The 72,089-nt window shown below is 43.5% G+C and overlaps 1 protein-coding gene across 4 annotated transcripts; it reads left to right on the top strand.

Moving 5' to 3' along the window:
- Nucleotides 1-29,595: 29,595 nt before the first annotated feature.
- HRH2 (histamine receptor H2) lies at nucleotides 29,596-60,119 on the top strand. 4 transcript variants are annotated; one of them, XM_081184964.1, is made up of 4 exons: nucleotides 29,596-29,708; nucleotides 43,827-45,722; nucleotides 51,439-51,559; nucleotides 59,424-59,562. In XM_081184964.1, the coding sequence occupies exons 2-3, from the start codon at nucleotides 44,644-44,646 to the stop codon at nucleotides 51,524-51,526; spliced, it is 1,167 nt and encodes a 388-aa protein (XP_081041090.1). In that variant the 5' UTR covers nucleotides 29,596-29,708; nucleotides 43,827-44,643; the 3' UTR covers nucleotides 51,527-51,559; nucleotides 59,424-59,562. The 4 variants fall into 4 exon arrangements, with proteins under 4 accessions (XP_081041090.1, XP_081041089.1, XP_081041088.1 ...); XM_081184963.1 differs by lacking the exon at nucleotides 59,424-59,562 and adding an exon at nucleotides 52,952-53,104; XM_081184962.1 differs by lacking the exon at nucleotides 51,439-51,559 and having other exon boundaries at nucleotides 59,424-60,119.
- The last annotated feature ends 11,970 nt before the right edge of the window (nucleotides 60,120-72,089 follow it).

Here is a 72,089-nt window from a genome sequence, read left to right as displayed (position 1 = left end):
AACATGGAGGAGGCACCTCCGTTATCACACTAATAGCAGAGAGGAGGTGAATCATTCTGGGCTCCGTGTTGCAAATCGACCCCATTCATCTGGCATACAACTGGATATGAAGAGGCAGTGGGCTATAGTGGATAGTGCTGGACTTGTACCAGGGAGATCTGGGTTCAACTCTCTGCTCAGCCATGAAGTTATTTGAGTGAACTTGGGCTTGTTAGCCTCTCTCCATCTATCTCCTTATCTGGGCTGTTTTAAGGGTGAAGGGGAAACCATGTTTTTTGTCCTGAGCTCCTTCAAAGGGAGCCTGGGGTAGAACAAAGACAGGGTTCTTTTTCTTGTTCAAATTTTTATTGATTTTACATTTTCCAAAAAAAAAATCCAATATCAATACTAAACATTGTTTTTCAATCCCATCCCCCCCCTTTGACTTCCCTCAGCTTCCATTTCTGGTTTATTACATCAAATGATACATTCTGTTGTTTGTATATAATACTATGTTATCGTATTGTTATATTTCTTGTTTTGTGTAAATGTTTATTTAAATCCTGCCAACGAGTCCATGTGGGTTTTTTTTGTTTCTGCAAATATATTGTACAAAGTTCCCATTCTTTTTCAAAGTCCCTGTTGTCCTTTTCTCACAGTTTGTCTGTTAACTTTGCTAACTCTGCATAGTTCATCAGTTTTTCTTGCCATTGTTCTTTAGATGGTATTTCTCCAGTCTTCCAATTTTGTGCTATTAGAATTCTTGCTGCTGTTGTAGCATACATAAATAATGTTCGCTTTTCTTTCAGCAGCTCTGGTCAAAGACAATTTTTTTATAAAACCTTGACATGATGTTGAGAATGAAGATTAAATGGATGGCTGTCCTAGGAAGCCTTTGCAATCTACCGGTAATTCAAGATTCATCATGCAATACCAGGTTCAAGGGACTGGCCTTTACTGAGTACAATGTCCTGTAAACTCCTGAAGAATATAGCAATTTCTGTGAACTTTCTACATTATACCTATCTAAACAAGCCACTCTTCCTCAGTCCCACACCTCCCAAATGCAGTAAGGGGGACAATAATACATTGGTAACCTTGGGTTAAGAACTTAATTCATTTTGGAGGTCCGTTCTTAACCTGAAACTGTTCTTAACCTGAGAATACCACTTTAGCTTATGGGGCCTCCCGTTGCTGCCGCTCCACTATCACGCAATTTCTGTTCTCATCCTGAAGCAAAGTTCTTAACCCGGGGTACTATGTCTGGGTTAGCGAAGTCTGTAACCTGAAGCGTCTGTAACCAAAGGTACCACTGTACTGACTTAACATTCAAGGTTGTCATCAGGATTAGAACTAGATAGTACAGTACATGTGAAGAACTTTCAACACTGGGCAGTGCTAAGCATATTATTATTATTATTATTATTATTATTATTATTATTATTATTATTATTATTATTGCATGAGCAGAGTGAGATTATTACATTGATAAACTGTGTGTAAATTAGTTGACTGTGTCACTCCTGCTGTTAGTACAAAACATAGGAACATGGGAAACTGCCTTATTCTGAACCAATCATTGATCTGTCTGGCTCAATATTGTCGACACTGATTGGCAGCACTCTCCAGGCTTTCTGGCAGGGCTTTCTTCCAGTCCTACCTGGAGGTTCCAGGGCTGGAAATGGAACCGAGGACCTTCTGTGTGAAAAGCAGATGACGCACCACCAGGCTGCAACAACTCGCAACCATAATATTTGATTTCTGCTACAGAGAAAAATGTTAGAGGTAGCATACAACCTACTGAAAACACATAGCAGCTTTTTGACCTTCAGTTGCTCCCCAGGATCCAGCTGCTGCAGAAGAAAGTCAGGCTAGGCTAAAAGTACCCCCTTCTTATCCCCCGCCCTTTGGTGATTAAATTAAAAATTGACATGGCAACGTACCCTGCTTGTTGCTGAAATATCAGAGGACCACCTGCCCACTGCGATCACTGTGTGGATCCTCTGTTCCTTATTACCGCTAAAACATCCACCATCAATTCCCCTTGGCCCCCTGACCAAGTTACGGGGGCTTAATTAGACCCAGTAATGTGTCCCACCAGCTCTTTCTCCCCTACTGGCTGCCCTTCAGAGCAAAGGCACAACAACGCAGTGACTAATGATGCCTTGGGTTTCCAAAGGAGGTGCTTACTATAATGCCAATTATCCTTTCAGCTCCAGCTCCCCTCTGTGAGCTTATTGACAAAGAAAACACACCCCTCTGCTTAAGGCACTACAAAGAGATGTACAAAATAAACCTGACATTTCCTAACCACCATCTCCTGGAGTCTTTCCAAATCAAGCCAGAGCCGGTCGCTTGGCCCAACTGCTGAGGCTCTCCCTTGCTCTTGTCACATTGCACTCCATGCCTGCACTGAGGTAACCCAGATGCAGCATGAGTGAAAGCCAAATCCCATGAACAGAATAAATTGTGCACACCAAGACAAGCTGCATAAATGCACTTGTTTTTCATAGATTGGTCTCTACTTAAACCTAAAGCTATAGCCTGATGTATATTTCCACAGTCCAGAAGAAGAAGAAGAAAAAGAAGAAGAGTTTGGATTTGATATCTGGCTTTATCACTACCCGAAGGAGTCTCAAAGCGGCTAACATTCTCCTTTCCCTTCCTCCCCCACAACAAACACTCTGTGAGGTGAGTGGGGCTGAGAGACTTCAAAGTGTGACTAGCCCAAGGTCACCCAGCAGCTGTATGTGGAGGAGCGGGGACGCAAAACCCTGTTCCCCAGATTACGAGTCTATCGCTCTTAACCACTACACCACACTGGCTTTCAAGACACTGCTTCTCTTAATGCTAGTGATATGGAGTGGGGGTAGGCGAACCTGTTCCATAAATTTGTTTGTAACAATGAATGGATACCGACCATGAAAATACAATATCAGGCAAGCAGGCAAAAGCTTTAGCTTTGTTTACTCAGGAGCAAAACTAGGTTATATTTCACCCGGGTCAAAGACCCAGTTTGGCACCCTCCATGTGCATTTGTATACACACACACACACACACACACACAAGGCTGGGAGCCTCAATGGCACCCCCTGGAGGCTTCACGTGGGGCAAAAAAACCCAGCTAGCCCTCCCCTACCCCCAGTAGCCACAGCCCTGGTGAACCTTCGGTTTGGGGGTCAAATGCAGCATCTTTCTCTGTGTGTCCCCAGCCCTAGGGACTTTGCTCAGGCTCCTTAGGCTACAGTCCACACAGCCCGTTCCTCAAGTGCATTTGCCTGGCTGGAATGTGACTTGTAGTGATAATGCTTCTTGGTTACCTTGATGGAGGAGCATTATGTGTTGGAAGCAAGTTTTTGAAAATATCTGACTTTTGCATGGCTAAAACGTAGCCCACTGTACAAAGTAGAGATTGCATCTGTTGCCCCACCCATTATTTTGCCTCTGGCTCCGCCCACCTTGCAGCCTCTGGAAACTTGTCCACAATGGAATGCAGCCCTTGGAGCATTGGAAATTTGTCCAATGGAAATATCCGTATGCAAATTGCTGTGTGAATGACCCTTAGTGAATTACCAATTTGACACCCCCCGCCCTCCCGAAATCCCATACCTGTGCCCAAAACGACAGGAGCTATAAGCAAATGCAACTTTGGGGCATCTGGGGCTGCCATCTCCCAACTCAAACAGGAAATGACCCAGCTCAGAAATGGGGCAAGGAAGCAACATATTCAGCAGCAGTGGCAGGCAGCTGCAACACATCCAGACCCATTATCAAGCACTTAATGATGTTTATCATAGCCAAGCATTCCTTGGGCTGTTTAGCTCCCAGGACTGTTCTGTGCACCTGGAATCCAAAGAGCTCCCTCTTGGCTTTCTATCAGAACAAGGGAGTTTATCCATGTTTTATTTACCTTTTTTGTATCTTGGCCTCGGGCCGGTTAGAAGTGACTCCGTAGAAAAGGCATTTGTCCCATAGTGCAATGGATGCTTATCTCTGGCAAGGATTAAAAGGAGCCAGAAATATGTATCACCTTGGCACTGCCAGGATTCAAGCCACACACACACACACACACACACACACACACACACACCAACCCTGGGCAAAGTCCTAGCATTTTCTCTAAGGATTGACTTACAAGAAACATCTGGCAACCCCAAATAGCACAGAGCACAGTGTGTTTTTTAAATCCAGAACCCTAAAGTCTTTTTATCTCTGCCCCATTGTGTTTTGTTATGTAATTACTGGGTGCTGGTGTATCTACCAGGGAAGGGGCAGGATACTGAGCTGAGTAGACTGAACTCTGATTTGGGAAGGCAAGGATCAGAACAAGTGCACCAGCTGAGGTAAAGGTAAAGGACCCCTGGATGATTATGTCCAGTCAAAGGCGACTATGGGATTGTAGCAGTCGTCTCACTTTCAGGCCGAGGGAGCTGGTGTTTGTCCACAGATAGCTTTCCAGGTCATGTGGCCAGAATGACTAAACCAATTCTGTTGCAACGGAACACTGTGATGGAAACCAGAGCACACGGAAATGTCATTTACCTACCCGCCACAGTGGTACCTATTTATCTCCTTGCACTGGTGTGCTTTCAAATTGCTAGGTTAGCAGAAGCTGGGACAGAGCAACGGGAGCTCACCCCATCATGTGGATTTGAAACATCGACCTTCCGATCAGCAAGCCCAAGAGGCTCAGTGGTTTAGACCACAGCACCATCCGCTCCCAATCAGCTGAAGTAGCCTTCCCAAACTGGGCCTTTCCAGTTTTTTATACTACAGGCCCCATCCCCCTAATCATTGGCGAAACTAACTGGGACTGATGGGAACTGTAGTCTAGAACAACCTGGGGAGTGCCCAAGGTTAGAAGAGGCTGGTCTCATGAGGGCCAGTGGATCTACCTATGCTCCTAGGGAATCCACTAATGGCAGAAGCCAGCAGCATCTTCAATTTCATTGTGTATTTATTTATTTATTTAGAATTCTTATACCCTGCTTTAAAGCCCTGAGAGGCTCTCAAGTCAGTTTATCCTTGGCTCCTAATGGTCAGGAAGGAACATGTGGACCAATGCACTACCAAAATGTTGGGCGACCATGTTAGAAGGACAAGAGATTACCTTTTACCAGGTTAGTCTATTTATTAATCGAGTCCCGTACTAACTACTCTGCCTGACTGTGGTTCATCTGTCTCAGCAGAGAAAGGTACTTCACAGGATCAAACCTGAGACCATCTCTATACAAAGCTTGTTCTCAACCACTGAGCTGTGGTCCGTCCAACAATGGCTTTCAAGGAGAGCTTCAGCACCTTAAATTTGGTAGTGCAGTTCTTAGCCTGCTTAGTTAAATGACAACCAAGACATTCTTATTATAAATCAAAGGAATCTTGAGGAACACATGGCAGTGTCTCCTTCCAGCTCTTGCCATTCCTTGGTTGAATTAAAAACATTTTATCCGGGGAGGAGGGGATATCAGTGGTTATTTGTTCCGGTTGAGTATACATCATTCAGTTTGGGGTTTCTTCTTTCTTCAATGTTCCCGCCTTTGTGCTCTTAATATGCCTGTTGATGGCATGTTGAAGTTGAAAATAGCTTATATGCAATGTCATTTGTTCCAAGCAAATGGTGACAAGGGGGTGTTTTGGGACTTGCTACCTGGTTTTTCTTGCTGTGTCTCTAATGAGGTTCTGTTCACTGTCATATTCATGTACCTAAAACATTAACCAGGACCAGAATCAATATAATCTTCCCAGGAGGCCCAACAGTCACAGAAATACTGCACAATGAAAGAGGAAAATGGTTATTACATTGCCTGTGTTCATGAGGGTAGGTGTGTAAGCACAAGACATCAATAAGCATCAGCAGCATAAATATAAAGCCAATCTGGACAATGAAATGCTTCTGTTTGAATAATGGGTTGCTATGCTTCTTGCAAAGTGCAACAGAGAATGAATGAGATTCAAACTATGATATGTTTCTTATACAGATTCTCTTCTGGTTCTTAGGAATTGTTTACTCTCTCTTTTTCCACCCACCCTTTGTCCTCACAACAATTCGGTGAGGTAGGTTAGACTGAAAGATAGTTAGTGGTCCATTGGTCCAAAGTCACCCAATGAGCTTTCTAGGCAAGGGGAGATTTGAACATGGATTTTAATGGCACTAGTCTGACACTTTACAGATATTAGATAGTGTCTAGCTGCTCAGCCACACAAGCCAGATGGTCATCCACAAGCCAGATGCATCCAAGAGTATTAAAAGAACTAGCAGATGTGATCTCAGAACCACTGGCAGTCATCTTTGAGAATTCCTGGAGAACAGGAGAAGTCCCGGCAGACTGGAGGAGGGCAAATGTTGTCCCTATTTTCAAAAAGGGGAAAAGAGAGGACCCAAATAATTACCGCCCAGTCAGTCTGACCTCAATACCAGGGAAGATTCTGGAGCAGATCATTAAGCAAACAGTCTGTGAGCACCTAGAAAGGAATGCTGTGATCACCAATAGTCAGCATGGATTTCTGAAAAATAAGTCATGTCAGACTAACCTGATCTCGTTTTTTGACAGAATTACAAGCCTGGTAGATGAAGGGAATGCAGTGGATGTAGCCTACCTTGATTTCAGCAAGGCATTTGACAAGGTGCCCCATGATATTCTTGTAAAGAAGCTGGTAAAATGCGGTCTTGACTATGCTACCACTCAGTGGATTTGTAACTGGCTGACTGACCGAACCCAAAGGGTGCTCATTAATGGTTCCTCTTCATCCTGGAGAAGAGTGACTAGTGGGGTGCCAGAGGCTTCTGTCTTGGGCCCAGTCTTATTCAACATCTTTATCAACGACTTGAATGATGGACTCAAGGGCATCCTGATCAAATTTGCAGATGACACCAAAGTGGGAGGGGTGGCTAACACCCCAGAGGACAGGATCACACTTCATTTTTTTTAATACATTTTTTATTGGTTTTACAACATTTTTTAAACAATACAAACAGATAAAAAGACAAACAAACAAGTATAATTTCATGACCTTTTTTTTCATAACCCTCCTTTCTCAGACTTCCCCATACCTCCCCTTTCTGCATCCCAATTTACTAAATTATTTCAGCAGCTTCTAAATAATTTTTGTCAAATATATGTTCTCTTAATCTTTTCTTTAACTTAATCATATATCGCTGTGTCCCTTTTTCTCTCTACACCTCAGCATTTTAGCATTCATCAAGTTTATAGTAGTCCTTAAGGTAAATTTTAAATTTCTTCCAGTCCTCTTCCGTCGTCTCTTTCCTCTGGTCCCGGATTCTGCCAGTCATCTCAGCCAATGTCATATGGTCCATCACTTTCATCTGCCACTCTTCCACGGTGGGTAGATCTTGTGTCCAGGATCACACTTCAAAACAACCTTGACAGATTAGAGAACTGGGCCAAAACAAACAAGATGAATTTTAACAGGGAGAAATGTAAAGTATTGCACTTGGGCAAAAAAAATGAGAGGCACAAATACAAGATGGGTGACACCTGGCTTGAGAGAAGTACATGTGAAAAGGATCTAGGAGTCTTGGTTGACCACAAACTTGACATAAGCCAACAGTGTGACGCGGCAGCTAAAAAAGCCAATGCAATTCTGGGCCTCATCAATAGGAGTATAGCATCTAGATCAAGGGAAGTAATAGTGCTACTGTATTCTGCTCTGGTCAGCACCTGGAGTACTGTGTCCAGTTCTGGGCACCACAGTTCAAGAAGGACACTGACAAACTGGAACGTGTCCAGAGGAGGGCAACCAAAATGGTCAAAGGCCTGGAAACGATGCCTTATGAGGAACGGCTAAGGGAGCTGGGCATGTTTAGCCTGGAGAAGAGGAGGTTAAGGGGTGATATGATAGCCATGTTCAAATATATAAAAGGATGTCACATAGAGGAGGGAGAAAGGTTGTTTTCTGCTGCTCCAGAGAAGCGGACACGGAGCAATGGATCCAAACGACAAGAAAGAAGATTCCACCTAAACATTAGGAAGAACTTCCTGACAGTAAGAGCTGTTCGACAGTGGAATTTGCTGCCAAGGAGTGTGTTGGAGTCTCCTTCTTTGGAGGTCTTTAAGCAGAGGCTTGACAACCATATGTCAGGAGTGCTCTGAGTGCTCTGATGGTGTTTCCTGCTTGGCAGGGGGTTGGACTCGATGGCCCTTGTGGTCTCTTCCAACTCTATGATTCTATGATTCTATGATTCTATCCCTTTTGGTGAAGCTGATGGAAGTGAAGAAATTACTGTCAAATGCTTGACACTTCTTCGCTGATGATATCAATGCAGAGCTATAACTTGCTGCAGCTAAAACTGGCCAGTGGGCTGTACAGCTCAAACAGTAAAGAAATCCAGGTCCTATGTATTGCTATCAGCTAGTCGAGCACATTTATGATAATCTCTTATCCAGGCTTAATATACCAAGATCTTTCAATAGAATTTTGATGTGCTAGCTCTAGTCAAACTGCATCTAATCAAATTTACTTGCATGTCCTGTCACCACTTTCAATGAACCATCAGTCTCCACCAGAGGTGCGACTTGGGCACCAGACACTGGCTGTAATCCTGGGATTGTAATTTGTTTTAAACTATCTTTAATGTTGTATTTTTTAATTGTTGTGACATGCCCTGCAACCTTAGGTTGAAGGGCAAATAATAAATCAAATTATTGTACTATTATAATAGTTCTGAAAATAACATACAAAAATACAATATACCATAGAAGATTGATTGAAAAATGTGCTTATTAAGGAAAATTGCATGAAGAGGGGGATTTGTTTAGAGAACTGTGCACTAAGGTGCTGAATAATTTTTTGGGAGGACTTTAAAATTTAAAATAGGAAATTAAAAGAGGGAAAATGATGAACTGAGAGAAACTGAAATTGACAGATTCATCCAATCTTATTAATATGCATGATTCCCATTGATCTGTCCCAGGGGTACTGACTTGCCCTCCCCCCATTGTGGGGGCACAGCCACGTGACACATCACATGACGCTGTCCAGTATGCGCCAGATGGGAGCAGGATGCGCGGAGGGTGATCTTTGTGCTTGCTCGTCCCTGCCGCCACCCGGTTCCTGAACTTGCAGGCAGAAGCTGGAGTGAGCAAAGCAAAGATCTCACTCATCCCGCCACCTGGTTCCTCGACTGCCGGTAGAGGCTGGGGCTGGGGTGTGTGGAGGGTGCCTGGTGGTGGCAGTGGGGGTGGCAGTCCCCTTAATATTGGGGGCGCTGCCCCCTGCCCCAAAATATTGGGGGAACTGAAGCCTCCTCTGCCTCCTATACCTGGCACCACTGATCTGTCCCAAGATAAACAAACAAATACAGATCCTGGTCAGTGCCCAGAAATTGTCAGTTCCCATCCATGATAGAATAGAATATCCTGTATAGCTTGTTAGAGTGTGGTGCTGTCCCTGTAAGGGGCAGCTGCATATCCCTGCATTGCAGGGAGTTGGACTAAATAATCCTCAAGGTCCCTTCAACTCTATGATTCTATGAGCTCTATTCTATGAGTTCTGTGTGCCCTATGATGTGCTTCGCACCACCTCTCCGATTCCATCCTACTTAGCCTCCCAAATCAGAGCTGACAGCCTTGAGCTTATTTGGCAGGGCACGTTTCCCCTGCCAGCTTCCAAAGGTTATGAGGAATTGGCTGAACTTGAGCAATTTGGTCCCAGTCCAAGATGCCGGGTTTCAAGCCAGCTCTGTCAGGCTGCTGTCGGTCTGGCAAGGTGAAGTGCCAAACTCCTGGCACCAGTGGAATTTATGGGATGCAGAAGCAGGTGTTTAATGTGTGATACTCGGTGGAGATTAGCTGCCTTTTTTGCAGGGAAGCTGGTGATTAGCATGGAACAGGCAGCAGAAGTGCAAAAGGAGCAAATCAATACAAAGGGGAGGCATGCAGTTCCTTGTCAATGAAAAGGCTTAGCATTTAGCACAGCATCAGTTCCCTCCTTCCCTAAAATGTGCCGTCCAAAATTAGCAGCAATTTGTTGTCCTTGGGACTGGCCACCAGCCTATTTCTGTAGCACGGCTGTCATTTCTCATGGGAACTTGTTGAGTGGTTTTCTGGCCGTACAGCTGCAGAAGTGCTTTTCTGCATATCTATATTTTACACTGGGGTGTACTTGATATCATGGGACTTGGTGAGATTGTGAGGGAGGATTTGGTGAGAAAGAGCCAAAGTGTGTGTGTTTGTGGGGGGGGGGGTCTAAATACTGGAAGAATCCCAATGGTCTGGCATGAAAGGGTTAAAGTATCCCGACCAAGAAAGGTCATTTGGTTCAAACAAGGATGCAGCCATCACTAGAATACATACCGGTAATTCCCATTCCTTTTGGCAAAGCGTTTATGCACTTGAAAGGAAATGAACAGCTCAATGTAACTGAAAGCAAAATAAACACACATGGGAATGATAAATGTATTTCGCAGCCAGAAAATGACAATGTCCATGAATGTGAATGGTCATCCAGTCTTCCTGTTGAAACTGCAGTGTTCAAAACTGAGCAAACATTGAAAAAAACAAAGATTTTCTCCACCAAGCTTCATGCATATTTTAGACTGTTACAATGTGTAACTGTTGTAATGTTTCTTGGTCAAATGGCCGTGTTATTGGGTGTGGGGGGGCTGTTATTAGGTTGCTGTTTTTATTTTGATTATATATATTATGGTTTTTATGTTGATCTTTTCTGTGAACTGCCCTGAGACCTCTGGATATAGGGCAGTATATAAATTCAATAAAGGAGGAGGGATGGGTTTTGAAAAGGAGGTTTATTCTGAGGAGTTTCTAATACCCTCTGGTAGAACTGGAAATAAAGGCTACCATATTTTTCGCTCTATATGACGCACCAGACCACAAGATGCACCTAGTTTTTGGAGGAGGAAAACAAGAAAAAAAATATTCTGAATCTCAGAAGCCAGAACAGCAAGAAGGATCGCTGCACAGTGAAAGCAGCAATCCCTCTTGCTGTTCTGGCTTCTGGGATAGCTGCGCAGCCTGCATTCGCTCCATAAGACGCACACACATTTCCCCTTACTTTTTAGGAGGGAAAAAGTGAGTCTTATAGAGCAAAAAATACGGTATCTGGTCATGTAATTCCAAGGCAGGTCCTCAAATTGCCAGGTCCTTAACGTTAAGAGAGTGTCAGCAAATTACAATTGCTACCATTATAGTGTTGTCAAAAGCAATATTTTGAATGATGGTCATAGTCTGTAGTTGCAGAACAGGAATGTGCAGGAGAAATTGTAAGCTGGGTTCTTGATACAGTTGTTCCCCCTTCTCCCTACTTTCAAGGTGTAGACAGAGCATACCTCAGCAATAAGAGATCCTAGTATCTAGTATAATCCCTTGTATCTCCAACAAGAAGGATCAGATAGCAAGTGATGGCAACTTTTGCCTGAGATCCTGGGAAACTGCTGCCAGTCCAAGCAGGCAGCACTGGTCTGGATGAACAAATAGCCTTGCCTGGTTTAAGCCCACTTCCGGTGTGGGTTTTAGTGGCACACAGCACTTTTAGTATTAGGTCCTAGCAACCTTTAATGTCAACAGCTGCAGACTCTCCAAGTGTCCCTATTTTCCAGGGGTGTCCCTGATTTAGAGAAACCTTTTCTGATTTGATCCCAGAATGTCCCACTCTTCCTTAAGATGTCTCTATTTTCATTGGAGAAATGTTGGAGGGTATGGAGTTATCTGACCCCTGAGCCGTCTGAAGGCAATCCGGTACAGAGAAGGTTTTTTAAAAAATGTTTAATGTTTTATTATGTTTTTATATGTGTTGGAAACTGTCCAGAGTGGCTGGAGCAACCCAGTAAGATGTGTGGGGTTTAAATGGTAAAATTATCATTATGGGATGGGATGTCCCTATTTTCATTGAAGAAATGTTGGAGGGTATGCAGCTGCCAGCGCCCCTAAGGACTGCCAGAACCCAGTGGCCGTCTTACATTCAGGACTCTGGAACCAGAATGTCCATGCATCATTACCAGCAAGCCATTTCTTAAGAAAAGCCATCTGTTAAGGCCACTTGGGTATAATTAAAAGGCAAACAAATGCAATGTAGTTTGGCAGCGTTGACATTTGCTCTCGGCCTGCCGAGAAAGGACAAAACTGTGAGGGAGAAACCCAAGGCAGCAAAGAGCATGTGAAATGACGACCACGTTGATCCCATTGTTGGAGTAATTTGTACAGGGCTAACCTAGGGTTACCAGACATCCCCAGTTCCCGGGGACAGTCCACGGATTTGCAAAGCTGTCCCCAGACAAATTCCATCCCCGGAATGTCCCCAGATTTGCAAATCTGTCCCCAGGAAACATGGCAGCAGCAGCCTCAGCAGCCTGGAGCCAGCCTGTTAGTGCAGTTGGCTCTGGCTGCCTTCAGAAGCTGCTCACTACCGTGGCGCCCGCCATTTTTCCTGTACCATGGCAGCGAGCAGCTCCTGAAGCCAGCCAGAACCAACTGCACTACTAGGCTGGCCCCTCCTGGGCAACGGCCGCCTGCCCGTGACTCCTGAGCCTTTCCTGATCTGTAAAAACAAAGGGGGAAGGAGATCGGGGAAGGCTCGGGAGTCACGGCGCGCAGCATTTATGTTTCACAGGGTGCGAAAGAAGGGCTTTGGACCTTTATACAATATGCATGTGTGCTTGGGCCCAGGGTCTTTTGCCTCACCACCCCACTACTGACTACCTGTTGCTACTCAGCTTCATAATAATAATAATAATAATAATAATAATAATAATAATAATAATAAAGTGTCCCCGGATTCATTGAAAAAAATCTGGTAACCATAGGCTAACCTGGCTTCTCCAAAGAAATGCCAATAGCAAGCTTTAAGTAAAAAAAAAATAGGCCTTCATTAATACAAATTTATGTAAGGTCAGTCTCAAAAAAAATAAGAGAGGTTGCACTATGATGCTGTCAAGCATCATCTTTTATCCAACTACATGTGGGATTACCACTTAACTAATCAAACCATTACAGCAATCCTTCCCAGCACATGCACACAGTTACAAGACACTGTTGTCATTCTCAAACCCCTCAGATATCCTTTGGATCTTCTTACTAGCCCACCCCAATCTATCCTTCAGGGTCTTTCTTCATTGTCTTCTAACTAATTGCTCTGTTTATTAGTAGTCTGCCAATGTCTGCTTTCAGTTCTCTATGTTGATAATGTTGTATTCTTCTTGACCTAGGACTTAGCTCAGCTACCATACTTTGGCCAATCTCCTAGGGGTTCATTCTCCATACAGTCCATTCCTTTTAGTTGTGGTAGGAACTGTACATGAAAACAGGCTTATGCATATTTCTTCTTGAAAACAGTTGGTTTGTTCTATAAGGAAAGATTTAATAAGGCTCATGCACAGACTGCAAAGCTCTAACTGCGCAAAATGGATTCAGAAATGGAATAAGATGGGGAAATTCTCCTACACATTCACACCAATGCATCATCTAGGGCAGAGAAGATCCAGGGCCAGTTGCAGATAGTTGTTGTTACTGTTTTCTAAGAATTGAAGGGCTTATATGGGGGCATTCAAGCTGGACTGTGACCATGGCACAGGAGGGTGGGGCTTTAATACTTTGTCCCCATCATGGTCACACTAGGTGACAAACAATCTTTTATCTAGTTTGGCCATCAGAGGAGAAGATAAGGGTTTTCACTCCCTACTAATTTCCTGGACAGTCATTGCCTGCCTGCCTATTTGTTTTATTGAGTTTATATCCCACCCTTCCTCCCGAAGGAACCCCAGGCAGCAAGCAGATATACAATTTAAAAACAATTTAAAAACCAAAAGCATTCTAAAGCAGATTAAAACATTCTGCAATTGCAATTTAAAACATCTAAATGTAGTTGCAGTTAAAAAACATTCTGCATGCAATTACAATTAAAAGCATACTTCCATCCTGTGATGTCAGGGTTGCCAGGAACAACATACTTCAGCCACCAAATGCCTGGTTAAAGAGAAATGTTTTCAAATGCCTTCTGAAAGTGAATAATGGTGAAGATAAGTGTGCATTCCACACTGAACCACACCAGATACTCAGATATCTCCTCTCCCTTGGAGATGTGAGAACCTCATCACATACCGTATTTTTTGCACCATAACACTCACTTTTTTCCTCCTAAAAATTATGGGGAAATGTCTGTGCGTGTTATGGAGGGAATGCCCACGGGTGGCATGCATACGGATTTTCCTCCTCTAAAAACTACGTGCGTGTTATGGTCGGGTGCGTGTTATAGAGCGAAAAATACGGTAGATAATGTGCATCTATTTCCAGTTGCCCCCCACCCAGCCTGTGGAATGCTGTCCCGAGGAACGCCTGCCTGGCACTGACAACGGGCACTTTTTTGCGCACCATATTAAGATTTTCCACTTTACCCAGGCATTTTATGCAATTCAGTCTGTGGCAGCTGGGCTAGCTCAGTCGGTAGATCATGAGATCTGACCACGTCGGGCAAAAGATTCCTGCATTGCAGGGGGTTGGACTAAAATGGCTGGGGTAACCCAGCCAGATGGGTGGGGTATAAATATTAGTAGTAGTAGTAGTACCCTTGTGGTCCCTTCCAACTCTACAGTTCTATGATTCTAATCCAGCTTTATGTCACACTGCTCTGAGTTGCTGATTAGTCCTTCCATCCCCATGAAAGTTGAGAGTTTTAAGTATTGGTTTGACTGCATAAATTTTGGGTGGTGGTTGTTTTTAACAATTTTGTGTGTTTTAGAACTCAGCCATAAATTTCCCAGAGACACAGCCTTAAAAAATATAAAGTAACAACTGAGCAATGCGCTCTTAACAATTTTCTCAAGAGTCGGGGAAAGCTTGTCTAAAAAGAAAGGTTAACAGTTTCCTCTTGAAACCCAGCACGGTTGATACTTTCTGAATTCCAGAGGGAAGGTATTTCAGAGAGTAGGAGCCAGAACAGAGAAGACCTGCTCCTGTAATGCATAATAGAACAGTCTGCAGATTGCCATCCATTTGGGGGTTGATGTGAAGACTGAATTAAAAAACCCAGGCCTTCCTCACAGCCAACTCAGCCAATGGTTTATCGGTAAGTTCTTTGTTGTGGGAAACCCTTTTAGAAATGCCAATAGCCATTGTTGATTTCTTTGGATTGATATCCCATCCTAATCAACTCATCTTCTCAAGGCCCACTGCCATTTCATGCAGGCAAATGAAAGTACCGGTACATCTTTGTCTCAAAAGCATACCATCTGAATTAAACAACTCTTTCGTTCATTCTCTTCTGTCCACTCCAACTAAGTTACATAAAATCATTTCACAGGCCATTCATTTCTTCCTATAATGAAACAATATTACATAACTTGGAAATGTGGCTGGAAACAAAAGCCCAATCTTACTGTTACATCTGACAGCTGACAGCTGACTAAAAGAATGGTACAGAACAACATTGAATATGTCATTCTGGCCATGAGAATGGAAACATAAACATGCTAGATAAATATGTACGCTCTGGTACTACCCCATCCTGTACACCAAAAAAACCCCAAACACTGCATTTTTCATAAAGGAAAACATTGTGGAATCTTAGCATGCCCTTCTTGGCCAAGTTAGTAGCAAAAGACCAGATTCCAACAGATTGATCGTGTGAGAAAGTTTCATGTGGTCTGATCCCACGAGAGCTGGACAAATGTAGCCTATCAACCTCCCTTCACCTGGTGCCCTTCAGAGGTTTTGGAAAGTGAGTCTCATCAGCCCCAGGCAGCACAACCATGCTGTATGAGGCTGGTGGGAACTGTAGTCCAAAACATCTGGAGGGTACCAGATAGGGGAAGACTAAGATGTACCTTTCTTTTATTTGTGAAAAAATAGAACATGCTAGGGTACCTGTAGTAGCCCTGTTCCACATTGACTTCCTGAGTATCCACCTTAATACCTTTCAGATGTTTGGCACATCTGTCATGGGTGCTTTCATTGAAATTCCTCCATTGCAGGGGGCTGGAGTAGATGACTCTCAGGGCCCCTTCCAACTCCACAATTCTATGATTCTATATAATAAGAAGGCTTCTTGCAGATACCATCTTATCAGGAAGTCCATTCTGCACAATGTAGAGGAATTGGTTCTTTAGTGTGGTGCCACCTGCCCTTTGGAATTCCATCCCAGTGTCTGCTGTCCTTTCAGGATCCACTGAAGAACTTCTTCCAACTAGACTTTTGGGAAGAGATCTTTCCCAGTCTGCATCTGCACTGGAGTTTTGTTTTGCTTTGAAGACGTAGAAAATGCTCTCTACACAAGTGGAAAGACCCCAACAGCAAAGTTCTGCAAGTGTAAAGTTGTCTGCATGCATAGGGACTTTTTAATATATCTAATGAATGTGTGCGGTTGTTGGTCTCACTTGTGACCTCCATCCCCACTTGCTCCACACATCTGAAAGGGAATCCCTCTGGCTGCTACATGTTGTGCTGACTTAATTCAACATTATCCCTTCTTTCAATGAAAGCAGAGTGGGTGAGTGTGGGTGTGAGTAGTGGGTGTCCCTGTGTGCATTTCCCTCTTGGTTTGTCCTTCCCCTCTGGGGGATCTCAGGGAATTGATAGGACAGAACACACAACCTCCCAGAGACAGGAAGTGTGATGCGCAGTGTTTTTTGTTTTTTTTTAAATATTTATTGGATTTTCACAAATTATAAAAACACACACGATACACAATACAAACATACACACACACAAAAACAAACATGTATAATTTCGAATCCTTTTTTTCTTAAAACTTACTTCACCGACTTCCCCATACCTCCCCTTTCTGCATTCCAATTCCCAAATTTATTTCAGCAAATCCTCCCCCTTAATTTTATCTAATTTTCCCTTTTCTTTTCTTTTACTTAATCTTTTACAGCTGTAATTCCTTACTTTCTATTACCACAACATTTTAGTGTGATGCGCAGTGTTAAGCAAGAGCCACACATGATCATGGTTTTAAGCAGGAACTCATGAGTGAAAGTGGAAGAAACCAGAATATTTTCAGCACAAAAGCCAGCTGCTTATTCCTGATAAAAGCATAAATCAACAGCCTAGGCATTTCCTGTGGCCAAAAGAAAAAAATATATAGTGATGCCAAAATTAGTTTTTTATGTGCGGCATTCATTATATGCAGAATTATTATGTTCTTCTAGGGAATTTTGTAGGAATGTGTGGCAGTAGAGCCAGAAGACTGTTGAAAATATTATTATCCCACATCATACATTTAAAGTGCGCGCGCACACACACACACCCCAAATCCTGGAAACTATAGTTTACCTCTGAGCTACAATTCCTAGCATCCTTAACAAGCTACAGGACCCAGGACTCCTCGGGGTACTTTAAATGTGCTTTAAATTTATGGTGTGTCTGCAATAAATGGAAGTGCAGCTGAAACTTGAGCATTCAAGCATACTTGAACCTTCCATTTCTTCTCATGGAATCTGGGAAAAAATCAGCATGCTGGAAAAGAAGATTGAAGTTATAACTGAGAACCATAGCTGCCCCTATCATCATCACCACATCATCCTAGGCACAATAATTATATCCAATCTGCTTCATTGCCAGACTATTGGACATAGCCCTTGCAACCAACAAGTGAAGACTAGCTTCTAAATTTGGGTGGGGTGGGGAATACCACTCACTTATTTTAGAATTTCAGAAAATGACTTTGGTTGATACAAACTCTCTGAAGACAGGGAGCATAGCCTTGCTGTGTTTAGAATGTAAACAGAGCAAGAATCTGTCCCCTGAGTTAACAGAGTTTGTTGCAGAAGCCACAGTTATTTTCTAGACTGGAAGTCTAAAGTGAATGGTATTTTTCCCCACATACTAAGGTTGCTTCAAGGAGACTTGTTTGCGGGGAGGTTATACAATGGCCATTATTTATGGAATAGTCATCCTGATTTGTTTGCAGGGGGTTACGCAATGTCATGTCAGGCATTTGTTCTCCCACACCCCCCAATATATTTTTCCATCACTTTTCTTACCGCAAAACATCCAACTTTGGGCTGGGGTAGGGGAGTGGGTTTGTTGTGCAAGCGTTTTTCCATATGTGCTTGAATGCCACCCACAAAACAGCAATGATTTGGAAGTGACCTAAATAACTATCCAAGAACTCTGGGTTCTCAACTTCATGGATTACGCTACTGGCGCTGTGTTCCAGACAGTGCAATTTTTTCCTCTTTTCTCTGGAATTCAGCTGATTATTTTCCCATTTCTGAATTGCTTCCATCAAATACGAATCCCATGAGATGTGTCCCATTCATCTTGTGCTTGAGCAAGTCCTCCACCGCAGCAGCTTAAGCTGATGACAAACTTCTAAGATGACGGTTTGAGAGAACCCTCAGTTTCCATGTGTGTACTTATCTCTCTTTTGTCCCACAATTGTCTCTAGTCAAACAAGTTTTGTACAAGGTCGCAGGTTTAACTCCCATTAGCTCCAGATGGAGCTGGGCATGGCCCATCTGAAACCCTGGAGAGCCACTGTCAAAGGGACAGTGTGGGGTGAAAAGGCAGGCAGAAGAGGTATCTGTACAAAGAAGAGAAGGGCGGAAAGGCGAGGAACTGGCAAAGGGCAAGAAGATAAAAAAAAATACAGGAAAGAAAACACTATGTATGAGTAAACAGACATGGTGGCATCCTATGATGCAAGGGGACAATTAAACATTTACAGTAAGGTCCCCACAAGGAGGCACTCTGAGAACAAGAGACCACTTGAGATTCTGAGGACTCCTGGGACTGAAGACAGAGATGGAGCTGACAGAAGAGTTTGGAACTCTTTGCAAAGCAAAGTCTCTGACTTGAGTGTAACCAGGATTGGCCCTATAAGTGCTCCGGGAAAGGCTGGGGTTGCAAAAGCAGTGATAGAAGCTGTTATTTGCTGCCTAGACCTTGTTGATACAACATCTCTTCCGACCAGCCTCCAGCTGTAGCTTCCTAGGGACACGGGTGGCGCTATGGTTCAAACCACTGAACCTCTTGGGCTTGCTGATCAGAAGGTCGACGGTTCGAATCCGTTGCTCTGTCCCAGCTTCTACCAACCTAGCAGTTCAAAGCATTCCAGTGCAAGTAGATAAATAGGTACTGCTGTGGCGGGAAGGTAAACAGTGTTTCTGTGCGCTCTGGTTTCCGTCACCGTGTTCCGTTGTGCCAGAAACGGTTTAGTCATTCTGACCACATGACCCACAAAGCTGTCTGTGGACAAACACCTGGCCTGAAAGTGAGATGAGTGCCACAACCCCATAGTCGCCTTTGACTGGACTTAACCGTCCAGGGGTCCTTTACCTTATACCTCCTTGTGGAGTAGCCCCCATGCTGCCTCAGCAGACTTGTGATAGAACCTTCTTCTTTCCCTGCTGGACAGCTCCCTGAGCACCAGCTGTGTCTTCTCAGAAGAAGCTAGGAGCTCGCCATCAACCTGATTCTCCTTCCTGCCTGATAGCCCATCTCTGATACAGAACCTCATAGGATAAATGCCTCCACACAACGGCTGTTGAGTGGAGGCATCAATCCTGCATGACACAGGGTGTTTCTTAAGCAGCACCCTGCAGGATACACCTGTTTTGCTGTTGATCCTGGGTGGGGCAGCATCTCCTTCCCACACCCCTCTCACAACTATGTGTTTAAAAACGCCATATAAAACATTAGCCCTGACACCAAACTAATTTGGGAAGAGATCCTTGATGGAATAGGTAGTCTCCAGATTTTTCTAGGGCATGTTGTCCTGACTGGGCAGCTCAGGGAGCTGTGTGAAGCCCTACTGGTGATGAACATTAGCTTTCCAAATGTTTTTAGATTCTAACTCTCATCATTCCTGATCATTGGCTATGGTAGTTGTGGCTGGTGGAAACTGGAATCCAACAATATCTGGAGGACCACAGGCCTGCAGCCCTGGACTGGTCAATCATAGGCTCATAGAATGGTAGGGTGGGAATGGACCCCAAAGGGAAGTTGTTCCACTCACACAATGACATAATTAGATACAAGCCCACTGGCGGAAGAAGAGGAGTGCGGGGGGAGCGCACAGCCTCCGGCAGTGCGATCCCCAGGGTGCCATCACGGCTGTCCCCACAGGCGGAGCGCCATGCCCCCAGGACACATGCCACGCCCCCACGGGCGGCGCATCACACCCCCAAGACATGCACCAACCCCGCCCCTGCCTGCTTTCTGCCCCCGGTGCCAGAGCATGAAGCTCCACCACTGTACAAGCCTATATATATATCTTCTTTAAGAAACTTGACCTGGGATTCTTTCCTGAAACATTTTCAAGGATCTATTACATTCCACAAGCTATCGGACATGGCAAGAAAGCATTTTCTCTAAATAATACACTTTCTACTTATTTTAAACCAGTCTCCAGACAGCAAATCTTCCAACCACCTTATCTTTTGACTATTTGCATTGCTAAACTGTAAACAGTGAGTAACTTCTCCAAACCAAATATCTCTTCTTCCTTAGTAAATTATGTCTTTCTGTAATGAATTGCTCAGGAAGAAGAAGAAATGGTTAGTGCTGGCTTCCAGGACAGATCCCAGATGCTGGGAGATAAGAAAAACATAAGATTGCATGATGAACAGCCTGAATCCTTTAGATCATTAATCAGGCATATCTTTTGAACTAAACATTACCATGTAGGGATTTTGATGAGGACAAGTGTAAAATGAATGTATAATCAAGTATCACAGTGTTATGCACATCCCAGGCTGCAAGTGTGAAAGATTTTAGGGGTGCCAGTCAGCACATACCGCTGTGTTGGTTTTCTTGGATTGAAGATCTCTGGAGATTGTGGTGTCTTTGTGATATTTGCACATATGTGCAGGATAGACGGGCTCACAGCATTAGCGCTACAACAGAACATGCTCTCACATTTAGGTTTTATAGAGGAATCTACAAAGCCTTAGCTTTGGATTCAGCACAGAGAGCAAGGCAAGTCTGTGTCTCTTTCCAAATCAGCCCCTTTTCTATTGTTTTCCTATTTACAGGTGGCTTCACCTCCATCCAGAGGAGGAGGGAGTGGTCTACTCCACCTCATCAAAGCATCCCCAGCTGGTAATATCTGTAGCATACAATCACCTGTATTTGTTAGGGTTGCCAAATCTTCCTTCCTTCCTTCCTTCCTTCCTTCCTTCCTTCCTTCCTTCCTTCCTTCCTTCCTTATTAAATTTCTATGCAGCCTTGCATCTGAGGATCACGGGGTGGTTTACAATATAAAAACACAAAAATACATAACATAATAACAAGCAAAACAATACCCTCCCCTCCACACAAAGTTTAAAAGACCATAGATTGTTTAATTAGCCAAATAATAAAAACCAAGCCCCGTGGAACATCACACCAACCCCAGGCATCACCAGTAATGATCCACTGAATGTGTTCCAACAATGAAAGCACTCAAGAGCCAGAGCTGGCACTCCTGCTAGCTTTTGAAGCTGGGTTAACAGAACAACAGCTTGATGTGCTGAATCAAGCTAGTGAGAGTTCCAAAAGCATCAGAGGAAAGAGCTTTCAGACATGGATCATGCAGAACTCTCCCAGGCATAGTAACAGAGTCTATCTTGTCAATAGGGATGGGGAAGAAATTCAATTAAGTTTGCATTTAAAGGTTGAACCTTCCAAATTTACCCTTTCCAAAGGATTGAAATGGAGTCTTCAGCTGAAATTCGCACTTCTTTGCAATGTGCTTCTCCAGCCATGTAATGTGTACAAAAATGCATATTTCAGGAGAAAGTATGCATCTCGGTGCATATATTTGTGAAAATAATATTCCAAAATGCATTATATTGTGGGGAAATTCTTTGCAAACGTGTGTATATTAGGAGAAGGCAAATTGTCTTGGTGACTTTTTTTACATTAAAAAAAATACAACAACTGACTGACGTGAAAATATTGAAAACTGAGAGGAAGTGGAATTTGCCCATCCCTGCTTATAAAGGACAAAAGCAACAAACAAGGGACAGACTCACTTAGCTCCTTTGTGGGAATTCTCTTCCCACTGAAGGCAGCGCTGCTTGCACAGTTTTTTGCTGAGGTTTTCTACCCCATGATCAGATTTACTGGCACTCTTTCTAAAAACTGTTAGGAAGTTGATGTTAAAACTGATTTTTTCTTCTTCTAAATTTGCTTGGCCCTGTTTTGCCAGTTTGTGTGAGAGAGTGTGTATGTGTGTGATTTTTTTATTTCACACACACACACACACACATGCATATAGGTATACTGTATGCCCCTGTGGCATTGAGAGCTGGGGCATAGAGTAGCATTTTAAATAAAGAAACAATCAACTCATAGCCTCATCACAGTCTAATCATGGGACAGAGGTCATGTTTTCACCTGTTCTCAAGTAAATGCAGCTATCCACACCCTTTACTGACTGACCCTTACTTCTTGCTTTTTTTTTACAAGAAGTAAGGGTCTTCTTGGGGTGGGGGCAGCTTTTTAATTCAAACTACATAGGGTAGGCTCATTCAGCACAACATTTTTGCTGATTCGTTGTTCAGTCACAGGGAGCTAATGGTGGAAGTTAATTGCTTATATAGGTGGCACCTTGAAAACTAATATTTGTTAATCGTTGTGGTTCCACAATACTCTGATGTTTTGAGTGGCAACAAATGAACATTAGAAATAGGGTCACATCCAAAGCTGCCGTTCTACCACTGCAGCAGATGTCCACTTGTGCAATGAAATGTTCCTTTCTCCTCCTCCCCCCCCCATAGTCCCCACCCCATAACACTGGAAACAGTCCACTGTTGGTCTGTGTATGCTTCTGTATTCATGTGCACACTTGGCAAAGAATAAGGAGGTGCCTTTTCTTACCTGCAGAATGCAAGCTGCCTTCTCCATGCAAGATGATGATTTGGGGATAAGAGATAACACGTAGGCTGATATCTTCCAAAAATCCAGTGTGGAAAATGCTGGACAGTTTGCAAAGGCAGCTCCCGGTGGGCCTAAGAGAGGTCATTTGAAAGTCCCCTTTCTTTCCAGTTGCCTCTGTCAAACTTTGCTGCTTTGTTTCAGAGGGTCAGCATTTCAGAGCTGGAAGAGTAAGGTGGCAATTAGCCAACCTGCAACTGTGCTCTCCCTCCATGAGGGAGGCAATTCATATAACAAATGCAGTTGTTGAAAAGCATAGAACCTGCATGTTTCATGACTACACCTTGCTGAACAATCCGGCTTCTTGTGCCACTTCTCTCTCAGACAGGAATGCCTTTTTTTGTAATCAGCAGACACTCAGGAGTTGGTTAAGCCTTTAGTTTTGGGGAGGGGGGAATCACAGCATCTGGGGGCGGGCATTTGCTGCTGGCAAAGGAAAAAGAGTGTGTTCAATGGAAGAAGCTGGAAGGATGGAGGACAGCAGTGCCATCCCAGCAATGTGAACATCATGTTTCATGCATGGCACAGACTGTTGGTTACCGTCTAACTCTGAGGAAGTGGCTAATTTTTTCACTTTACGTCAGTCGATATGTATCTTAATATTCCCTCTGAGTCCGCAAACATTAACAGCAAAGGAAATAACAAACTGTTGTATCTGAATTGATAGGGCTCAAGTGTGTGCAGCAGCTGTGAAAAGGAAAGCAGGGAAAGCAAGTTAGAAATCACTAGGCAATGGGTTGTCTGTCATAGCTTTCATATTGGCGGTGAGGAACCTTTCTCAGCAAAAGAGCCACATTACCCAATGGGCAACCCTTTGAGGGCCACATACCCAGGGGTGAGCAAGGAAAGAGGCAAAGGTAGGTAGAGCAGCAGAAATGACTCCTACCTTTGTACAGTAGGTTATATTCTCGCTGTGCAAAAGGCAAAGGTTTCTATGCATACCTTTTTACATCCAGGCAAGCAAAAGGATTGCAGGTCAAGCTTTCTCCCATCCTGCAGTTTGCAACAACTGCAGGCACAGCACAGCCATCATGACCAGTAGCCCTTGCTAACCTTTACCTCTGTGAATTTGTCTAACCCTCTTTTAAAGTGGCTATCACCACACCCTAATTAAGATCTGCATGAAGAAATACTTTATTTGGTCTGTCCTGCATCCTCCAACATTCAGCTTCATTGCATGTCCACTAGTTCTAGTGCTATCAGAGAGAAAGAGAGAGAGAAGCTTCCCTCTAGGCACACCATACTTAGGCACCAACTCTATGGGGCCCAGACCCCTTCACCTCCCAAAAAATAATTTGGGAACGCTCTCCCAAAATTGACTGTGCCAAGCTGCCCTGGCCTTCTTCTCCACTGCTGCTTGAAAGCTCAGGTAGGGTGCCCAATTACCCACCCACTGCCCTCTCTCCCAGGGCACACTTCCTCCTCTCTTCCCCTCCGGCTGCCATGACCCAGACCTGGCACCTGCAACCTCCCATCCTGCCATGGAGGTGACTTGGCTTCTGCTGCCTGCTGACTCCTAGCATGGAATTTGTCTTTGTCTTTGTCTTTTAAAATAAATTTATTTATTTGGTTTTTCATATTAAAATTTTACAGTCACATATCCAACATGCAACATAGAAACAAGATTTCATAGAATCTCCTGGACTTCCCTCCTCCCCTTTGCAGGTCCTATTGTTAATCATTTCCTCCTGCGTCTTTTATAATAATCCAATTCTTTTACCTTTCCATTGTGTCCAAAATTCACCGTTAAACTACAAGTGTTATTCCAATCCTATTAACCATTTTAACTGTTTACAATGGTTTTTAAGATAAATTATTTTTAAAATTCCCATTCCTTATTAAAATTTTGGTCTTCCTGATTTCTGATTCTTCCAGTTATTTTAGCCATTTCAGCATACTCCACTAATTGGATCTGCCATTCTTCTCTAGTCGGGACTTTATCTTCTTTCCATCTCTGTCTTTTTCATAGCTGCCGCACACCTCTTCATTATGCTGTCCATTCTGACCTCAATGTCTCATTCCTCCCTGTTGTTTTATACCCTGCAATTCTGTATGTGAAATTGAGAATATTTGACCCATCTTCCATCACTTGTTTACAGTGAATTGCGTTTGCCATTTTACAGCCCATTAACTCAGTACAGCGAGGTCCTTTTGGAGCTCCACAAAATCTTTTTTTTTTTAACTTCCCTCCCCCTCAGTCTGTTGATCCTTCTTGCCTCAGGGCATGGACATCGATTGTACAGTTTAATGAGCTATTTATTGATAGGATTACCTCAAGTACCTTTGAGAGATGCTCAGAGAAGCATTCTTTTAAAATTTATTTTCCTATGTCGCACCATTAAAAATTATTACCTTACACACACACACCATATATCCATTTGCAATTAAGTAATAATGAGCTATACAGGTAGGAAGACAGGATAAAAAACATAGACATTAATAGCTGCCTTTATCAGAGTTCAAGGGAATGCATATTTCAGCACATGAGATCAGACAAATGCCATTCGTATAATGGTCTGAGTTCGGAAACACTGTTAAGTTTGAGGTTTTAATATCATTAGCACTTGCATGAAACCTAACCAGCTCGGGTGGTTGGCAAACTAGCAAACATAGCAGGAGCTTACATTGAAGGTCAAACGCAGCAGAGCTCGCATTAAAGGTCGACTGCTGCAAAAGTCTCCACTGTCCCAGCTGGTCACCCTATCTCAGAAAGTACTAGAAATCAAAGAGGTGGAAAAGACAGGGGAAGGGACAACCAAAATGAGAATGGAGCACATTTTCCACAAGGAAAGGCAGTTGGGGCTTTTTAGATTTAGATTAATAGATCATCTAATGAATGGCAACATAGCAGATTCAGGAAGGATAAAGGAAAGGTTTTTTGTGTGTTTTTTGCACAACATGTAATTAACTTCTGTGCCAGCTATTAAACGCCTGCTGAAATATTTTCTCTGCCGCCAGGCTTTTGCAAGGAGTACATCCCCCACAATGGGTTCCTGATCCTTTAAAAAAACTTTTTTGTTCTTAACTTATTAAAAAACTTTTTATGCTTTTATTGTATGGTTTCTTCTTATTTTTACTGTTGTAAACCACTTTGACATATTTTGTGATATGGCGGTGTATAAGTATTTTTTTTTAAAAAAAATAATACATTAGATGGATTATTCTCACTATCGCAGGATGCAGCGATGGCTTCTGGTTTAGATAACTTTAAGAAAGCGCTAACCAAATCAATGTAGGATGGGTCTGTCAACAATGGTTGACCACAATAGCTAAAGAGAAGCTCCAGATCTAGAGGCAGCATACCCTTTTAGATCAGAGATAAGGAAGAACGGAGAGACCTTGTTTATCTTGGGCATTTCTAGGCGATTGCAGTCAGGATACGGGCTTTGACTCTGTGAAGAGAAGCCTTCACCACGGGAATAAGGAAGCAGAAACTGCTTATCTAGCAGAGACAAGATTCAGCAAAATCTTGGTTGGATATATATGGTTGGATATACCGTATTTTTCTGTCTATAAGATGCCCCCATGTATAAGACACCCCCTATTTTCGGGGACTCAGATTTAAGAAAACGGGGGGAGATGTATCTGTGTATTAGATGCCCCCTAATTTTTGACATTATTTTTAAGGGGGGGGACTAGTCTTATACACGGAAAAATGTGGCATGTGTAAAGTGCTGTGTTTTACGAGCATTTACTGTGAACACATTTCCGTCTTTTTTTAAAAAAAAAATACTAATAAATGGGACCACAGGAATAAATCTTTTGGTATTTAGCTGTGAAAAACAACTAACCATTTGTGAGAGAATCACAGAATCATAGAGTTGGAAAGCAGCCAAGGGTCATCTAACCCAACTCCCCGCAATGCAGGAAGCTAAAGCATCCACGACAGACCTCTTAAAAACCTCCACCACCTCTCATGGGAGTCTGTTCCACTGCCAAACACCTCTTACTGTCAGAAAGTTTTTCTGAATGTTTAGTCAGAATCTCCTTTCTTGTAACTTGAAGCCATTGCCTCAAGTCCTACCCTCCAGAGCAGGAGAAAACAAGCTTGCTCCCTCCTCCATGTGACAGCCCTTGAGACATTTGAAGATGGCTATCATATCTCCATCCTTCATGGATCACTGCCTTATGGTTTTCCCAATAGTGATGTATGGAAGTGACAGCTGGACCATAAAGAAGGCTGATTGCCAAAGAATTGATGCTTTTGAATTATGATGCTGGAGGAGACTCTTGAGAGTCCCGAGCACTGCAAGAAGATCAAACCTATCCATTCTTAAGGAAATTAGCCCTGAGTCCTCACTGGAAGGACAGATCCTGAAGCTGAAGCTCCAATACTTGGGCCACCTCATGAGAAGAGAAGACTCCCTGGAAAAGACCCTGATGTTGGAAAAGATGGAGGGCACAAGGAGAAGGGGACGACAGAGGACGAGATGGTTGGACAGTGTTCTCGAAGCTACTAACATGAGTTTGAGCAAACTGTGGGAGGCAGTGGAAGGCAGGAGTGCCTGGCATGCTCTGGTCCATGGGGTCACGAAGAGTCAGACACGACTAAATGACTAAACAACAACAATCATATCTCCTCTCAATCTCCTCTTTTCCAGGCTAAACATATGCAGCTCCTTCACCCTCATAAGGCTTAGTTTCCAGACCCTTGATCGTCTTGGTTGCCCTCCTTTGCACAAGTTCCAGAGTGGAGATTAAATTTAGATTAGATGTCTTATCAGAGCTTGACAAATACGCATCTGACCCAGTTAATAGTGACAATGTATGAAGATGATAAAACAGCTCTGTATTTTCTGATACTCTTATTTGATGTTGACAGGAGAATGGTATCTTATATTTCATTTCATTGCTTTTTCTTTTTTTAAGCAGGGAGTTTCATTGTCACTATTGTTTGCACATGAACCCTAAAAATACCAGGCGGGGAAATGTTTCACATGCATGGTGGTTCTGTATTAAAGTTTTATGGCATAGCCATAAAAGAGAGGAAAAAGGAAATGCTTCCTGTTTCAGTATACTGGCCTTGGCTACATTTAGGGTAAAGATCTGTGCATTCTGAGAAATTTAGCAGGATCAACAAAGAAGAACAATGTTGTCATAATGGCATTTCTCTTAGCGCAAAGATCCCTGCTTCCTCACATTGTCAGGGAGCACGACTGGTGATGTGTAATGAAAGGGCAATTAGGTTCGACAGGCAGGCAATCTGGGCTGGTAGCAACAGTAAGTCTGTATTACGGGAATGTCTTAATGCTGTGTTCAGTTGAATATATATATATATATATATATATATATATATATATATATATATATATCCTTCATGGTGATCTTGACCAGCATCTACTGCCTGATGTGGCTGCCTCCCTCTGCCTCGTGCTGCAACTCTGGGTGCTGTTCCCCTCAGATTGAGAGACATTTCTACTCAACGGCCAAGCAGATGTGCTCATTTGCTGATATGTGTTGAGGGTTGCACATGCTTTCTTGTATGTTTATTCTGTTTCTGTAGTACAGTGGTACCTCGGGTTACAGACGCTTCAGGTTACATACACTTCAGGTTACAGATTCCACTAACCCAGAAATAGTACCTCGGGTTAAGAACTTTGCTTCAGGATGAGAAAAGATATTGCACGGCAGCAGCAGGAGGCCCCATTAGCTAAAGTGGTACCTTAGGTTAAGAACAGTTTCAGGTTAAGAACGGACCTCTGGAATGAATTAAGTTCTTAACCTGAGGTACCACTGTACATACAAATGGAGGAGAAATTTTGTAATCATTGTTACTATGGACCAAATTTTCTCAATCTATTCAGATATAGTAGGAGAAATGCTTCCCCCCCTAATTGTAGCTATTATATTCTTTGCAGCAGCTATTAGATTAAACACTATTTCTTCAGCATTTCCTGGAATAACATGTTTTAGAATACCAAGCAGAAATATTTTGGGTTCCAAGTGTATATGGAACTGCTATTTTAGGATATCCTATACTCTCCATTACTTTTCTTGCAGCTGCCCAGAACATTGTCATGAAGCTAAATCAGTACGACAGAAGGAGCGGAGCAGGAAGTGATGTTCCTAGCACTCACTCTGATATTTTTGGGTAGGGCTAGAAACAGTGGATGTTGGTCTATTGGGATAAATGAGACTCTGTTCTTCTGACCTCATTCTGCCCTCAGCCAGCCCCAACACCTCCTGAGCAACATGTTTTTCTTGCCTCCCAAGTCTTAACTTCACTGCAACAGGTCTAGTTTTTGAGTGACCTCACATTTTTTCTGAATGCTTGGTAGTTTTACACACACACACAGTGTGAGAGAGCAGCAGCAGCAGCAGTTTTCAAACCACAAAACTCATACTTTGTTACCTTACATTGAATTGTGGGTTTAAATAACTGACTTTTAAAATGTTATTCTTTTTGGTTGTGATCCAAAACATCTGGGAAGGCTGCTTTCGACAGGGGGGTGAACTGGGTGGTCTCCCCCAGCTGCACGCAGCATGCCAGGCTCTGCAGAAAGCGGCTTTTGTGTTGCTGCAGGTCACAATTTCAGGCATGCTTTGCTGCCTGTGTGCACTGCACCCTGGGGCATAGTGTGCTCTTGCTCTCTGTGATGATTGGAGGCTTTGCTAGGCTATAATGCAGCTTGTGGTCATTCTAATCTGGCCCACTGTTTCTCTGACTCAAACTACAATCAGACAACCCGCTAGCTGTTTCAATATGTTTGGGGAGGTGGGAGGGGAGAGGAAAGGAAAGGGGAGGGAGCTACCGCACACTGTAACAGCCCTGGAGCATTGGCTTCTGTGCTATTAGAAATTCAGCGGCAGGCTAACGGAGAGACAAAACTTAAGAGCAGAGGGGAGATACTCCAGCTGATCGCCATCTCTTGCCTCTTCTTTGCTCACTTCTCCTTGCAGGTAACGCTATGATTCTTTCTCTTCCTGGATACTGCCTTCCTTGTGACTTTTTATTTATGAGTGGGGAACAAGAAAAATAAGAACCCATTTCTTTGACATCTTGTGTGTGCCCAGTCACCATGGGAGCACACTGGATGTGTGTTTGTGTATGTATTGCTGCAGACCCTTCTCTTAACTATAATGGGGCTACATCTCACCTGTGCTCTTGACAATGCAGTTGTCAGAGTATTTAAGAGGAAAAAGTTGCAGAGGGGACTGTCTTCCTCAGAAGCTAGCTGCACAAATGGAAAGAGTGGAGGGGCAGGCTCACACCTGCCAATTTATTTTGATTATAAAATAAGCAGTGTATGCATTGCTTTGAAAGCCTCTTTCCCCAGGGTTTATGTTTCCTTGTGGATTTTGTGATGGATTTTATTTGTAGTAATACTGTCTGCCTTCGTTTCACGGGAATTGCCTTCTATTCAGCATAAGCAGGGGTGCCTCAGCTGTTGAACACATAGTTTCTGTTTATCTTTGTTCAGTAATGCATGTGTATTTCACTGGACATTGTGTTTCAGGTACACTGGGGAAAACACAACAAAATTACTTTTAAAAAAGAAAAAGAAAGAAAGCATCTTTCTCACACAGTCAAGGTTGCTTTGAGAAACACTCATCCGCTGATATTCTTCAGAAGGGTTTCTGTGGTACATCTGCAGGTGTGTGTGGCAATTTCATAGTGCTCACTCTGATTTCTAAGAGGCGCAATGGAAACTACCATAGGATCTTGTGGTGGGATTTTAGTAAGCACTTGTGCTGACTTCTAGGAATTGATGCACTCTGAGGCCATGCAGCCATGCAGGTTAGGAAAATTGGCTGCTATCGTTTACTTTAACCACAAGAACAGCACTCTTCCCAACACGGCATGACTTGTCCACTTGGCTGAATCTGCACCATCCAGAACCACTATTCCGAAGCAGCAGGAAGGGAAAGGGAAAATTAGAAAGTGCCTTGAAAGCAAGAGATAGTGTAATATGGGGCAGTCCAGCAGAAATGTGTGGCAACCTTATAACCATAGAATCCATGTTTATTGCAAACAACAGTCAACATTTTGGAACTGATTCGCTGCACACAAATGAAGCATTTGTAAGTTTTCCTCTAGAACCATAAGGACTTTTTCTTAATGTACACTAGAATTTTTTCTTAATGTACACTATCTTGTTCTGAATATCTCCATATACCGGTAAGTCTTAACAGTTGAGGGGGGCTGGAAGGTGTGAGCAGATCAACACCAAATTAAGGAAGGGATAGCTTTGTTAAGATGGGAACAAAATTAACGAAATATGTTATGCTCAGTCTTTTTAATCAGGGGCCATTATAGTTCCAGTTACATGATAATGGACCCTTGAGCATGCTCTTCATAAAATGCTGGTTTATTTCCTTCTCATTTTGCGCTTCCCTGCTGTTCCTATAGCAAGAGAAAAAATATTATGCACCCCCACTCACTTTCTCTAATGTTTCATGCTCTAATTCCATATGGAACCCAAGGTGCCATGGTGGAAGCTATTTATTCTGGGATAATGATGATTGAGGGAAAGGCAAATGTGATGCTCCAGACATGTGAAGGATGTGTGCTGGTAAACAGTGATGTCTAAACCACAATGAAAATATACAGTATTTCAGCTGAGAGTGCTGAGCTGTGGCTGCCCAGTGCAATTTGCTTGCAGTTCCTGTTGACTGCCTCAATGTGGAAGCATGCTGATTCACAAAGCTACCTGTTTGGAAGTTGAAGAAAGGAGCGGTAGGAAGAAGGGAGGGAGGGAAAGAAGGGAGGGAAGAAGGGTAGGAAGGAGGGAAAATCCAATGCTCAATAGATATTGGCAATGATCAAGCTATAGAGAAAGACAAATAAGCCAAAGGACCCCATCCAACACTGCATTTTAAAAAAAACACAACTAACTGTGTTTTTATGAGCTTTATAAACTATCCTGGATTTTGAATTAAAGGGTGATATAAAAATGTTTCCAATAAAAAGATTGCAATGGTGGAACATATTAAATCCATAGCTACAGGTGTTTTCTGAAAAGGTCCATATGAGTCCAAAGCAAACCAACACTTAGAGCATGGGTAGGCAAACTAAGGTCCGCAGGCCGGATCTGGCCCAATCGCCTTCTAAATCCAGCCCGCTGACGGTCCAGAAATCAGCATGTTTTTACATGAGTAGAATGTGTCCTTTTATTTAAAATGCATCTCTGGGTTATTTGTGGGGCATAGGAATTCGTTCATTTTTATTTTCAAAATATAGTCTGGGCCCCCACAAGGTCTGAGGGACAGTGGACCGGCCCCCTGCTGAAAAGGTTTGCTGACCCCTGTTGTAGAGAGAAGGTCAAAGCAGTTACTCTTCAGATGTCAAGTACATCAGGAGTGCAATGCTCTTATATCCATTAGCAACCAAGAACCATGGAAACTTAGCAGGGTCTCCATTTTTAACTGTGTCTGTGCATAAAATCCTTTGTGGGTCAGCTGGATATTGCCTGCTCCATTTACAAAATGGTGCATTAATGAGCACACATACATGGGTATCTATGTATGTCACCTACAGACACATAATTTGCAAGCTCATTTCCCTAGAGCCATGTTGCGTCCCAGGGATGTTGCCCTCTGCACTGATATCGAGGGAGAAATCAGCCCTAGGGCACAGCCTCCATTCTAAGGTGAGAAGCACAAGTTTGCACTTGTGGCAAGATAGAAATAGTTAATAGATGTGGAAAGTGCATACAGCTAAAATAATACAGGCATTGCAGATAAGGCACAGCCTACACCAACAGCAACTTGACATATTCTACAGGGTGGGGAGAGATGAATGGTTGCCTGCTTGGGAACTGCACCATGCAGGGGTCAGAGGAACCTATGAAGGCTTGCCTAACTTTGGTTTCCCATCAGAGTCTTTTCTCTGGATGTTTGTGGAAGACAAGGGCAGTGGCATAGTGGTGGGGTGGGGGGGGTGCAAAAAAATCCAAGGACAAGGGATGCTTCCTCACCTCCAAGCATGTTTACATTGACGACCCAACCTACAACCCTTGTTTGCCTAAAATGGCTGTGCATGCATGTCCAAGGAAAACAACCCAGACACAAGAGCTGCGAGGGAAGGTCAGTTGCGGGTACCCTCTTTGGGGGCTGCGCCCCTCCCAGGCTGCTCCTACCTGCAGCTGCCAGCCAGGGCTGCACAGCTGCCCTTTATGCGCTCCTCCCAGGTCTTGCTGCTGCTGCTTCGGGAGTCCAGAGGCTGCCAGGCTGAGCCAGCTCAGGTCTTGTTGGCTCAGTTGGCACATGGCATTGTGTGTGTGTGTGTGTGTGTGTGTGTGTGTGTGTGTGTGTGTGTTTCTTCAGTTCTTTCATGACTTAACATTTTTGAATAAGATGTGCAGCTTTTTAAAAACAGAAAGGCAATTTTAAATGTGGGGAATCAGCTATGAAGGAAACCTGATTGCGGCAGAGGGGGTGCAATACTTGCCTTGCCCTGGGTGCAAGCAGGCCTGCTATGCCTCTGGACAAGAGTCCGGTTGTTATCAGCGAACCAGAGGGACTGATCCCCAAGAATTTGTACCAAACGACTCCAAGGATCCTTAATTCTAACAGGGCTTGGGGATTGCTACAAACACCTGAGAGAGACTCCTACTCCTTCTACCTTCTTTGGAATGGGTAATCATGTATCTCTGTCCTCTCATTTTCCTAATGTTGCTCTCCTCAAAGTAGAGTTTATCTCTGTTACGGTCTGCCAGGTCCCTACTGCCTTTCCAAGTGATCTGGACTACAACTCCCATCAGCCCCAGCCAGCATGACCAATGACCAATGTTGATAGGAAATGTAGTCCCAAATGCCCAGGGGGTACAGGGCTGAGGAATACAGATGTCTGTTGGAAAGTTTGGTTTTCTTTGGCTGCGAATGTCATAAAAGATGCTGTGGTTGACTAGGCCAGCATGGGCATGGACACATTGCTACTGGGAAAGGTCTGCTTTAGGAAACTGGAGGGCGCTGGTTGAGTCGAGGTACTGCATTTTCAGACCCTCCAAGTGTCCCTGTTTTCCAAGGACAATTCTGGATCTACAGAAGCCATCTTGTTTTCTGATTTGATTGCAGAATGTCCTACTTTTCCTTAGGACATCCCTATTTTCATCAGATAAATGTAGAAGGGTATGGAGTTATGCAACCCACAAGCCAAGGAGATAAGTAACTATACAACCTTTAGAAAACATCTGAAGGCAGCCCTGTATAGGGAAGTTTTTTAATATTTAATGTTTAATGTTTTGTTATGTTTTTTATATATGTCCAAAGCTGTCCAGAGTGGCTGGGGCAACCCTGTCAGATGGTGTTTTCTTTTACAAATAATAAAATTATTATTATTATTATTATTATTATTATTATTATTATTATTATTAATAACATCCCTATTTTCATTGGAGAAATGTTGAACGGTATGCATTTTAAGCCCCCTGGGTTAAGAAGAGATTATATCAAGAAGTTTTAGCCTCATCTTTGCACACACAGTTTCCTGTCTGGCAGTTGTAACTTGTTTCTTCACTGTCACCACTGTGATGTCAACACCTCTGTGTGGGTGTAAACAGAAGCCTTATTGCACCTCACACACACCTCAGCCACTTAGAAGTAAGAGTAAGTTCTCATTCTCTCGGGAGCAAAACAAGGCACAAGACGGATTCATTTTGCTAAGGTGTTACCTCAACTTGTTTTGATATCTGACAGCGGAAGGCAAGTCATTTTGAAAATATAACACTGCCCTCTTTAAGAGCACATTCACAGTTAGAATTGTAACCATGTCAACATGTGAAGTACGTGGGACAAATTCCATGCCCGTTACATCGACATTGTTAACCTCCCTGAGAAACTTGGTTAATATGGGGATCTAAAAATAACCTAAGTAAATAAATACAATGTTATATTCAGCAACCATGTAACAAGATGGCAGTCCGATGAAAGACTGCCATGTGCAGAATATGGCAGAAGTATTTTTGCAAGTCAGTTATATGATGCATAGTTAGGGCTAATTCATACAACTGTTATTGCATTTCAGGAATATAGATTAAATGCATCCGACTTAACTTGAGGCTTTGGAGAAGCAGCTTGCAGCTCAGCCTGTGTTTTGCTTGCAAAGATTCCAAAAGATTGACAATGAACTGGTAAACGTTGCTTAAGATGCAAAGTGTAGGAAAACCAGCACACAATTGCTGTACATCTTGGTTCAAAATTTCTGCCTCATTAGAATGGTTGGCTTGCGTTAACTTTTACTATGTATGCAGGTCAACTCCTCACTGGATTTGAATCGTACTTTGCATCCTGACAACCTGACCTATGAATTCCTTTAAAAACTTTATCTCTATTCATGGCGGGATCTAAGAAGGCAATCATGCACAACTAGCATACAAATGTTCTCTGTGCTATGGAAACATTGGCTCAGTTTTCATGTAATGCTCATGCAAATCACAACTTAGTATGACTCCTTAAATCTGTAGGATCCTAAAGAAGAGTTTGTTTGCTTGTTTGTTTGTTTGTTTGTTTGTATATACCCCACTCATCTGGCTGGGTTTCCCCAGCCAATCGTGGCTTCCAACAGAACACTAAAAACAGAATAAAACTTCAAACGTTAAAAACTTCCCTAAACAGGGCTGCCTTCAGATGACTTCTAAAAGTCCGATAGTTGTTTATTTCTTTGACAACTGATGGGAGGGCGTTCCACAGGGAGGGCGCCACTACCGAGAAGGCCGTCTGCCTGGTTCCCTGTAACTTCGCTTCTAGTAGTGAAGGAACCGCCAGAAGGCCCTCGGCGCTGGACCTCACTGTCCGGGCAGAACAATTGGGGTGGAGATGCTCCTTCAGGTATACTGGGCTTTAAAGGTCAGTACCAACACTTTGAATTGTGCCCGGAAACGTACTGGGAGCCAATGTAGGTCTACATGTAGATTACAGCTGTTTGGTTATGCCATGGTTTGGCTGAGCATGTAGTCCAAACTCAGACTCGTTGCTTTTCTCCGCCATACAAACCATGAGCAAAGAACAAACCTTTCTTTGTTTGAAGTAAAGTAAACCACAAGCCCAGGTTCAATTAACACACAAATCCAAACCACATTTTACCTCACATCAGAACAGCAGCAGCAGGACCAGAGAAGGAGCAAACAGGCTTTGATCTCCTCTCTGGGAACCTGCACACTTAAGCCATGGTTTGTCTTAGCGTTAGTGTGAACCGGATCTTTGTCTAGGATGTGCAATATTGGCCAGCAGCAGGCAAAACAGTAGTGAGTGCTCTTACTCAAATATCGCCTTCTCTCCCCCTCCCCGCCACTGTGTTTATTTATGGATGAAGATGACACAACAGATAAATAAAGGCTTGATTCTTTCTACTATGGATGGTTAAGCTCAGATTAAATACACATGACTTATGTACAGTAATACTTCTGTACTTCCAGAGAATAGGGAAGTTGTGAATTGTTTTATGATGACTCACACCAAGGTTATCTCTAGCCCTATATTGTCAACCTTGAATTTGTGCACCTCTCAAACATCACAGGTGAAGGTCTTAACCTGCTTTTTAAGAAAGATCCTTTTGCAGGAGATCTCTCTGAGCACTGAGAGTAGGGCTTTGTTCATACGAGGTAGGTGTTCCGGTACTGAGACATTGCTCCTCCCTGAGCAAGATCTTCTTGGCCTGAAACTATCAGTCCCCAATAGCAATTTCCACAGACTCAACAGTGTAAACATCGTATTTCATGAAAGCTTTGTTTTTGCCCTTTTGGAGATCATATGGAGCAGAACCTTTCGATATGAAATGCCCATATCTGTGATGGGAGAAGAGAACGACAGCAGCCCATATGCTTTTCCAGCATTTCTGATTATCTTACAACTTTGATCATGAGCGCTTTCAGGGGGAAAATAATCTCAGGCTTTCTGCTCTTGGCCATTGAAGTCCCTGAGATTAAAGGAACCCCCTGGAGCCCTGAGACTCAGGGGGCATCCATGCTTTCAAGTCTGCTCAAAGCATTCCACTGCTCAGGCCACCAAGGTCAGCCCCCTGTTCAATATGGCCCCTTTGCCATTCTTTCACACACTATGTATAACCATTAGTACACCCTTCCCTGTTCCTTCTACCCTTCCTCTTGGGGAGTTTATCTGTCTCTGGTGAGAAACTCCCCAAGAGGAAGGGCAGAAGGAACAGGGAAGGGTGTACTAGTGGTTATATATAGCCCATGTTCAGCTGGAATTGCCAGTAATTTGGATCATGATTTCCTCACCAGGGCTAGGGTTCAAAGAGTATCACAAGATTGTTCAACACTGGTGCATGCATCTGGGTTTCTCGGTTCCTTTTTTCCTCATTTCAGCTCCACGCAGGGCACTTTTTAACATATTTTTACATGCCATCCCAGTCTCTGCTGAGTGGCTGCGCAAGAGTCCAGGCCCTCATCCAGGGTTGTGATTCCATTGGCAAATTAAGGCACAGCAAAGACTAATGTCTTTAGGAAATGTGGCTTATTTGAACCTAAAGTCTTCAATGGAGAGAGTTCAGATGCACCAGTGCAGCATTGGAGTCCAAGGCATCCTGCACACCATCTCTGCGCCTCTGTCCTAACCTGCCATGATGGTTCTGCCCTGCATGGCCTCTGCCTAGAGTTCTAGCTCTACCCTTTTCCTTCCCAAACACCCTTACCAAGAAAAACCCAAGCCTTGTGTAAAGCAGATTCCCCCCCCCCCCGTCTGCACAGCCCACCCCTCCCGTGTTTTCCTATGTCATGGAAGATGAACTCCCCACTCTGTCCACCAGCAAAGAATGTCTTGTCCTGGTGATGACTTGCTTCAGCACCTTTTGTCATTCTTTGTTATTCTATCCCAAGTGGGGCCCTGGCCTCGAGAAGAAGTTTAGCCTGTGTTTTTCACTGATTTGGCATCGTCCCTTCAATAATTTCTGGCATTGAAAGCCCCCCCCCCCCCAAAAAAAAATTCTGTTACCCCAAATCTGTAACAATATAAAGTGCAAGGGAAATCCTCTCCTAGTCCTCTTGAATCATCCCCTGAAAAAAAATCCAAAATGTCCTCCTGAAGTGCCCTTTTAATTCCTCTTGGCCCAGGTTTAGGGAAAACAAAATACAAATGTAGATGCTATCTGTGTTTTCCTCTAGACTCTGTGATTTAGGATTTACCATCCTGTTTCAGCCTATATGGCTTAGCCTTGTTCAAGGTGCGCTCTCTCTCTCTCTCTCTCTCTCTCTCTCATGCAAACACACACAGAAAGTTTTTGGAAAAATCAAATGCACAAGGCTGTATTTGACAAATGTTGAGTGTGTGACAAATATCATGTCAATTTGACCCTGAGCACCTCTGTTAAGTAAGCACTGAAGAAAACTTTTATTATTTATTTATTTTCTATACCGCTTTATATTTTTTAAAAAAATCTCAAAGTGGTTTACAGCATATTAAATCAATAAAACAATCTGAAGTAAGTCAAATATAGAGTATACAGTCAAAGCAACATAACAGGAAACTAAAATATTATCTTAAAGATTTCAAAACAGAACATTACAAAGGAGGTCAACTACAGAATACATACCAGTATTTAACGTAGTAGGGCTGGGTGAGTCTGGACCCCGCCCCCTAGGCCAGTTGGAAAAGGTCTTGCAGGGAGCAGCCTTCACGCCTCAAAGCCGGATGATGTTCCTCTGGCCTCATGAGGAGCCTCTTCAGTAGAACTGGTGAGTCTGGGCCTCGCCCAGACTTTTCCACTTCAATTTCAGAGGATGAGAGGTGTTTTTGGGGAAAAAATGTTCCATCTCCCATTACCATGCATTAGCTGACATAGTTGTGTGTGTGTTTTACTCTTTGGCAGCTGAGGAGAGTATCCCTGAGTATGCGCTGAGTGCATTTCTGTTTAACTGAGTAACAATGTAACCAGGCCACATTGATTGGGCTTTCTGAGCTTCAGGCCCTCAGATGACAGGAAGGCAAGCTCTTATCCTTGCTCTAGGTGGCTTAATATTGCAGATGAAGATCATAAACAGTGGAATCAAGAAGACAGCATGGCCATCTGATGTCCATTTTTGCAGGGAAAGTGCCTCTGGCCACTTGGAAACAACACTGTGGTTCGTTCCCTTATTCCTTCCATTATTATGAAACATTAAACACCTGTTTTTAGTGAGCTTCTGTGCTCTTTCCCTTTGCCCTGACTTTCCGCACTGCACAGTGTCTCTGGGCAAGTCAGCATTTTCCTTTCTCTTCACATACCTGGATTATCAGAGAGATTTTTTTTGCTTACATCAGCCGGTCCTGTTCTTTTTTTCTTTTCTTTTTTACATCATTCAGCCCCATTCCATTGACTTCATGATGCTAATCTTGAATTCCCAGAGCTTCTGGTCATTTTCAGGAAATGCAAGGATTATTGAGGCCCCTAAGAAACAAGGCGAATAAATACTTAGCAGAACACTCTAAGAAGAAAATGCTCAAAAGAGAGCATGGCTTTCTTTCCCACAACCCTTTCTCCACCTTTCAGCCCAGAGGTTCAGAAGCAGAAAACAGGAGGGTCTCAGGGACAGAAAGGTGAGAGCTTTGATCTTGACTATTCCATCCATTTTTGTTTAACCATTATTTCTTAAATGTTTTGAATTACATAGAACTCCAAAAAAAAGTATCTACTATAAAAAGCTGTCTCAACCGTGCAGTACAAATACTGACCAGTATTTTATAACAGAATGCAATATTTTGTTTACCATTTGAAGTCACTTTTTCTGTCAGGACTGGAGTTGGTAGAAAGGGGACCATTAACAGGAATGTGACCACAGCCTGGACAGTACAGGTTATGGCATAAGTGTGGTCTTCTCTTGTGCCATCTGCATCTGCATCCCATTATGGATGTTCTGCCTACATATCTTCACCAGCAGAACAGCCCCAACCCTGGAATATTCTGCTGGTGTGTCCTTTGAGTTGGCAGTTTATCTCAGGGATTGTGCCCTAAAGCAGAAACAGCCAACTTGGGAGCAGCTGTCTGGCAGGAATCGAACTCTTGTATCACAAGGGGTTTGGACTAGATGACCCTTGGGTTCCTTCCAGCTCTACAGTTCTATGATTCCATGATACCTTTCAGATGTTGTTGCACTCCAGCTTGCATCAGCCCTGACCATTGGCCATGCCAGCAGGAGTGGAGGAGAGCTGGACTCCAACCAATTCTGGAGGGGACCACTTTGACTACCCCTGCCCTAAGGAGATTCTGCTGCTAATTTTATAACCAAACATTCATTTCCATACAGCATCTGAAACATACTTGGAATAAAAGTAAGTATTTGATGTTCTTCCTTCCCAGTGTATACAGTGGTACCTGTGCTGTGATTTAAATAGGACTACACCAAAGTAAACAGTGGCTTCCTACATAGTGGCATGTTAATGTTTTGCTTTTATTTATTTATGTCGTCAGAACATTGTATTTGATCACTTAAGGGGATACGATTGCAATAGGAGAATCTTTCACTAAGAGCAAAGTGCTCCATTTATCTATGCAGCAGAGAGTTTATGAAACAATTGCTTCTGTATTTGAGTGCCAAGAGTGTTCAGAAAGGTTATTTGTATAGTGTGCAGGTCTCAGTCAATAAGTGGAGTATTAATTTCTGTTGAGATATGAAGTTCTTTAAAAAAAAATGAGGCTGCTTCTATCCCAAGACTCCCCCTTCATATATCTAGATATCTCAATCTAGATCTAGGGGGCATGTAACATTTGCTGGTGACAATTCTCATTCTGATCCCAACTAATCCATCCTACATTCTCATATTATCTCAAACTGTAACAGCACAACTTCACTGATGCTGCTGGAACTATTTCCAGCACTGCTGGACATCGATTTGGCTTCACTTATTGTAGTGGAGATATTGGTGTTTCTCAAACATACTCTTGTTTTATAAGAAAAGTGTTGAAATCACCAGTCATTTGTTAGCTCTTTTTAAAAAGAAAATGAACCAAGCTTTTTTTCAACTTCATACCTTTCCAAATTACAAAATATTCTACTAAATTCCTTCTGGTCGGCCCTGCATTTTGCATTCAGAGGGTTTCAGGTTCAATCCCTGGCAACTACTACTGGAGAGCCACTATAAGTCTGTGTAGACAATACTAAGCAAAATGGACCAGTGGTCTGACTTGGTTTAAACTGCTCCCTGTGTTCCAGGAACAAATAGCACAATGACCATTCAAAGTAAGGAAGAAAGGAGATCAGTTGCTACGAAGTAAATTTATTAATTTTTTTATACTAATCTAGAATCCACCTGTTAATGTTGTTGGAAGTAGCATAGCAGAGATCGTTCAGATTATGATTTAAGACATGGGTAGGCAAACTAAGGCCTGGGGGCCGGATCCGGTCCAATTGCCTTCTAAATCCGGCCTGTGAACGGTCCAGGAATCAGCGTGTTTTTACATGAGAAGAATGTGTGATTTTATTTAAAATGCATCTCTGGGTTATTTGCGGAGCATAGGAATTCATTCATTATTATTTTTCAAAATATAGTCAAGCCCACCACATGGTTTGAGGGACAGTGGACCGGCCCACGGCTAAGAAAGGTTGCTGACCCCTGATTTAAGAGTTCACTTATCATTAGAAGCAAGGATGAGGTTCCTGTTCCTGTTGTCACAGACTGATGAATTACAAATTATGAGTTTGTACATAAGGGTACCAAAAATATGATAAATCATTTGGATTGTTTGAACTCAGTGGTGGTGGGCAGCAGCTTTAAGGCATCTGGAAAATGTGTGTGCTGGCAAAGCAACCAATTCTAGCATGGACATTAAAAGATTGGGATTTGAATTACAGTATTCTTTCATTTGGTACTTGTCATTTGGTCCTTGATCTTAACTTTCAGCTAGCTGGTAGAGAGATCATACAACACTGGCATCAAATATATTGAGGAAGATCGCTTGCTCCTGCATTATCTTATAGCTCTGGTTGTCATAACTCTATTGTGAACCTGCACATGACAGGAGATGGAAGTACAAACACTCATAGCCTCAGTTCCAGAACACTTACTGTGCACATGAAGGCAGACTCCCTTCGAGTAAAGTCAGACTTCTACAAATCCATCAGAATAATTATGGCAACAGGTACCCCCTACTAATACCTACTGTTTGTGATTATTATTACTTATATATTACTGAAGGCTTTTCCATTTGCCTTCTCTCTGGGGTGAAGCTGGGCAGCTGCTGCTATAGTAGTAGTAGTAGTAGTAGTAGTAGTAGTAGTAGTAGTAATTTTATTTTTTTAAAACACACACACATAAATCTGGCTGGGTTTCCCCAGCCACTCTGGGTACCTTTCAACAGAACATTACAAACAGAATAAAACTTCAAACATTAAAAACTTCCCTAAACAGGGCTGCCTTCAGATGGCTTCTAAAAGTCAGATAGTTGTTTATTTCCTTGACATCTGATGGGAGGGCGTTCCACAGGGTGGGCACCACTACTGAGAAGGCCCTGTAATCTATGTAACTCTTGAACCCTTGGCACATGCTTAGGGGAGAGGGGCAGAACTACCACACCAAAGCTGGGGAAAACTGCCTCTCTGCCTCAGAGGAGGAGGAGCTGTGACAAGAAGACTGGGGGGATGCACAGTGGGGCCGGTCTCACACTCCCAGGAAAAAAGAAGGCCTGTGACCTCCTTTCCTCTTCCCGCCCCCCCTCCAACTTGATGGACTACTCCAGTGCCACCTCAAATCCAAAGAACAGCATTAAGGTCATAATAAACTGAGTGACAGACCCTGAAGCACGAAAGGTCATGGGCTGCTCATGCACAAGTTCCTTAGGGAGAGCCTTTCCACCTCCTTTCCTTTCCCACCAGCTGACACAACACTCCCTTCCCCCCATCCAGCCCTTTAACCAAGCGATAGAACTACCGCAGAGCCCTCCTCGTGGCACCACTAGCATGCAGCTCGCCATCTCAGCTCCTCCCCGCTTTCCTCCTCCCTTCAGCCAGCTGGGACCCCACCGCCAGGTGCAGCCTGTCACACACACACACACACACACACTTTCCTCCGGCAGTACTCAGGCAGCAAGATGTCTTGGGCCAACCCTGCAACTACTATTTTAATGCATTGGGTACCAATACCAATACACAACACTTTCAGTTGCAAGGGCATTTGCAACTGAATGCAATTGGAAGAAACCTTTTGAAAAGGCCAGCTTTCAAGCAAGTGAAGTAAAATATATTTCAAAGCTCTGTAGATTCCATTTATTCCATCTTGTGCCACGTCAACGCTGCGCTGCTTGTTGCGTCCTGTGAACTAAGGTGCTGGCTAGCTTCCACAAAACTTAACATCAGACATGATCTCAGCTACCGTGTTCCTGAGATTCCAGCTAATACCACGCCTCTACTCCTTGCTTCTCATAACTATGTTTTAGTTCTCTATCAGTGTATGCCAGATGTGAAGGAAATGAGCTGACCTTACAAATAAAGATCTTGTTTGTATTTGTTTTGGGATTATGGGGTTAAGATGTTGGATTAGGCATGTTGGCTGGGGCTGATGGGTGTAGGAGTCCAGCAATATTTGGAGGACCACATATTGGTCACTCCTTGATTAACCCCATCAGGCTGTCTTCTGATGTCACTAGAGTGAAGCAGCAGTCGATGAAACCAGAAACGGTGTGTTGAATATTGAGGCATTCTTTGTATGAATCAGCAACCATGTGGTCTGAGCACTTCCAGGGATAACAGTGAGTCTCCAGTGAGAATTTCCCATGTCTACAAAGGAAAGTCCTAAGCTGAGTCATAAGTTGAAGGAAGAGGGGCCACTAGTTAGTGGAAGAGCACATTCATAGCATGGGAATTTCCCACCCATATTTGCTCCCTGGATTTCCAGTTAAATGACTCAGCAGGCAATGGGAAAACCATTTTCTCTGTCTGAGATTCTGGATAATATGCATCACAGACAAGGAGTAGGGAACCAGTGGCCTTTTGGGTGTTGCTGGACTACAACCCCCATTATCCCTGACCATTGGCCATGCTGGCTAGGGCTGATGAGACTTTCCAACATCTGGAAAGTCACCCATTCTGGGCTGATATAAGGCAGCTTCATATATCCTACGTATATCATCTGACTCTTATTTCTTCCTTCCAGATTCTGACCAGGAAAGTGTGCATATCCATCCCTCTTCTATTTTGATAGATACCTTCAAGAGATGTAAATTGAGACACAGTCTAAGAATAATGAAGTTACTGGGACTCTTCCAGCCCTTTTCTGGCCGAACCTATAAAACCACATGTGGTGATTAATGCATCGTACAACTTAATACAACCTAATGATTTGTCTGAAAGGAGGAGGAAGAGAGGAAAGAAAAGGGAGAGGCCAAAACTAGGCAAAACTGACTTGGTAGAACATAAAAAGTGTATGAAGAGCCCTTCTGGATTCAACTAAACTTCCATCTGATCCAGCATCCTGCTTCCAGTTGTAGCCAACTAGATGGTTCCATGAGGTCTTCAAAAGCAGGACATGAAGGCAACAACCCTACTCTGTTACATGTCCCCACAATCTTTTATCCAGCTGTCTACTGCCTCTAAACATGGATGTTCCACTTAGCTATCATGGTTAATAACTATCTAATAGACATGTCCTCAAGAAATCTGTCACACTACAACATTGCTAACAAGGAGTCTCAGTTGGATCTTTCTGCTGCAAGCTGCACATCTGAGGGTCCTTCCAGCAGGGAATGAATGTGCTCAGATTTGGGGATTGATTTAGACTTCAGTCTTTCTCTAAATATGCAACCAGAGGTGTTGTCTGATTCCTAGCATCTTTTCAGAGCCATGATGCAGGGGCCTCTTATGAAAGGCTGTGAAGGAAGGCATCTGGACAAGCTCTTCAAGGAATCAGACCTAACCACTTCTTCCAGAGTACGTGGAGCAGCAGCTGCCATGTGAGTCTGTACGGAAGCAAAATGATACTTCCCAATTACACCACCATGAATTCCACAGACGGTACAAGTGATTGGGGACAAGTGCCAACCGCAATTGTTCTCGCAGTCCTCATTATTGGGACTGTGTTTGGAAATGTGATGGTGTGTCTAGCTGTCTATTTCAACCGGAGGCTCCGCAACCTGACAAACTGCTTCATTGTCTCCTTGGCCTTCACAGACTTGTTGCTGGGCCTCATGGTGCTACCCTTTTCGGCCATCTATGAGGTCTCCTCCCATGAGTGGATCTTCAGTGTCACCTTGTGCAATATCTACATCAGCTTGGATGTCATGCTTTGCACAGCATCCATCCTCAACCTCTTCATGATTAGCCTTGATCGCTACTATGCTATCACAGCACCTCTCCGCTACAACACTATGGTCACTCCTAAGCGGGTGGCTGTGGCTATGTTCCTTATCTGGGTGGTGTCACTGATGGTCTCGTTCCTACCGATCCACTTGGCCTGGAACACCAATGGCAGCACTGTCCAGAACACACAGTTAACTGACGGGAAGCAGGAGTGCAAGCTGGAGGTCAATGCTGGGTATGTTCTGGTGGATGGCTTGCTTACGTTCTACCTCCCTCTGCTAGTCATGTGCATCACATACTACCGGATATTCAAAATAGCCAGGGAACAAGCAAAGAGGATCAACCACACCAACAGTTGCACAACCATCAGAAATGCCTTACCCACTGTGAAGGAACACAAAGCCATTGTGACTCTTGCAGCTGTGATGGGAGCCTTCATTATCTGCTGGTTTCCTTATTTTACAGTGTTCACATATCGGGGTGTGACGGGTGAAGCATACAAAAGCCTGATGACCATTGTCATGTGGCTTGGTTACGCCAACTCAGCACTGAATCCAGTTTTATATGCTGCACTGAATAGGGACTTCCGGACAGCTTATCAGCGGTTACTCAGGTGTCGGAGAGTGGGACCAGATGCCAGAGAGGTTCCTCTAACACATGAGATGAGAAATAAGACTTGTAATAAGGAAAGTAAACTTCTACAGCTGCATACAATGAATGGAAAGAACCCTGTTGTCCAAGATGGCACAGACAGGTAAGCTTTCTCTTACCTTTGAGGGGGAATTGTTGTTGAGAGGGTTTTGGTGGTAGAAAAAGGGTTGGAACAGGCACTGTTTAGATTCAGGATGCAAGCAAAATATATTTAAAGTTGCATTTGGTGCACTGTGGGGCATGCATCCACTGGCAGATTCGTTGAGAGCGATGAAATAAGTCTGGTTTTTCCTAACTCCAGCCCTGATTAGTCCCACCAAGGTATGTCCTGAACAACTTTTAAATCTTGTGCTTTTTCCCCTGCCAGGAAGCACAGGGAGAGATTTAACTTTGGATATATTCTGTCAAACAGAGGGAACCATCAAAGATATGCTACGCACACAAACACCTACACTACTAAATATATTGATGCAATCTTCGAGCGGTGTGAGATTCCAGGGGTTCCAGGCACTTACCCAGGGTCCTTTTTCCTTGGAATATGGGACAGCAGAGACTGTGGTGTTTATGATTTATGGTTTATTTACACATATACACAACTTGAGCATTAACATTCCCAAAGGATCTGGTTTCTCCCATAGTCACAGGCTTGGATTCAAACAGACATCAGATATTTCTCTCAAACACTGCTCGACACTCTTTTTCTAACCACCAGCCACTTGAGGGCAGGGACCCCAACCATCTGTTATCTCACACAGATCTACTTCCTTGGTTCCCTTAATAGCCCATCACCTAAGCTATCACCTCAACAGGAAGCTTATATTTTAACACTTGCTTGCTCCGGGGGTTAGAAGAGTCTCTGCACGCAGTCTACTTGCCCCCACCCCAAACTCCTAGCAGCATAATTATACATAAGAGAAATAAAATATTTTTTTTTTAAATCCTGCTAGGTGCATGACAGAAAATGCTGAGGAACTAATAAGCTGTATCCGTACTAAATGAAACAACAGTCACTTGGGTTTGAAAGTGACTGGCAAAGGGGAAGGTAGACTGCTGCACTGCAGAACACTCCTTTTTGCAACTTTGGCAGTCACTGCATTTCAGATCCACACATGTTGTGCTTGCATGTGGCTTGAGTGGCAGCCAAGTTCATTAATCAGTACAAGCTCCCACTATATATGTTGATTAAATTCTAGTCTGGGCTCTTCCTTTTCAATAACATGCAAGATAATACAACTATTATCTTAGTTATTAAGACTTAGTATATGGGAAAGACATCTCTGAAGTACTGGCTACAGAGGGATTGGGGGATGGTTGCCTGGCTCTGTGCAAGGATACCCAGGTTATGTTTCTTGTATTTAATGGCCCACTCCTAGATTACTTCAGCATAGCAGGAATACATGGTGAGAACATAATAAGAGCCTGGCTGGATCAGACCAAAGGCCCATGCAGTCCACCCCCCTGTTTCCCAGATTCCTGTGGGAAGTCTGCAACATGGAGTGCAAAGTTCTTCTGGAAGTTACAAGACTGCCATGGCAATTCCTTCCACATGATATATTATTGGGAAGCAATCACATTACATAGGGATGGGCCCTAAAGTATATAATTCTTCATTATAACTGTCGAATGAGAAGCAACTGCTCTACATTAAGCCAGGTTTCTCTTTCGCAATCAGTCACTATTTCTACATGCAATAGTCTCCAATAGCTTTGTTTAGTCTCCGATAGCCATTTATTTTTGTCATTTTGGAAGCAATGCAGAGGATTGTGTGCCTTGATTTTCGTTGTTGTTGTTGTTGTTCATACAAAAAATAGGCAGAGATGAAATTGGGTCAGTCCACTCCCCTGGAAAGGTACCAATGTATCTCAAAATCAGAGCCTCCTGTCATGAACATTTGGTACTTTCAGTTCTACATTGATTCGGTTGTGCAGTGGAATGAGTAAAGAACATCCCTAGTTCACTAGGTGGAGGGGATTTGTTCTTCTGAAGTGTGATATGCACATACAGTAGCTAAGTGGATGTTTGAGATAAGCAGGAACAAATTTGCGAAGGTTCCAAATGTAAGATGCAGAAAGAAGAAGCAGGGTAATCAGTGCCAGAAGAATTTAGGTAGGTCTGATTACCCTGGTTATAAGGATTTACACTCCTAAAGGCCAAAGCAAATAGGAGTGCGGGTATGTAGTATAATTTCATTGCTTCCTATAAGCAATTCTGACTTTCACCTCCTTCCAAAGCTTTGATCTGATCCCATGGCTGCAACTTGATAAGCAGCAAGGAAACTTTCCATCTGGCAGATAGCACTTACTTTCACTGCCATGGCTCCAGGAAGTTCCAACAAAGGGTTGATTCTTTTGTTTTATCACAGCTGACCCTGGGATAAGGTAGTGAGGCAAAAGGACTTATCAACAGCAATGGTACACCTGGGTGCCAACAGCTAGGACTGGTGCTGCTGCCTCGTCATATGTTACAATGAAAATGTCTCCAAAGCACAGATTTGTGGCACAATTGTGTCATTTTCAGATGCAATAGCACCGAGAGATTTTATCTGCTGCTCTTTAGAAACCATGATGAATCACTCTGATTCCTTAACAGTTTTTTAAATGACGGCAAGGGCAAACTTTAAATATATGGGCTTCTGTTCCATGATGTATTTCTGTTCCAAAAGTTTTGTTCAGGTTACTACGGACTGTGGTTCACCTGATGGTTCAACCACTCAGCACTTTAATGGAGAGAGAATGATTCTTATGCATATGTGTGATCTGCATAATCGGGACAAGCAGGACATAGCTGACTTCCCAGAGTAAGCAAAAGGTTGTTGAGGTTGGTTTCAGTGCTGGATTTTGGGTGGTACAGACAGTTCCTCTGCACAAGGCACCAAGCTGAGAGGACATGAAAGAACAACAACAACATAAAAACAGCCCTATATTTATATGGGTAAAAAAGAAAAGGGACCCCTGACCATTAGGTCCAGTCATGACCGACTCTGGGGTTGCGGCGCTCATCTCGCTTTATTGGCCAAGGGAGCCGGCGTACAGCTTCCGGGTCATGTGGTCAGCATAACTAAGCCACTTCTGGTGAACCAGAGCAGCTCACGGAAACGGTGTTTACCTTCCCGCCGGAACAGTACCTATATATCTACTTGCACTTTGACATGCTTTCAAACTGCTAGGTTGACAGGAGCAGGGACCGAGAAATGGGATTCGAACCTCCGACCTTCTGATCGGCAAGTCCTAGGCTCTGTGGTTTAACCTACAGCACCACCCACGTCCCAATTTATATGGGTACCTATTCAATTATTGTGAAAATAATAAATATGGGGGGGCACCAAATTTTGCCCTCATTCAGGGCTCCATATTACCAAAGTCTGCCCCGGTGGTTGTCTCTCTAGCTTTGTGTTATGCTATGCATCCTCCATGACAGCCATTTTGTGACTGACATTCCTAACACTCCCTCAAAATTTGAAATATGCCCACTAGTCAGTTGCACAAACCTACATTTCTGGTATGCACTTGAATTTGTACCGCAAAATACTGAGTCTGGAGGTGACCTGAATACATGTTGGAGCTCCCTGTGGCTGTCATTTAAGCATTTAACAGCATACGTTTAACAGCCTATGAATGTCTACTTGGAAGTAAATCCCACTGAGTTCAATAGGACTTACTCCCAAGTATGATTGCAGCCTAAATAAGTGGCTCAATTTGCAGAGTAAGTAATGTAAAAGTAAATGAGCTCCACTCACTGAATCAGCTTGGTTCAGCAGAGTAATTTTGATAACATGAGTACTTTGTGTAAATTAGAAAACTCCTTTTTTGAGAAAACTCTCCCTGTTGGTGCAGACGATGCATTTCTGCAAATCAGGCCCATTAGTTACTGCCATCTTCTAAATCAAAGCAACAGCTTCATTCTGAAACTCTTCGTAAGCAGCACTTTCTCAGTTTTTCCTCTGCAATAAGAAACCACCAGAGAATAAAGGAGTCCAGGAAATGGGAAGTGAAAGTGGACATGGAGAGAGTTCATTGAGGAAATGCTGGATTCACTGGAATAGTTTAATACAGTAAGCAGCAGAGGTGACTGGGAGAAGCAGCTTATGGCTGGAAGCTAAAATGACACCAATTCCTATTGAAACAAAAGGCAAACAGCATAGGTAATTTGTCACCAAGGCCTGATCTGTAGAAGTATTTCAATATCAAATAGGTTTTTTATAGGATGTCCAACAGTCCAGGCAGAAATTAGACCAAGGACAGGCTTTATTGTTGAAAATAAAAGAGCATTTACTTTGTCTGAATGTTCCCTGCAACATACTTAGGCAATCCAGTTCAGAGCTCTCCATTCTCTACAATAGAGTCACCTTGTCTTTGATACCTGAAATGCTGCCACACGACTTGCAGCCAGGCCCCAGTCACATGTAAGTGTAAAAGCCAATGTTTCCATGTAGGTTTTAGGTTGGCTGGGATCTGCTTAATAGAGCATGTTACTCTGGAGTTATGTGAGCTACACTGGCTTCTAGTTTGTTTCCAAATGCAATTTCAATTGCTGGTGACTGTAGAGCTCTAAATGGTTGGTTATGTGAATGGCCTTTTTGGTGGACTCTTCTTCATTGGAGGTTCCTAAGCAAAGGTTGGATGGTCATCAGTCAGGGATTCCTTAGTTGTCACTCCTGGTTGGACTAGATAACCCTTGAGTCCCTTCCAACTCTATAATTCTAAGTCTGTCGGCCTTGTTGTCTTTGTGCTCAAAGGCTCTGTCAACTGAGACACAGTACAGGGTCTTCTCAACAAGGGCCTTCTCATTCCACCAAGTCTGTAGATTGCTTTTACCTGGGACACCAATTTGGTTCTCTTTCCTTTAGCCTTTGGGTAAATGTTCACGACATACCTCTTTTTCACCAGGCTTTTGCATTGCACCCTGCTGCTACAACTAGTTTTTAGCATTGTGTTGTTTTTTTTAACTCTCAGTTCTTTTGTATGTTTTACTGTGATATTATTGTGATTTCCTATGCATTTGTTTTTCATTATGCTGCAAGCTGACCTGGGGACTCTTGTCCCCGAAAGGTGAGGTATCAGTCTTCCAAATAAATAAACAACCACTACCATTTCCGTGATGGCAGCATCTCAAAGGAGCATCACAGAAATCTCAGCAGCCACATTAATGCTACTCATGTCAGTTCACACAGATAGCAAGTCCGCATGAGTCAAGGCTGGAGGTGTCACACACACTCTTCCTGGGGTGACCCTGGTAAGCCTACCTTGTGTATATGGCACCAGCACTCATTCTTTGTCTCATTGAATGAACCTGTTTGAAAGGGGGGAATTTATGCTGAGCAACATAATTAATTAGAGGTACTCACCTCAGCATAGGCATGCCTGTCAACTGTCCCAGAAAAACCAGGACATCCCAATTCCCCCTTCAAGAATACAGCCATATTGGGCATCTTGCTCTTGTGCAATTTTGGGTCCCCCAAAAAGCGATCTCACACAGGGCCCCCAAACACGTGTTTTTGGGCACTGTACCCCCAAATAGCTCTTTTTGGAGGTCCACGATCTCACATGCATCATGTGACTCATGCGGGATTTCGGACCAGGAAGATGGTACCTTGGATTTGGGCCAAGTCATGTTGGAGGATATGCATAGGGTATTATGAACAGGGTGGCCACTTACATACTGCAAAAAAGAGGACAAATGAGGGCATATATTTGCATTAAAATTCATATGCTAATTTATATGTATAGCTATGAATTGAAGAATGAGTATTATAATTTAAATAGAAATACAACGGTAGGGAAGATTGTAACCAACTGACTCTGATGAGGGGCAACTTCAAGGCCCCTCCTGCTCTTCCTTCTTAGGGTTCTTCGACGGCACAGCCTTTCAGATAGAGGATGCATTCAAGCAGAGGACTGTCCTCTGTAAACATATGACCACCCTAATGATTAAAGTTATAGGGTGAGTAATCTTGAGAATATAAACACTGAGATCCTAGAGTAAAACAAGAAATGCACATTCTTGCTTTGTTCCAGAAGGCATTCTGATCTGTGCTTATATTTATTCTTCTTGAGATGGTATATTTTGAAGTCAAATATACTAATCTGTATTATATTAAGAAGCAAAACTAGACTCCTGTCTGAGGTGAATTTCAGATCAGATTTTGAACCATTTTTCCACCAGAAAGTTCCACACCCTTTTTCAGTATTGTTTTTACTTTAGAGCAGAGGTTTCCAAACTGTGGTCTGTTGACAAGTTGCATCCAGGTGTTCCATGACAAGCCTGTAAGATCACAACTAAAAATAATACAGCACATTATGATTGCTGCAGCAGACAGGAAAATCATTAAGTTGTCCACCAACCTTCAGTAGTTTTCAAGTGGATACTGGGTGGGAAAGTTTGAGTACTACTACTTTAGACAGACCAACTGCACATTCCCTTACCAGCTGACAAGGAACTACATGTGACAGAAGCAGACTGATGGGAATCTAAATTTAAAACAACAAGCTAGCATCAGTGTGGGGGGGGGGTAGGGAGCTGAACCATCCCTCTGGTTATACATGTTCCCCAGTAACAACTGCAGCACAGTTGTTTCCTCCCACCCCCAGCCAAGCTCCAAAACCAGACATGAGAACTGGTGGGAGAAAAAGTGGTTGGAGCATAGCAGCTTGAGGGGGGGAAGTGGGGGTGTGGGGGTTAAGTCCTACCAGCCACGTCCAACCAAGCTGTGCTTTCGATCCCAAGAACCAACCCGTTTCTATAATTCGGCAAGACCTCAGCTGGGTCTTGTCCCTTTCATGTTTACATTGATCCTGGAGGTGATCTGCAGGTTGCTGCTTGGACCTGTCAAATATGAGGAGAAATATGCTCATTTTCCCTGCAGAAGTAACTGCATTACTGGTCACAAATGAGACTGCTTTGAATTGTAATTCTGGTTTTCCTTGCCTGTTCATCTCGGAACTGGAGCATAACATAAACCAGAGCACATGGAACACAATGTGTTATCGTGCAGCCAAGTAACAAGATAATAATAGTCTGAATCGCGCATATATATATATATATATATGCAGGTTTTGGTGTCTTCGGGTGTCTTCCCGTGTAAGAGTTGGGGTGTCTAGGCGACGTTTCGACGAGGTCTCACTCGTCAGACCTCGTCGAAACGTCGCCTAGACACCCCAACTCTTACACGGGAAGACACCCGAAGACACCAAAACCTGCATTCCTGTACCCGTGAAAATCTACGAAAGCATATATATATATATATATATATTTAATTCTCAGCATGTTGTTGTCTTGTGTCACTGACAAATCTTTCTTTCTCTTTCTCTCTCTCTCTCTCTTTAACCTTTTCAGCCCTGGGCCTTTTCCCTAAAGTGCACACAGGCCAGGCCAGGCCGTTAACAGTGGTCACTGTGACATAGCTCTCACTGTCCTCTTCCAAAAAACCATTGAGGACAGAAGGACAAAGTTAGATTTTCCGCTGGGGGAAGCTTAAAATCGGGGGCACTTGGGTGAGTACAAGGGGTGTCGCATCTAGAAAGGGATAAAGCTGTTTTGCATAGCCCAATTCAATCTCCTTCCTTCTACGGCCAACAGGAATCCCTGGGTTAGGTAGGGTTGCCTCTTTTCCCCAGAGAGACATTCCTTCCGTTTATAAACAGCTGCCAGGCATCTCCATGCTAGGGGAAAACGGCACAGCTTATGCGATCTCTGTCCATTGCACAGCTGCTAAAAGGTGTTGAGAAAACAGCAGTGACAACCCTACCCCAGATTGGCTCGCAGGCAGGAATGGAGCCACCCCATTTCTTTCCAGTTCAGGCAGTTACAATACCGTCCCACTTTTCCTGTCCCTGTAGCTGCTTCCAGTGAGTGTTTGTCATGAGATCGGTGCAGGTTTTCTGCAGCATCCCCACAACATAGTTGGCATTGAAGTATATGCCTTCTACCACTTATCATGATAGCTAAATCTCAAAGTAGTTTACAAAGATAGAAATAAATCAACATGGTTGCAGAGCTGAGTTGTGGAAGGGTCTGTGGGTAGGAGGAGGGATCTTGAGATGAGGCCTAAGAGAAGAGTTAAAGGCAGACAGGCCTAGTATTGTCATTAGTGCTTGAGTAGGAATGACTAATGTTGATTTCTTAAGAATGGCCCACTGTCCATCTCTACAAATAACTGTCTGGCTGAGTTACTGGAACAGGCCCCCAAAATGACATCCCAGTATTTCTCTTGCTTCACATTCTGGTCTCCCTTTGGATTTTCCCCTAGGTTCCAGTAACATTCAGTCAGCTGCTTACTCATTTCTCACAGGACAAGGGAGATATGACCATTTTCTCCAAGTTTCTGATACTAATAAAATGAAAATAGCATCACATGTTTTCATGAGGAGAAAGAATGTTGCTATGCCCCCAAGGCAGTGGTTCTCAACCTGTGGCTCCCCAGATGTTGTTGGACTACAACTCCCATCACCCCTAGCTAGCATGGCCAGAGCTCGGGGATGATTGGAGTTGTAGTCCAACAACATCAGGGACCCACAGGTTGAGAACCACTGCCCTAAGGGGAGCACTAGGCCCATGTTTCCATCATAATGGTGGGAGAATGAGGGGTGCAGAAGGAATTTGAAAGGCTGGATGGTCATGAGTGCTTAACCCTTTCTGCATCAGTCCCCAGTTCTTTCCAACATTGTAAAATGAGTTTTTCCCAACCAGAAACAAACACATCTTGAGCAGCAGATAGAGAAAGCAGCCTGCCCATGCAAGAACCCCTTGCTGTTGTGTTCATAATGTATTGTCGTCGTAACAAACAATTGCAGAAATAAATAACACATAGTTCTCCCCTGTGGTACTGACTAAACAAAATGAGGAATCTGCTTTCGTTGGGCTTATCTACAGTTCCTCTTGTCCCGCTACTTCCCCAGGGGGAACTGCTCTTTTGCACTCAATCAGAGCAAAGGGAAATTCAGGTTTTCTACAGGTTGCCGTTTGTTCGGATTTAGAGCTAAAGAGGTATTCCTTGGGAAAGAAGCGGCGTGATGAGGAAACCGCTTATCCTGAGATTTCTTAGCACAGGGCAAGCAGAAGTGTGGATAAGCCCGTTGACTGGCAAGTCTCACTCACTAACGGATTTTGAAACAACTTACTTTAAAAAACAATGTATATTTTCCTGTCACATATTACAGTACATCATAAGGAAGCACCCCTAAGATGCAGGCTAAATCATGTAAGGATTTGAGAGCAAGGGCAGAACCGACACAAAATTGTTAAGATGCTTGAACAGGCAGTGTCACCGCCGTCATCACATTCCCTGTGCTTTCTCTGCAAAGCAAAGAGTGAGATAATAGAAAGCCTATCACAGGTCACATTGCCAAGGAGAAATTTTATCACTCTGTTTCAGCATGTACAGGATGTGAAAGAACAGCACAGCATGTAACTTAGTGAGAAAGACCCGCTCTCTCATTCGGATGTGTTTCCCCTACATGTGATAGTCCTTGTGGGGCTTTTAGTTTGCAAGATAGCCTGCTCATTGCAAGGCAGGTAAACACATGTATAAATACACTGAAACAGTCACACATATGCTTTTGTCTTGCCTTTGAAATCATTTCAAGGCAGTTTGAAAGTCCAGTTTAAAATAAATAAACAAACCATATCCAAATGTCAAAAGTCACCAGAGGATTACACCCCACACAGGGCAGCTAACGGTAGATGACCCTGTGGGGAGAGGGGATAGTCCTGCAGGAACAAGCTCTAATGCAGGCACAGGCAAACTCCAGCCCTCCAGATGTTTGGGACTACAATTCCCATCATCCCTAGCTAACAGGACCAGTGCTCAGGGATTATGGTAATTGTAGGCCCAAACATCTGGAGGGCCGTAGTTTGCCTATGCCTGCTCTAATGCCTTCTATGCCTACTGTTAGCCAGGAAGAAACCATACTGTGAAATTTCCACCTGAGCAACTGCTTTCTGTTGACTTCACAGTTGCCTTTCCAAGTGTTGCTGTTCTTTTTTTATTATTATTTCTGCCAGTTCTTATGGGTGTCCCAGAGGTGGCTGCATGTCAGTAGCTGCCTTTTTGAAGATTCCATCATTTACATACTTTTCCCACAAACCCATTTCAGCTATCCAATAATGCAAATGACTTCCGTTTTCAGCAAGCATTCCTAGTGTGGCAGGCATTGCATTGTTATTTAACCCCCCTTACATGTTTTTGATCCACAGTGTTGATGGAAAGTGAATCTAAGGACATAATCCACATGTCCCTTTTGACCCACATTTTCCAGACACAGGTCCTCACTTTAAAGCTCCATGTTGGAACACTCTTTTTTTTTCCCTTTGCCCCAGAGTTTTCCCCATGAAAGCCCACTCTTTCAAGCTGAAGGGCAGCAAACAGTAATTTGGGTTTTTCATAGATTGCCGCTTGCTCCGATCCAGCTTTAAAGAGCGGGTTTTCACAGGGAGAGCTCTTGAATGAAAAAGGCAGGGAGCTTGGTCCCAGATCTTTAAAGTGGCTGGAAAGTGAGGAGGTAGAAGGGTAAGCATGGATAAGCCCTGAGTCATACATGGAAAGTCAGACTTTGAGATTATTTGTCATGAGTCTGGAAAACCTGGGCAGGGCTTAGCAAAGTAAGGACAGAATCACCTCTGCATACTGTCCCACGACCCTCTCTTGCTGATAACATGTCTCAGCTTTATTGACTGTGTCACAAGAAGGGGAAAAAACCTAGAGGTCACCTGACTGCCAAAAGGCAGATACAATTGTTGTGCTGGCTCCACACAGCGCACTTATAACCTTGCACAAGATCGCAGGCAAACAGCCGGATGGAGACTTGAAGCAGCACTGCCCACAAGCAGCTGCTCCTGGCGGATTTACAAGCTAGGAAGTGCAATCAACTCACCTCTTCAGGTTTGAAATGAGATTTTGCTGCAAGTGTCTCTTGGCCCCGTGGTAATGATGTGACAGACAGTGACCCTTGAGTGCATCCATCTCAGAAGCCTAAAAGCAGCAGGATGGCAGGGGCACTTGAGTGGTGCCTTTTGAATAAAGATGAGGGCCAGGCCTGGCTGAAAGAGGAAAAGGAAGAGCTTTTGTGCTTGACCAAGCTGACTGATAGGCATGTAATTGAGCATGTCACTGAAAAACCTCATCCCTGAGGCCTGCTCAGATCTCTCACTCGGAGCATTAACCTTCTTTTCTTATTAAAACCTTTCATGTTGGCAAAATGGCCAGATGAGAACTTCTCAAGTAGTTCGGCTGACATCTAACTCTAGATTGCTCTCAAGGTCTTTCCAGGTTGTTGATCCCCGGGAAGAAAGATTACAGATACATTCTGCTTTGCATCAGTGGATCTATCCCATTGACAGGGAAACAGAAGACGATAGCTTAATAGTACAGCATCTGTCTAACACATATGTTCATGTTACTATGCAGCCTAAACACTTTATAGAAAAGCAGGCAAATGGAGTTGAAAATTGAAAGTAAACCCTTCAAACAGTTTGAGCAGGCCACTGTTGCATTTTGGCCTACAGGAAATTCATATGAGCCGGTGGCCTCCACAAGAGCACTTTGATAACGCAGTGCCACAAGAATGTTTGATGCCTCTGTGGGGACAACCCATGCAAAGGGACTGATCAAGATGCTCCAGAGCAACTACATGAGGGCTGTGCTCACCTTGCTGCCATGTGTGCAACTGTGGTGGCTGAGCAAGGGATACCATACTTTGTGGGAATCCTGGCAGATATATGCGCAGCTTTCATGTGAATGTGCTGTTTTATCCAGATGACAACTCCATGTGAGCGTCTTTGAGTCAGAAGCTTTGTGGTAAATCACTCTCAGAGAGGGGCTGCAGACTAGTTTGAACTTGCCCTGCAAGGATGTCTCTGTCTGTTACAAACCCATCAGCCAGAGAACCTCAGCTAAAATTCAAGCTATGGTTGTGTATGCATGACATTTCCCTTGTGCTAGCAAGGATGGCAGGCTCCAGGCCTGTAGGGATGCCAGCAAAACTCCCCTGTAAGTGAACTTTGGAGGCTCATAATGCTCAGCTCTGAGAAGAGGCAGACATCACATCCCTGAATTCTTCCTGGCTCAGTTTAAAATATGAGGCAGAAAAGAATTACTTGCTTACATACTCTCTCCTGCCCAAGCAGCAACTCACTTCTCAACTGCCCCCATCCCCAGTTCCCTTTAACTGGCATTTAAGGATTCCAGACATGGTGAGAAGGAGGGAGGTTGGGCCCTTTTAAATGTGGTTTAAAAGGAATGGGGCAGGGGTTGGGGACTTTAAAAGTATGCATCCCTGGCCAAATCTGGCCTGAACTGGAAATAAACCAAGTCATTCCCACAGAAACAGAGGTCAATCCAATGGGGGGGGGGGTTTAAAATGAATATGTTAGGGAAGGAATGGGAAAGATCATGCTACATGTCACACTGCAGTTTGTCTCTTTTAAAGGGACATGCATATTGTTCATAGAATCATAAAAACTGTAGAGTTGGAAGGGACCCTGAGGACCATCTAGTCCAGCCCCCTGCAATTCAGGAATCCTGCCCACAACTGTCCCTGGGTGGGACTGAACCACCAACCTTCCAGTTAACAGACAAGACATACTGAGCCACTGAAATGAATATTTTTGCTTCTAGTTGTCCCCTCCCCACATGTAGCAATGAAAGTTGGGGGTGGGGTGGCTTTTCAGGCATCTACCTCTTCTTCTTGGTTTCCTTTTTCTTAATGTTTCATTTCCTCTACTGAAATATTTGCTGCAGACCACAAACAGCTCATTGCATCTGTGAGGCTTTCTTCTTCATCATATACAGTATCATTTCCCTTTTGCCATTTTCTCCTGTGGTTTCAAAATACATCCAGCTGCTACTCTTAAAGGCACATTTGCCTTTTGATCAAGTAATCTCCAAGACAATTGTTCTTCTCCACATGCCTGTTGCAAGACAACTGGCAGTTGGAGCAGAGTTCTTCAGCCAGGCAGAGGGAAGCAAGCTTCCTACAGCTGCTTGTTCCCTGGCCTATGTCTGTGGCCAGTCTGGTCTTCCCATTGCCATGGTCTTCTTTCTGGTACAGCCTCACGCTGGAACTTGTTCCCCTTGCCCATCTCCATTTTATGCATTATATTTGGTTTAATGGGCAGGTCTCAGGTTTTTTTTTTTTTAAAAAAAAAACCAATCTAGAACAGCTCTGATAATTCTGGGATTTGACCATTTAAAGCCACCGTCCTATTCACACAGACCTGATAGTAAGTCTCATTGAACTCAGGGGGACCTCTGAGCAGAGCTGTGTAGGAATGCACTGTAAATGTGCCTTTGGATCATCATCCTCGACGGCAGCATTCACATCGTCTCACGTCCACAGCTGTACAGTAGATGAATAGGTAGTTAAATGCTTTTATGCTTATAATACATGGCTTAGATTTACTGCATGCCATTCTGTCTCAAACAGCACTATAATCTGTGGCTTATGCACATTCTTCATAGGTCACTTCCAGATAGCAAATCGAAACTGATTTCTGACATCTCTCCATTTGTAAGCTACACTAGTAGTTACTCATTTCCCAGCACTAAATTGTTTATCATAGAAGAACGTAACTGAGTAATTGGAGAAATGGACCCTGTATTTCCTCTCAGAATGTACATTCTTTTGATCTGTTCTGCTTTGTTGTTTTTTTGTAGCCATAAACATGTCTAGCACCATCACATAGCCTGCTGTGTACTTGGAACAAGGAAGCAGATTCTAAAGATGGGAACATTGGGGAATCATTGGGGAAATATTTAAAAGTATCTTTTAATTGTCAGTCTGAACTATTTTCATTGCTGTTCCCCTTGTAGGAATCTGAACCCACCATGTGATAAATCACCCTGTCCTATGCTGCCCTGCTGTCAAAGTCTCTGTTTGGCCAAGGTTCTTCCCAAGAGAGATGTGTGGAGCCCAATGTTTGATCAGCCAGTGGCAAATGCAAGGAAGACAAGGCAACCTTCTGCACCCCATACAGTTATCTACTGTGTCTTCACCTGAGCCAGGACCTGCTTTCTTATGAAGTTGGATGTAGAGAATTATGACTCAAGGTAGCTCAAAGATTGCTTGAAGGTTGTTGCATCAGGTGCACCATCTCAGTCTTCTCAAGATGGTTCGATAGGGGGCTTACTATGCAGGGACTTCGATTTCCCTGAAAGACTCTTGACTATAAATGTGGTGTGAATCCAGAAGTACTTGGAGATGTGTGACTGTACATACCTATAGGATTATCTGTCCACATCTAGGACAGGAAATAACTGTGGCTTGGGAGGAAGTGACAAAAAGGAAGGATTTCGTTCTTTTTGGTATGGTCATTATACTCCAAGGCATTTATTGCCCTGTTAGTCTACAAATGTCATATTTATGCCCTCGGGATATTTCTTGCATTGACAGTATTCAATATGGAGTCATCTTGCATTTTCAACATAGTTTGTGGTTTCCAAAACATCTGATAAAGTGCATTTGACAAATGTTTTGAATATTTAATAAATGTTAGCTTCAGGATTCAACAGTGTTTGGCTTCTATTTATCAAGTTTTCACTTTGGTCTTCAATGTATTTCTATTCAAAAACAGTAGGGAAAAAGAAAGAAAGAAACAACAGAGAAGGTATTTTGCTTAAATGTTAAGTGGCATTTTACCTTTTAATGTTTCATGATAGGATGACATACACTTTGCACCCAGATACTTTTGAATGGTAGAGTGTGAAGGCCTTTTTGGGGTGGAATGGGGATACTGGTGTCAATGGGATGCTATTTTCAAAGATAAAAAAAATTCTACTAAAATATCCAAATAGGTACAGTGGTGCCCCGCAAGACGAATGCCTCGCAAGACGAAAAACTCGCTAGACGAAAGGGTTTTGCCGTTTTTGAGCAGCTTCGCAAGACGAATTTCCCTATGGGCTTGCTTCGCAAGACGAAAACGTCTTGTGTTTTTTGCAAGTTTGTTTCCTTTTTCTTAACACCGTTAATACAGTTGCGACTTGACTTCGAGGAGCAACTCATAGAACGCGGTGTGGTAGCCTTTTTTGAGGTTTTTGGCGATTTTTGAAGCTTTCCCAAAACTTTTCCGACACTGTGCTTCGCTAGACGAAAAAACTCGCGGAACGAATTAATTTCGTCTTGCGAGGCACCACTGTATTTAACAAGCACTATTTGAAGAGCACACAAGGTGTGTGAACAAAGTATCCCATACACTTTGGAATGTGTAGGGTGTGTTTAAATTTCAAATATGATTAATTAAAAAACTTCTGAAGATGTGAAGAATGGAACTCTTACCCTGCTGAATGGCCACAAGGCTTTCACCCCAGTTGTTCAGTGTGTGGTTTGAGGGCAGATACAGCTTGTAGCCTGGTTTCTTCCTTTCTGCTTCTGCAACCCAACAACCAGATACCCATGACCATGCCATGATGATAATGAACCATAATGACTAATCTCTGAAGAAGAATGACAGTTTCTAGTATGACTGTCAGCTCTTGAATTTTTTTAAAAGGCTGATAACAACAACAACAACAGATTTGATTTGATTTGATTTGATTTTTAGCCCACCCATCTGGCTGGGTGGTTTGCAGCATATCTAAAAACATAATAAAAATATAAACATTAAAAAAATTCCCAATACAGGACTGCTTTCAGATGTCTTCTAAAAGTTGTGTAATTCTTTATCTCCTTGACATCTGATAGGGGGCGTTCCACAGGGTGGGCGCCACTACTGAGAAGCCCCTCTGCCTGGTTCCCTGTAATATTACCTCTCACAGTGAGGGAATCGCCAGAAGGCCCTCGGCGCTGGACCTCAGTGTCTGAGCAGAACAATGGGGGTGGAGATGCTCCTTCAGATATACAGGGCCAAGGTCATTTGGAGCTTTAAATGTCAGCACCAAAACTTTGAATTGTGCTCAGAAACATACTGGGAGCCAATGAAGATCCTTTAGGACCAGTGGTATATGGTCCCAGCAGCCACTCCCAGCCACCAGTCTAGCTGCTGCATTCTGGATTAGTTGTGGTTTATGAGTCACCTTCAAAGGTAGCTGTTTAATTCAAAAGATGGAGCCCAGCAATTTTGGTGGACCTGGGGGTGGACTCTGATGTAAAAGCTGTCCATTTGCATAATATGCCCACCAACCTAAAAATGTGATAGTGGCTGCAGCAATGTGCCTGGCTTTTCTGGCAAGAGCACAAAAAAGAGCTCTTTTATACCTCAGGTTGTTAACATAGGTCAACAACATGTTTTACTGGAGGGTCCCTCTGCATGTCAGAATTGTGATAAACAACACATTGACAGGGGGCATCTAGCAAACCTGCTATACCTGGCTTTTGACAAAGTAGTTGATTTAAAATAAGAACCCAAGGGATGAACAACACCTTTCATAGACAAATTGTCAAAGAGGACCCTTTTTTTAAAAAAAAGTAGCTGAGGAGGGAGGCGAGGTTGGGGATTTGGAGCAGAGAAACAGCAGCAGGGAGGGGTGCTTACTGGTACCTCTTCCCTGCCTGTGGCCTCTGGTCCAAATCTCCTTGGAATTGGGACGGGTGGTGGGGAGCCTTTCCACCATGTGCAGAATAATGTTTGTGGCTGTAAAGCAGAGATGGGGAAACTCAGGCCAGAAGGGCCAATGGAGCACTTCAGCTCTCACTACCTGGCCCTTGGAGCTTTTTCCCAGGCCACACACCCCTCTCCTGCCACACAACTCACCTGCCCTCTTTTGCACCACCCTTGAGTGTTTGTTTGTTTTCTGAGCAGAATGAGTCCTTGAACTTCGATAATGCTTCTTGCTTGCCTGGCTGGGGAGGAATGGGGGGGGGACTAACCTGCTGTACATAGGTAAGATTTGCACTCGCTGTCATGCCCACTTTTGCCTCTGGCTTTGCCTACCGCTGGCATAGGGTCCCCAGAAGGTTGTCCAGAGGGAAAGCGACCCCTGGAGTGAAAAAGGTTCCCCGTCCTGCTTTAAAGAGGGAAAATTATGGTAATGGACAGCTTTCAGGTTTGGAAATCATGAGCAAAAACTTGCAATGAAAGGCTTAGCAGTGCCACCTACCTGCCAGATACATATTTTTTACTCTCCGCAAATCTGGCGCTGCTCGCTCAATATGTGAGACACGGTATTGTGTATTTCCACAAAGGAAAACGAGACATTTCCTCATGTCTCCCAGAAACTGTAAAATTTACTGTCAATGGAACAAAAACAATTCTGATGAATCAGGAAGAGAAAGAAAGGATTTTGTTTTGTCAGTTCTTGGGAATGTGTTGTAAATTTTGCCATCGAACAAACCTCGAAGCTCTTTGCTACAGCGAGGCATGAGAGCTCAGATTTTATATAACCTGGTGGAATTTTTAATATGTGAGGGAATACTGCAAGGATCTCTCATATAACTATTGCAACTTTTATCTCTTTTTCTTTGCCAGGAGATTTATAGGAATTCAATGTTTTGTTCTTCTTGGATCTCTCCAAATTCCTTTTAGCAGTATGTGACCACACTCTCTTGACACCTGCTGACATACTGCAAAATACACACAAGTTCATATAATACATACTTAACAATTGCACAGAGTGTTAATGCTTTTTTTATGTAGAGCATCTTTTCTCAAAGGGAAAGCACAATGCATGAAGTAGTCCTCTGAGTCTGAGTCCACAGGCTGCATTGAAACTGGATAGACCAACTCACTGACTTCATAATGAATGGATGTGAGCGAAGCAAGTAGTCTAAACTCAGAATCATCAGCTATCTTATTTGAGTGAACTGTCTTAATCAAAGTAGCTGCAACAGTTGTGTGTACAAGTTTTGGAACCAGGAGTATCTCCTTTTCAACATCCTTCTGCTGTATTGATGTGTTGAAATGTCAAAATTCATAGAGCTGTTTTAGAATGGGGTGTAGCAACACAATGAAGAGAATCACATTTTCCCACTTTCTCTCCCTCTGCTAATTCTGCTATTTTTGATGTCACGTGGCATGTTCTGTGCCTAAAGTTCAAAAGTAAAGATTCGGCTCCTACACTATTGTAACCACAAAGGAAAACGAGACATTTCCTCATGCCCTTGTCTCATCTTTACCCCACCCACATGGTTCCTTTAGACTGGCAGGTCTTAGCAGAGCATAGGAACATGAGCAGCTGCCTTAAATCAAGTCAGATCACTTGTCTATCTAGATGAGTATTGTCACTACTGACTGGCAACAGTTCTCCATGGTTTCGGGCTGTGGACATTCCCAGCTCTACCTGGAGATGCCGGGGAATAAACCTGGGACCTTTGACATACAAAGCAGATGCTCTCCCACTGAGTTATGGCCCTTGGGAAGGACTCACTGGTTAGCATCCTCTAAAAGTCTGTGGTCATGTATACATGGAATCTGATCACTTACTATTATTCTATTCTTTAGTTGTAATTCGTGCATTGCAAGGGGGATGGACTAGATAACTCTACAATTCTGTGGTTCTATGATTCAATAGGCCTAATTTAATATAGATCCCGTTGTGGTGTGTGTATCTGACTTTTCATCCATAAGGTGCCTTTAGCTTCTTTCCCCTGGCTTCACCTTACAGTGCTGCCCATGTTATTTAGCAGGGTTTAATCACATGGGTACTTCCCACCAAACCCTCACCTGCAAATCCTGATCAGGTAATGAGTGTGTGGGAAAATCTGTGCGGTTGATTCTGTCCTTGTGGTGCCATGTTTTCAAATATTACAGCAGCCATTGAATGAAGGTGCAGAAAAATAACTCACACGTTGTCAGGCTTGGGGCCTAGCTTGCAACAGACTGTGATTCAGTTCGAGTCTGGCACAAGGTGATGGGACATCGGCCAGAAACATTGCCATGAACAGGTTGGTGTGTGTCTTCTTCTTCTTTGGCGATCACTCGTAGCCAAGTAAGATTGTCTTCCATGAACAGGGTCTTAACAGTGAGTCTGTAAGTGACTGTGGAGGCCAATTCTGGATCCACACATCCTTCCACAGTGGGGACATAGGTTTCTGGCCAGGAGTTGATCATGGTGAGGGTTTGCCAAACGTATCTTCCTCTTAGCATGTTTCTCCCTTTCATCCTGTTTTTGAGCATCTTCCAAGTCTGCAACACCTTTGGTAAAGGCTGTTCTCCAACTGCAGGCCAGTGTTTCCCGGTTGTCAGTGTTTATACTACATTTTTTTAGATTTGCCTTGAGAGAGTCTTTAAACCTCTTTTGTTGACCACCAGCATTACACAGCTTTACACCATTTAAAAGTTCAGAATAAAGTAGTTGCTTTGGAAGACGATAATCAGGCATCTGCACAACATGACCAGTCCAACAAAGTTGATGTTGAAGAATCATTGCTTTGACACTGGTGATCTTTGCTTCTTCCAGTACACCGGCATTGGTTCGCCTGTCTTCCTAAGTGATATGTAAAAATTTTCAGAGACACCATTGATGGAATCTTTCAAGGAGTTGGAGATGGCATTTATAAGTGGTCCACATTTCACAAGCATACAGTAAGTTGGTAGTACAATAGCTTTGTAAATAAACATATTGGTTTCCCTGCGAATGTCCCAGCCCTGAAACACTCTGCACTTCAATCGGGAGAAAGCTGCACTTGCAGAGCTCAGGTGATGCTGGATTTCGGCATCAATGTTCAGTATATGATTTCTACTCTGGTGGGGAGTTTCCAATTACGATTACAATTACGATATCTTTATTGTCATTGTCCCTTGCGGAACAATGAAATTGAAAAACTACATAAAACTACATAAAACTACCACAAAACTACATAAAACTACATAAAAACTACATAAAACTACATAAAAACTACATAAAACATTCAAAACCCCCTAAAAACTCTAAAACCCCATTTTAAAATACACTATACTACAGAGACCCCTTATGCTGCATTTAGAACCAGAATTGCATTAGCGTAGAAACTGTTTCTCAGGCGGCTAGTCCTGGCCTTTATAACCCTATACCTTCTTCCCTTCAACAAAGTGTAGGATCATGGCAATGAAAATAATAGAGTTGGGGATATAACAGAACCCTGTTTAACACCTGATCCCACTTTGAATGGTTCACTTTGAGAGCCTCTGTTATCTGTGATTGTTGCTGTCATATTATCATGGAGGAGCTGAATGATGTTCACAAATCTGATGTGTGTATCAGGTACCAGATCAAGCAAACAGGTATGGAGGGCAAGAAGGAAGAGACATAGTCACAGACAGGCTGGATGTCAAATGCTGGGTAGGATAGATGACTGGATGCAAGATAAAGGCAAGGCACTGTTGTTACTCAGTGAGACAAGTTGCTTAGATAATGGGGCATGCAGCTTAGCCCATAAGGAAAGGGATTGCATCTCATGCCTACTACTACAAGGAAATGGTAATGTGCTGGTGCAAGAAGCTTATTGGAAACATCTGTATGATATAATGGATCCCATCAGTCCCTTAGCAATTAGGAAGGGCAGGACTTCAAAATATCTGTGAAGTTTCTTCCCATTCTAGTCCATGGGAAATCATTCTGACCCCCCCAAATAAAAAAAGAAAATGAAAAGGCCTGCTACCTAAGATAACAATTACAGACTAATCTAATTGCAAAAATAATTGCAATTGAAGTGTTTAATTACCGTGCAAAGCAAAAAAAAAAAAAAAATGGTTAAAGCTGTTCTCCTGATTCATCAAATCAGGTTGGGGGGCTTGGTTTTGCTTTTTGATTATTAGATTGTAGCCCTGGGGGATGAAAAGATTTGCTAATTGGGGTCTTGGAAAAGAGCTCCCAATTCTGAAATGTTAACTTTTAATTTTCATACTAATGCACTTGCAAAGGGGGAAGCTGGGAGAAATCTGCAACATCTGTGTCAACAACTGTTTGTACTTGTACTGGCCCAAGCAAACCTCTCACCCACGTGAAAGGCATGCTGACTTCTCTGCAGCAACTGACTCTTACTCCTTACTGCCCACAACTCCACTCCATTCCAGTCATTTCACTGCCAGTGTATTTTCTCTGCTAGAGCTGTTCTGCCTGCAAAGTGTTCCCCTGGCATGTCTGGATAGTTCCACTGATGATAAGGGGCTTCCACCAAATCTCATAGTTCTTTAGCCAACACTCAAGTACAGAATTGCATGCTAAATCATGTATCCATTATAAACAGCCATTCTTTGTTGTATATGAGTGATCTGGGATATATAAAGCATTATTCACTACGGTAATGATGAAAAGAAAGTGAGAGAAAATTGAAATGAGGACATTTAGTCAGTTCGTAGAGTACTTGACTTACACAAAAGATCTGATGAAGTGGACTCCAGCCCACAAAATGTTTGTGCCGTAATAAATATCTTTAAAGTGCTACAGAACTATTTGTTATCAGTGTGGGAGAAAGACATGATCATGATCTATTAGAAAGTTCAGCTTTCCTTTCATATGCCTGACCCCTTGTGGGCAGAATGGCGATTCATGAATACTTTAAATAAATAATAACAAATCATACCAGCTGAACTATAAATGGGCTGGAACATCCTGTAATAAGGCATTCACTAGAATTATCTGTAAATTTGAGTTAATGCCCTGTTTCCCTTCACTGCTGTAAGGCTGCATTAAAAATCAACAATAAACAGGAGTATCAACCCACAGAAAATGACGGTATGAAGTAGTGTACTCACAGATCCACAAGGGGTCAGACGTATGAAAGGAAAGCTTTCTGTTTCTTGGATGCTAAGTGTTTGGGAACAACCTGCACAACTTAAGACCTGCAGGTTGACCACAAGTCACTTATCTGGGGAAATTCCAAATAGCAATTGAGTATGGTCCTTTCTCACTGTTGTTGGAACATCTAAGCCCATCAAGCATTGGGGTGGGGATGGAACAATCTCTGTATCACTCCTCTGAACTCAGAGGTAAGTGAGGGAATTGGATCCAGCCATTATTTGATGGTATAGAGACAGGAGAGATACCAGTTACAGAGAGGGAAAGGGGGGCAATGTGGGATTCAGAGAGACCTGTGAGGTGGAAAAGAGAGAAAGTTTCCACTTTTGAAATTCAATGGAAGCATGTTGTGTTGTCGTGGCAACTGGCCAATTACTTGACTATTTAATTTATTAGCACCATAGCCACTGCTTCCAGTTGCTTCAACGACACTAACATCTTGCACCAGGTCCTGGGAACCACTCAAGATTAGGCTCATGGTTGCCACCACTATGGTCGATTTCGGCAGCAGCTTTGGTTATGGTCATTATAAATTTCACCTCTTTGTCATGACTGGAACACATATATAGCCAGTCTATGTGAGAGTGGTTGAAGTCACCCATTGCTACAATATATCATATTTTTGATGCTTCCTTGATCTCAATATCTCCCTGAGTGTTTTGATTAGGGGGACGGTAGCACAATCCCAGTACTATAATACTATTGGGGGCTGGAAACACCACCTGCAATGGTTTCGTGCAGGAGTATGCCACTTTGGGCATCTCTAGCTTGCTGGACTTGATGCCTTCTTTAATATAGAGTAACACCATCTCCAGTGCATCCTTCCCTGTCCTTCCTATTATATCCTGAGAAAAGGTTGCCCCATGTGTTCTCTCCACTCCACCAGGTTTCCATGACACTCACTATTTATTCCCATATGTGGGCTCCTTGTTGGGCTCTGTGTGCTCCTTGCCAAGACCAGAATAAGGCAGGTGGCGTTGAAGGAAATTGCTCTCTTGGAGCTTTCCATGGTGCTGCAGTTACCAACCTAAAAGGTAAAGGGACCCCTGACCATTAGGTCCAGTCGCAGATGACTCTGGGGTTGCAGCACTGCCGACCTTCTGATCGGCAAGCCCTAGGCTCTGTGGTTTAACCCACAGTGCCACCTGCATCCCTTGTCCCTATTGTCCTGAGTGGTGTTCTTCAAGACCAGGATAGGGAGGTGGTGTTGGAGGAAGTGGTTCACTGGGAGCTTTCCATGGTGCTGCAGTTACCTGTGGTGTTGTTGTTGTTGTTGTTTAGTCGTTTAGTCGTGTCCGACTCTTCGTGACCCCATGGACCAGAGCATGCCAGGCACTTCTGTCTTCCACTGCCTCCCGCAGTTTGGTCAAACTCATGCTGGTAGCTTCGAGAACACTGTCCAACCATCTCGTCCTCCGTCGTCCCCTTCTCCTTGTGTCCTCCATCTTTCCCAACATCAGGGTCTTTTCCAGGGAGTCTTCTCTTCTCATGAGGTGGCCAAAGTATTGGAGCCTCAGCTTCACAATCTGTCCTTCCAGTGTACCTTGTCCCATTTGTACCCTGTGGGCTCCTTGTTAGGAGCAGGATAGGGAGGTGGTGCTGAAGCACTGTACTGGTTTTTTAGCTTTCCTCACTCCACTGCACCCTGTGGGCTTCTAGTCAAGGTCATGAAGCCCCTTACAAAATCCATATCTTGGTACACATCAACACTGGTTCAGTCTGGGACACAATGTGCTGCCATTTGAAAGCACTACATAGCCTAAGCTGGAGGAGGCTAATCGCAAAACTGTTGCATTAGTCACAGAGCCTTTGTTACTTCACAAGGAAACTTTTAGTTTTAAGCACTTCACACTAGGTTTTCAATTACAGCAGCAAATAATATAGGCTGACTAGGAGGAAAGCATGTGTGTGCAGTGGCGTAGCGTGGGTTATCAGCACCCGGGGCAAGGCAAGTAATTTGTGCCCCCTAACCCGTGGATTTGCGCCCCCTAACCCTAACCCCCAGATGTTGCGCCCGGTGCGGCTGGCCCCCCCTGCACCCCCCCCACGCTACGCCACTGTGTGTGTGTGCTGGTAATAGTTGTGTAGGAGAAGGAATGTGGACCGGTACAACTTGTCACCCAAGAATAAAAATGGGGACCACATTGCAAGGCTGTCATAAGTCATTCTCTCTTAGCTATAACCTTCCTCCCCTGATATGAAATATAGAGATAACAGACTGTGTTTGCATTGGAATTTGCATTGATCAGGTGATTTTTTTAAACTGCTTTAAAAATAAACTTTTCACGTGAAATAAGACCTGTGGTTTTCTTTTAAAAAAAAACACACCACCTCATGTCTCCGCTGCTATCTTTGTGTGTGTATGTATGTGTTGTTGTGTGTGGACACACTGGTGCCCAATCACAACCATGTTAAAATTCTGACTTTCTCCATTACTTACTATGGCCAGCTCTCACTTTCACCCCAGGGGAAATTTAAAGTTGTCTTCCAATATAAACCCAAAGATTCTCTATCCACAGATGGTTCATGGTGTGCTTCTTCTGTCTGTGTGGATGAGAAGTGAGCCAACCAAGGGCTTAAAAAAAATCTGTTGAAACAACAGGGAGGAGGGCAATTTGGTGAGATGGGGAGAAAAGCACCTGCCTCCTTCAAATAGTAGATGGTAGCAAGTTGGAGCTTTCTAAGCAATTGTTATTTTACAAACAAATCTTCAGTACCAAGCCGCCTGAACTTTCTGAGTTGCTGTCAGTTTGTATGGGAGGGGGCTGAACACCACACACACACACACACACACACACCAGCTTCTTGACCCAGGACTCACTTTTGTTTTCAATGAAATGAAAGACAACTTTAAAGTGCCCTGTATGATCCCGCAGACCACATCTCACTCCACTGGCTGCTTAATGCTTTCTGAAATAAACCATGGAAATGGTTTTGCTCTCTTTGCACCGAAGGTCAATCCATTTCCAGTGCCAGTGGGACCTATCGTTGACATTGTAAGCACAAGCTGTGCTGCTGGAGAAAATTTTCCAGAAAGCGCTTTTCAAAAACCCATGCCCTGATCTTACCAGCAGGCAAAATTGTGTGGCTGGGAGCTTTATTAAGATCATTTTTTATAAGTGGATTCAGCGCATTCACTGCGTCTCCTGAGGGGCAGCAAGTACATTGCTCACCCAGCCAAGAGAACGGGAAAGGAGTTCAGGAGAGGGATGCTAATCTCAGATATCAGGGCCCCTCTAGAAAATCAACTGGAGGAGAGCCTGCCAGAGGGCAGTTGTGTTTGCCCAGGTTCCCTTGTGTGCTCCTTGAACATTATCACTGGATATGCACAATCTGAGCAGCAGCAACGCCTGTCACAAGTGGAGCCTGGAAGTGAATGGCTCTCCAGTAGCATGGCAATAATTCCCTGCATGTTGAAGTGGAAATATTTCTAATGCCAGAGACTCGCAGCTGTGAGGGAGCAGCACTGAGAGGAGTCGCCGCAACCAGCGATGAAACTTATGTCTCCCATGCACCAGAGCAATCTGTAAGTGGCCAAGGGTATTAGAGTCACATTAAACGTGACACACATTTGTGTGCATCTTTTCCACACTTCTATTGAACATTATGCTTGGAAGGCTACATGTTTAAAGGGAAGACAGGAGGGAAGGGAGAGAAGGAGGGGGGTCTTATCCTTCTGACTATTTTCTCAGTGCTTTTCTAAGCTGTAGAACAAACTGTCCTGGGAGGCTGTAGGCTCTCATCTGGTGGGTGGTATTACCTGAGCACAGGCTGGATGACTGTTTGTCAGGAGTGCTATATCTGAATCTTACATTGCATCTGCTGCATTTTCTAATGCTACAGTTCCTATTAATTCCATGGAAGACATGTGTGCATTAATAACTGCTTAAAGCACAGTGGCCAGATAATACAATTTAAGAATGGATACAGGTGTCCAAGTGTTTCGGTTGTAGCAAAGAGCTCACACTGAGTTCTAGACCAGCATTTCACAATCAGGGCCCCGGGATATTCTAAGGGGCCACAGGTGAAAAATGTGTGAATGGGGCACAGCAAGAGGCTATTTTAGTGTTTGTTGGAAGCCGCCCAGAGTGGTTGGCCCAGAGTATTTATTTATTTATTTATTTTTGTAGGGGGCCACAGAGGGAAGTGAGAAGCGAAGAAAAATAATCCTGATTGGCTGGCTATCCGCTTGGCCAATCACAAGCGGGTAAGGAGGCGGCCCACCATTGCCTAGTGCTCCTTTTTGCCATGTGCATTTTCTTGGAGCAGCCCTGGTTTGTTTCTGTTGGGAGAGGGAGATCGCTGAGGCTCCCATTTTGACTAGTAGAGCTTGCGATCCAGAACCACCAGGTTAGGTAAGTGTGGTGGTGGGGTGGGCAATGAGTAGGGCTGGGCAAGCCGGAGCTGGTTGTTGCTGCGGCCAGTGCTGGCCAGCCTGGGACTAACTCTGCAGGGTGCAGGGTGCAACCCACCCCAGAGCCCATTGGATCAGGGCCTTTGGATCTTTCTGAAGGGCACAGGGGCCATCGGAAGTGGTGTCCCAGCTCTGCAAGGCTTGGGGTGAAATCCACCTCAGCGCTTAGCCGAGCAGGGTCGTTTGGTGCTGCTGATTTGCATCTAGTAAATAATGAAGTGTCTACTTGGAAGAAAACCACACTGAGTTCAGTGGGCCTTCCTCCCAGTGGGGGGGGGGCTATAGTGTTTCATTTAGGCAGCCAGGGCTCCTCCAGATGACAAGATCTTTTTGCACCAAGTCAGTGAGGACCACTTGCTTTTTAAAACTCTCCCATATATACCTTTTGGACTGTATTTATAGGTTTCCCCCTT

The sequence above is a fragment of the Podarcis bocagei genome (assembly GCF_964188305.1).
Source record: "Podarcis bocagei genome assembly, chromosome: 2".
Taxonomy (NCBI): domain Eukaryota; kingdom Metazoa; phylum Chordata; class Lepidosauria; order Squamata; family Lacertidae; genus Podarcis; species Podarcis bocagei.
The sequence above is the reverse complement of the archived record's forward strand: the minus strand, read 5'-3'. Positions and strand labels throughout refer to the sequence as shown.

Excerpts from the sequence above, each read along its gene's own strand:
- HRH2 (XM_081184962.1), top strand. The coding sequence starts at position 44,644 with ATGATACTTCCCAATTACACCACCATGAATTCCACAGACGGTACAAGT. Across the intron at positions 45,723-59,423 it reads GTCCAAGATGGCACAGACAG|GAATCTGAACCCACCATGTG; the intron begins GTAAGCTTTCTC and ends TTCCCCTTGTAG.